This window comes from Vitis riparia, chromosome 18 (genome assembly GCF_004353265.1).
Source record: "Vitis riparia cultivar Riparia Gloire de Montpellier isolate 1030 chromosome 18, EGFV_Vit.rip_1.0, whole genome shotgun sequence".
Lineage (NCBI taxonomy): Eukaryota > Viridiplantae > Streptophyta > Magnoliopsida > Vitales > Vitaceae > Vitis > Vitis riparia.
This window is the reverse complement of record NC_048448.1, coordinates 39,595,455-39,667,543: the sequence shown is the minus strand read 5'-3', so window position 1 is coordinate 39,667,543 and position 72,089 is coordinate 39,595,455. Positions and strand designations below refer to the sequence as shown.

General features: G+C 37.4%; 1 long non-coding RNA gene and 1 pseudogene across 1 annotated transcript; both read left to right on the top strand.

The window, feature by feature from the left end:
* The first annotated feature begins 39,030 nt into the window (after positions 1-39,030).
* LOC117905871 lies at positions 39,031-64,445 on the top strand (annotated as a pseudogene).
* Positions 64,446-66,501: 2,056 nt separating this feature from the next.
* Positions 66,502-67,624, top strand: LOC117907867. The gene is made up of 3 exons (XR_004650073.1): positions 66,502-66,875; positions 67,164-67,260; positions 67,352-67,624. It is a non-coding gene; the product is annotated as an uncharacterized LOC117907867 (long non-coding RNA).
* The last annotated feature ends 4,465 nt before the right edge of the window (positions 67,625-72,089 follow it).

The following is a 72,089-nucleotide window of genomic DNA, read 5'->3' as shown; positions in this document are numbered from 1 at the left end:
GCACTATAATCAATTGACCACACCATCAGTTCTCCCATCATTGGTGACATAGAGAATAACCGGATTGGAATCCGAGTGGAGAATGCATCAGATTACAGTTTGGAGATATATAGAAGCTTGCAACCATCTTTAATCATCCTTGAAGTGGAGTTGCAGCAGCTCAGTGCATGAAGGAAAGTGGCAGCTGTGTTGAAATTCAAGCCGAAATTCAAGTGAAGTTTTGTGGGTATTTTCATGGCTGAATTGTGCTGAACTCAAGCGAAGAAACAAGCTGAAAGTGGTTGTATATATGGTGATTTATGGAGCATAATATAGAGCTGAATGTATGGTTAAAATTCAAAGGAAATGTGGCTGAACTCGGTGGCTTTAATGGAAGATGAGAGCTGAAATTTTAATGAAAATACCTTCTCAGCTCTGGAGGAAGGTTGAGGTAAGTTTGCTGAATTTTAATCTTGGTTTTGCTCCTTTTCTTTTATTAACTCTCTTTGGTTTTAATTATTCTAGATTAGGATTGTGTGTGGACAAAGCGGGCCACACATGAGTGTTGCTAGAATCCATTGTTTAGGTCAATGGATGAATGATCTTTGTTGTTTCATGGTTTAGAATTGAATTTAGATTTGATTTAACCTAAGTTTTTACCTAATAAAGCTGTTTGATAATCTTGTGATAATTGGCTTTGAAATCATCATTTTTATTTTGATTTATGAGGATTTGATTTGATGTATTTTTGTTTAGTTAATTCTTGGGAATCCACATGTCATTATTCACATACATGCATGCTACTTAAATAGGAAATTGTATGATTTAATTGGATACTCACTTAGGGCTCTTTAGGCATTTATTTTAGCGTTTAATTCAGGCACAATTAATCATCTATACAGTTGTAAATTTGTTCCATGTGTTAGTGTAGGCCTTCCATTTTGCCCTCTTAACACATGTCCTATTAGGTTTTTTGTTCAGTACTTTACAACAATTCCCTGATGGCCCATTACTACTCATATAGTCCACCTTTTCTGAGCCACCTTGGAGACTTTGATTGAGGAATTTACTTGACCCCTTATTGTGACATTGGCTACCTTCGAGTTTAGATTAGGCGTCTGCTATGTCCACTTTAGGTTAGAGTCTTTTAGGGCCACTTAGATTTATCTAGGCCCAGTTAGTTCGCCCGAGGTCACTTAGGCACTTGTTGACTCACTTTCTTGTATGGTTGCATGGCCTTCACAATTTGTATGGTTTGCGTGTGCTTGGTATTTATTTATTTATTCACACATTTCTTAAAAAAAAAACAAAACAAAACTGCATGGGATTGACCATTTTATTTTATTATTTTGTCTTATTTTATTTATATATGTTGTTTTACTTTATTCTTTTATACATTGCAAGATCACTTACTCTTTTACTTGGTTTTATTTTTATTTTTATTTTATTATTCTTTTTTATTTTTTATTTTTGTTTTTACTGTTTTACAAGAGAATTGGGGCTGCTCATCAACTCTCACTAAGGCACGTGCACTCACTTTCTAGGCCCACTTAGTTCGCCCTAGGTCACTTAGGCACTTGTTGACTCACTTTCTTATATGGTTGCATGGCCTTCATAGTTTGTATAGTTTGCGTGTGCTTGGTATTTATTTATTTATTCACACATTTACTTAAAAAAAAAATGGGATTGACCATTTTATTTTATTATTTTGTCTTATTTTATTTATATATGTTGTTTTACTTTATTCTTTTATACATTGCAAGATCACTTACTCTTTTACTTGGTTTTATTTATTTATTTATTTTATTATTCTTTTTTATCTTTTTATTTTCGTTTTTACTGTTTTACAAGAGAATTGGGGCTGCTCATCAACTCTCACTAAGGCATGTGCACTCACTTTCTAGGCCCACTTAGTTCGCCTTAGGTCACTTAAGCACTTGTTGACTCACTTTCTTATATGGTTGCATGGCCTTCACAGTTTGTATAGTTTGCGTGTGCTTGGTATTTATTTATTTATTCACACATTTACTTAAAAAAAAAGAAAAAAAAAAAACTGCATGGGATTGACCATTTTATTTTATTATTTGTCTTAGTTTATTTATATATGTTGTTTTACTTTATTCTTTTATACATTGCACGATCACTTACTCTTTTACTTGGTTTTATTTTTATTTATTTATTTTATTTTATTTATTCTTTTTTATTTTTTTATTTTTGTTTTTATTGTTTTACAAGAGAATTGGGGCTGCTCATCAATTCTCACTAAGGCACGTGCACTCAAAGAAGGCAAGCAAAATATTTTTGGAGGGAAAAAGGGATGAATGTGGCTGATACATATGGAAAAAAAAAAAGATTCAGCCCTGGTTTGGGGGAAAAAAAGGAAAGAAAGGGGAAGAAAGGATAGTGGATTTTCCTTCAATAGATCAGGCTTCTGGAGGCTGATATAGATACATAAAAAGAAGGATTCTGGCGCAGACGGTAGGCAGAGCAGGAGGATTCTGGGATTATCTTCATAGGGAAGAAGGAAAACTGGTGATTCACGGGTTTTTGAGGGATTTCGGAGAAGAACCATAGCTGGAAGCCAAGTAATCGGAGTGGAGATTGCCCAGGTACGTTTTCCAGCTATTTTCTATGCTTTCTCTTATGTTTGATTCCTCATGATTCTCTGGTTGTTCTGAGCATTTATTTTGCTGATTGGAGTGGACATCAAGGGCCACTTATTTGTTTTGTTGAATCGAAATTGCTCATAAACTTGCTCTGTTATGGTTGTGTTCTGGGTTTCTTTGATTCTTTCTATAAATAGCCGAAACAGAGATTTATTTTTGAGCTTGAATGTTCGTGGAATCTTGATATAGTTTTAACTAAATTCGTCTTGACATGTTCAATATTTCAAGCCTGTTGAAAATAATGAAATGTGGCTTGTCCACTTACCCATCCTTATCTCCCTTACTTTGTTTTTCTTGGATTATTTTTTTATTTTTGCTTTTGCATCTATGTTTCTTCCCTCTCCCCCTTTGGTGTTCTAGGCTACGGAGACCATGACGACATGAATATTCCAAGAAAGGTAGAAACTTTTTAAAGGCTGTGTATAATGGGGTTGCTTGGGGTTAGACAGGTGCAGAGGTTGCCACCGTTTTTTGGAGCTTTCAGTTTGTGACTTTTTGGAATGGCTGTTTGTAGTTTTAAACTATGAAGATGTCCCTCTGGTATTTATGTTGCCTGCATGATTGATGAAAGAATCTACAACTTTTGGGTTTCGTGTCATAAAAAAGAAAGAAAAAAAAAAGCATGAGGTCATCTCTGCACCGGGACTTTCTCACTGAGTGCCTGCAGCAAGAGATCAGTCCACGGTTCTTGCTCTTGGTGGGATCTGGGATGTTTTGAGTGATGAAATGGTTGAAACCAGGTTGAGATTAAATCTGGCAGCTTATGGTAAGTTGGTTGATGTGTTATGAAAGTTGGCCTTCCAAATATTTGGTGCTCCAAGCGGCCTGATAGTATCTAGGAGACTTGGTTTTTCTCCAGTTTCCACTTCAAATCTGTCTTTAACGAAGGATCAAAGCGTGATATCACCAAGAATGGTCCTGAAGCTATTAGGTAAGGGTCTATCACTGTTGATTCACCTGTACTGCATTGGAGACAAGGGCGTAATCTCTCTAAAAGGATAAACTTTCAGTGTTTTGTTACTACTAGAGATAGCTCACTTGTTTTTAGGTCACTGGACTGGAAGAAAGGGGCTTGGGTATCCATTCAGGGATGATTCTCCATTTGGTTTATCTACATCTCATACCATAACAGATCCATCTTTCAATTACAGTGGAATGAGAAAAATTAAAGTGAATAAGTGGGGCTCTGACAATGGTATACCTGAAGGGACATGGTGAAGAAAACCCAATCTGGTGTTTAGAATAAAGATTCTGAGATTCTTCATTTGCAACTAAATTTCAGTAGGAGTGGTTCCCACACTGCTCTTGTAAATTTGCTGCCGATGAAAACTGCTGCCACCATGGGAATATGAGACGGAGAGACAAGAGACATCAGTAATGATCTTCTGCACCTGGAGCATAATCCCCCTTCTTCTTCACCCCTGAAACCCACAATTTCTTGTCCGTAAGAAGGGGTCAAAGTCTAAGCGTATCCTCAACATCTAGCAGTCCTTAGGGCCAACTCGACAAAGAACAATGAAGATGATTTCGGACGTCCATTTAATGGGTGCAAGGCTACTTGATTTTGTAATTCTTGAACCATACTTGCAACATCCTACCATTAGTCATGACCCAAGTAGTGCCACTGCTGTCGTGCTCCAATCTTCAACATGTCTCTGCAACCCGGATTGGAGATAGGATACTTCTTTATAGCCAAGTATCGTGATGAAGTGCTTGTTAATGCCAAGAAACAGTTGGAAGAGCATGTAGAACCATGCCTAAAGATGATACCTCCAAAATCTGCCACTGTTTGAAAGCTTGAAGCAGAAGAATTCAAGGAACAGCCCATATGAGCTCCTTAAGAACCCTATCCGGATACTGGAAAAATGCGTACGGGCCATGGAATGTAGTTTATCATTTTTCTGAACATGCTCTCAAATACTTGCTTATTTAGTTGCTGTTACAAGTGCTCGTACGACCTGGGAAATACTCTGAAGTTGCCTCTAAACTTATTTTATGTTGAAAGAAAGCCTTCTAATTTTCTGATCTCCTTGAACCCTCTGGCGAAGATGAGTTAGATAGTGATGAAACACCTGGATTAATGGATGTCCTTGCAGATGCGTTATTCCCATTATTGCCATTGTAAAGGCAGCACAGTCAACATGCATACATTCTGTAATCGGGAGAAGACATGCATCAACTGGTGGGTGCATGCTCATTCCTAAATGATGAGAAAAGTGACCTTGAAAGCTGCACAAGGGGTACAATTTGAAGAAACTGAGAATTTTCTCTGTTGGAGACAGTGGACCAAGATTAAAGAATATTTAGTTAGTAAGGATATAATCCTCAAGAATAATGACATATGTTGCATTGGATAAATTTAACAAGATGGACAACAGAGATTAGGTGGTCACATCATTAAAATCACTGGAGGAAGCAAACTGATATCCCGTGCTCAAGTTAAATCCAATGGAAAGCAGTTTTCGAACCAGAAAGCTTAGAATCGGAAAACTTCGACAGCGAATTCACAAAGCTCCAAGGAACTATATGTGTTATTCGAAAAGAGATCCTCTGCAGTCAACGTTTTGGGGACTTCTTTATTCAGTCAAATTCTGGCAGTGGCATTTGTGCGAGCTTCCATGGCCTTTCTACATGTCAAGTCGCAGTCCCATGCGATCCGTGTTCAACCTTGGGTACATGCATGAGCCTAGCCTGAAGCAGGGTTTGATCTCGAATTTTTTGGAATAAGGTGGCAGCGAGAGACCTTATTTCCTGGCCCTTAGAAATAAGGAAGCAAGCCATCTGCTCGGATTTCTTCTTGTTCTCTGTGGATGAAAGTGCATCAGTAACCGAGTCTTGCAATGGAAGCTAGTGGAGATGCATTGACTATCATGTTTCTTGAAGGCCTGCACTATATTCAAATTGGGCTTGATTTAGAGATTGGAATACCCCATGATCAAGTTGTAGCTGCTGACATTCCTACTAATATTCCTTCTCTGAAAGAGTAAGTAAATGATGGCCCACATAGAGAATTACCTGAGTGGGTGGCATAGAGGATCCTGATCATGTGTCCCAAGTCTCCTCCTAGAAAGTTTGATGTATCTAAGACAATCAATATTCCAGATTCTGATTTTCATGATTTTGATATGGACGAAACTGAAAGTTCATTTGGGGATAACCAATTTTGGTTTGCATATGATAACGAATGATGAGAGAAGCCCGTTCTCAATCCTAGCAGCTTGAATACCAAGAAAAGCATGAGCACTTCGAAATTTTAAAGTGAGGATTTTCAAATAAGGTCTTTGCTAGAACTTGAAATGGTTGGACCCACGACATTGCTACTGTTATCGGCTTTGGGAGACTAAAGAGAAGATTTAAAATGCTGAGCATGTACAGAACAAGAACTGCAGCTGCTCCATTAGTTCAATCTCTCTAGTCAGCATCAGCAACAATATCCCACGCTCAGATATCCTGTACTCTGCCTTCGGCCCTCATTTTATCTCAACATCCGACTATGTCACCAACTAGTATAATGAGTACATGAGAAAATCTAGAAAGATGGTGACGATGAGTGAGAAACTAGAGATGAATTGACCACCTATACACTGGAAAACTGTACCAGGTTTTGTGCTTGCCAATGCAAACGGTTATAGGGCGAAAGCAATAGCTCCACAGTCGAGCAGCAGTTTGCAGAAGAAAGCCGAAAAATGATTTCGAAAGCACTAGCACACAAGTAGATTGCATGGTTTCAATTGGAATTGATACTGATTAAAGTACTGAAGATGATTCAGCAGCAACATCGCTCCTCTCCGGGTTCAGAAACATCAGGAAAGCTGGAATGACTGTCTTCTCAAGCGTTGCCGTGCTTCATGATCTGCTCTTGGGAGTGGAAGACGGAGTTCAAGGGATTACAGAAACTTGATATTGAAGGGGTGTAACCAAGTGTTGTGGTCGTCGGTGGGTTACACTCAAGCCAAGAAGCAGGATGTTGCTTTGAAACCGTCTGGAAAGCAACCCTATATTATTGAGGAAAGTTGGTGAGACAGTTCTATATGGACAGAAATGGAGCTGGAAGTGCTTTAGTAATAAAATTACTCTCTATTCAGAAAGTCCCATGCCTTATTTCCCCTCTGAGCACACTTCCAGATTTCTTCTGCAAAGCATGTTAAATGAGACTCAAAATCTCAGCATTGAGTCAAATTGGATTATCCATGGGTTGGGTTTGATGATGTTCGTCACCATGCTCAGGTGTCAATGAAGAATCCACAAAACAGTAAGGTGAGAACCACTTTCCAGGGAAGGACTTCGCAGATTTGATACTTGAAGACTATGAAGACCCCATCCAAAAGAAAGACTTGCCTACATGTCCCCACATCAGCGTGATGTCTAGTGATCAAATTATGTTTTCTGAGGCATCTTTACAAATGACCCCGAATCCACCTTTTACAGAAACAGATTCATCACAAAGATGGTGCCTGCAGTAGTGCCATCTGAATCACAGGAAAGAATTGGTTGCACTGTGATAGTTGCCAAAAGTGGCGGCTTCCACCTTCCTGTAAAAAGCTTGAGTGCCTCTCCGAGAAGTGGCAGTGTAGAATGCTAATATGGTTGCGCCTACATCCATTATCCTAATTTCGAGTTCCGTTGGGATGGCTTACCAGTAAGGGGAACAATGGTACAGAAACTTAAGACTGGAAGAAAAGCAATGCAGCCATAGCCAAACCCCCAAGCTCCACTCCGACATGGCCACTCTGATGCACACTACCCTCTTCCTTTTGCACCTCTCCTGTTTTCCTCATGATTTTACGTGTTTTGAATTGTGTTTTCAAAATCGTTTTCATCCAAATATCTCTGATTTTAGAGAATCATCTTCGGGCCTTTTTTTAGGCAATAAAATCCAGATTTTTAACAAACTTTTTGCTGCCATTTCCCTTCCAGCATGCATTTTCACTATTTTCAACTAATTTTCTCGGTTTTCTCGTGTTATTCTTTTAACAAGCATGAATAAATTTCATGGTTCCAAATAATGGGACTCGTTGAACCAATTCATGCAAAAGTAGCTTGAACCTTGGTGGGGGGGGGGTCCAACATTCTTGACATTGTCCTTAATATTGATTCAAGTGAGGTGCTTATGTAATATTTGATTGATATTGATCCTCTTCATGATACATGAAATCGTTTATACTTGTTATTGGGCTAACCTTGTTTCCCATTGAAACAGTCAACATGCTATCCAGGTACGCTCTCTATCACCTACTTTCCGAAAATCTATGAATATACATGTTGTTGTGAGCCACATCTATGTCTGATTCCATCATTGGGTGCTTAGATGTCTGTTTGATTTGCTCTGATTAAATACATCTTGTGTGCTATATTTCCGTACTAACTCTAATGTCTTATGATAGCACTTGAAAGGCAGTCCAGGTACACATCCTAACCTTCCTTTGCTATTATGATTTGATTTCTTTTTTGGCATGTTAGTTTTGAAATCACCTTAACTTATCTAGGTACCTTCAATCAATTGATTAATTGTCACTTTTCCCTCGACTTAGTCAATAGAGATCTCTTTAGGGCTTAGAGGGGTGCTACCTCTTAGAGGTACCTCTCCAATAGGTAACCTAATCCTCGGACTAAGACTCGGGTTTTTCAAGACTTGCTTTTCCAAAACTATGGAGTCACTTTTTTAGGATTTTTTTCTTGTTTTATTTTCCCTTTTAAAATAAAATAAAATAAGTGGCGACTCCAACTTTTCCAAAACTAATTTTTCACCAATAAAAATGAGTCTTGCCATTGAGTGGGGATGCACATGAAAAATGCGGGTCCACAGTTAGATTACAATTAGCTTATGTTTACAACACGTTTTCTCTATGATTTGATATACATATAACATTTAAATAGTTGATCTTATATCGGATTTATTTAAACCTTTATTTAGGAGTCTTTTGATATTTGGGATTTGAAATCAAAATAGGACACAATAAACTACTTAAATGAATGCAAGTTTAGTTTATACAATAAGTCATAATTCATACATTTGATTGCCTAATTCTAGCGCGCGCACACACACACACACTTGTCTTTAGGTGCTTTCTAGTGGTTCTCGATTCCCATGTGTTTTAATGATTTTAAAAAAAAAAATGTTTTCGATTGCTCCTAAAACAAAATGAATTGTCAAAGTTCTATATTTAAATTAATCTTAGATCAATTAGGTAATGAAAAGTTTACTTTCTAAAAGACAATGCTACCTATTTTATTCAATATGCAACTTTCAAAAGTTTTAAAAATGAATTTAAGTTTTAAAAATGAATTTTGGTTTTGAATACACACAAATTAATATCATAACTCCAATCAATGGAGTCTTTATGGATGAATTCATGGAAATTAAAATGGGATTTGATGGATCCCTACATACAAAGTTTTCCAAAATATGGTCTACTAACACTGTTGATAGTTCATTATACCCTTGAACTTGTAAATTAGAATTCGACCATTTAGAAGCTCTTCAAAATTTTTCTAATTATTCCATGATGCTGTAAACTTCTTGAATTTGATTTTAGTATTTTGTTTGAGGCAAAAATAATTCCCCAATTAGAAAATATAAATCAATCTTTCAAAAAGTATGGTTTTCACTCTGTTTTTGACACTTAGTTTTGTTTTGCAAAATTAAATTACTAAATGGTCCTCTTTAATTCCTTTAGGCATTTTTACCTTAATCTAGACTTCCCAAATTTAATTTTTGATACCTAAAATATTAAGAAATGATTTCTAAAATGAGAGATATAGTTTTTTTTCTTACACCCACTACACAAGTGCTCTTCTAGAGTTGAGAGATATTTACTTATTTTTAAATATGTTATAAATGTGATATTGCCTTGTGATTATTTTTCATTTTAAATAGACTTATCAAGCTAGTTTTATGAATTTTGTATGATTTTAGGATATCTCTAAATTAATTAAAAAAATCAATTGTTAAATACCTTAAAATGATGCCTTGTTCTAGACCTATTATCATCATTATGAGATCTAATACTGAGAGCTAGTGAATTAATTTGATCACTTGGATGATAAACTAGACATATAGGAGACATTCTCTAAAAATTTTCATGATAAAACTTGACTTCTAGATATTTTGTTTTAGATTTATTTTGTAAAGTCCTCTGTTTGGATCATTTTTTTATTTTTCTATGAAGCAACCCACTTGTGAATAAATTTGATATTAGTTGGAATATAATTAATTGATTTGGCATTTTGGACAGTGATCTGGATATGTTAAAGATGTTAACATATGACATTGTTGTCTGTGAACTAATCTTCTTGTTTTATGGAAGTGTTTAACAAACTATAAAGGAACGTTCTTCACTTTCTGTGATTATTCCTTATTGAGAGTGCATGTTTAACATATACTCGGATGATAAACTAGACATATAGGAGATGTTCTCTAAAAATTTTCATGTGTGGAGGTAATGACCTCCTTTCATGGAAGCACCTGGTCTCTTCGAAGGTGTGCAGAGGGTTGCGTACCGCTGGAGGGTACGATAGCTTCTGCTAGGGATTCCCTTAACGCATTCACTTATTTTTTAGAGCCCACCTTGTTCTTATAGGTTGTGCTTAGATCCTTTTATTAGGAATTTCCATCCTACACATGGGTGCATTTGAGGGCCTTCAGAGGTTACTATAATCACAGTTAGGATCCAATACTCCCTCAATTTGGTTTATTTCTAGAATTTTCAAAGTTTAATGGTTTTTTGAGTTTCAGTGGACCATTTTGTCGTGCTGTTTTTGTTTTTTGCCTATTGTTCAGATTAGAGTACTTTTTTCGTGCTTTCCTTGTGTCGTATCTTATTCAGTTCTCTTCTTCTTGAGTTAGCATTCTTTAGTTTGTTGTCAATCCGCTTTATACTTTAGGATATGCTTATCGATCATGATCACCTTTTTACATCCTACACCTATCATGGGCCTGATGCTTTATCCTTTGATTGATCCACTTAATTCTATTTTTAACCTGATGCTTATCATTTTCATTATAGAAAGGTAAAAGACTTGTTTTCACATTCATACCTTTTTTGAGGGTTTCACCTTGATCACCTTATCATTTTCTTTATGGAGCTTGGGTTGAAAGTGAGTCAGGTATGTCTTGTTATGGATAGAGTATTAGTCTCGTTATAGTGTTGTTCTTCACACCTCACTCATTTTTTGGATTATTGATAAAAATTCTTTAGTGACATTTGTAGCCATTCACAGTGGACACCCTTATGACTCTAAAGTCTCTATCATAATACATCCAGATTTGGATTATCATTAGAGGACCACACATCGTGTGTTGTGTTAGACTTTTAAACTTAAGCCATCTCTTCACTTGCATATTATGATTTTGAGGTCCAATCCATCATGGAGGACATTGAACTTTTTGACCTTGGACTAGGAGCCCAACCCAAAAAATTCAAGATTGTGACTCATCTTTCTTATGATCAGAGTAGTATCCTACCCGTTTCGACATCTTCTATTCTTGCGTGCCCACCTATTCAAAGCCTTATGTAGCATCACTCCTTACCCCATTATCAGTTGACCTTTCCATCCCTACATATCCTTGCATAACACCATTACCCATTCCTTTTATCTCTTTTTTTAGTCGACCAAGTAGAGTTTGAGGAGACTAGACTAGAGATGAGCTTTGCATGATGAGGGGATGATCAGTGGATTATGACGAGAGTACTTAGATCGCTTTATGAGATCACTTATTACTATTTGGGTGAGAGGATCATCTTTGAGATCATTGTGGAAGATCTAGATTAGACCCTTATGTATGATTTTAGGAGGTTGGCATGACTATAGAGGTTGATATTCCATGATGATAGTTGGATTGTGATGAGAGGTTGTGGTTGATGAGATCATTATTTATTCTTCCATTGAGAGGACCATCTTTAAGATCATTGCGAAGTATTCAGATAAAGCTTTTACACATGACTTCATAGGATTGGCATGGTTATAGGGGTCGACATTATGAGTGGATGATGAGTGACTCATGTTTACTGGATGACATTATTGACTATTCTAGTGTTCAGAGGGCTATTTTTTAGACTACTACGGTGCATTAAGAGAGAGATTTTTTTTTATATATGATTCAGAGGGTTGACACAATTGCATTGGATGGACATTGATCTTCAGTGTTGATCATGTGATAGTTTGAGAGCAAGATGTTTGGGATCGTGGTCGCAAAATGGGTGACCATCATTTCAGTTAGCTTATACCTTATCACCTTTATTGACATTTAGACCATTGCTAGCCTTTTGAGCCTTGCATGAGCATCTTGGCCTTTTTCTTTCTTATAGGCTTATTTACCTTTACACCGGGATAGGGGCCCTTTGATGTACATATGCTTTGTTCAGGAGTTTCAAGAGCCTTGGGCTTATTGACATACTTTCTTCACTATTTTGTTATCCTCATGATATCATGTTTCATTATTCCCATTGTTTGTATCCTTCGTTCCATCTTGTTGACTTCCTTATCAATTGATTTTCTTTGTTTCTTTTCATTCCTTGAGTACCGATCTTTCACATTTCATTGCATGGAGTGTAGTCATATCACCACTTACATCCCATCCTATGGACATTGGTCCAAAGATAGTTAAGAAGGTTATCTTGCCAGTGAGAGTTTACATCATTGTTTGAGAATTATCCTTATCATTATGTATTCTCGTTAGAGCCCATGCATTGATATTTAGATTATGCGCAAAAAAAAAAAAAAAAATGGTATGCATATCATTATGTATAATCCTTGGAGCCCATGTATTGATATTCAGATTATGTGCAAAAAAAAAAAAAAAAAGGTTATCCATGTCATTATGTATTCTCATTAAAGCCCATGTATTGATATTCAAATTATGCGCAAAAAAAAAAAAAAAAAATGGTGCAAATATAGATATGTATGTATTGTCTTACTCTATTGAGCATCTGGTAGTCATTAAGGATTATTTTATTGAGTTCATTTATTGATGAGAGTTCGTATGTGAGCTCCGTAATCCCTTTTCTCTTGGGGTTTGTCTTGCAAACTTTGTGCATGAGAGAGACAAATAACCTTTTCCTAGGGACTTTGGATTATTGTCTCTTTTATCATTTCATCCATTGGTGATTTGATCATTCTCCATGTCTTGATTTGAGTAGATTAGTGCTCGTTTGATTTCTTTCTGACCCATTATTCTTCATACTCTATTTCATTCACCTTGTCTTCATCATTTTTCATTCATATCCATCCACATCTTGTATTTGATATTTCTATTACATCATCGTTATTCCTTTGTAGCTTGATGTTGTTTTTTTCTTCTATTTCATCATTGATACATTCACATTAGATATCTTTATTCCTCACTGATACATCCATGTTGGACATCCTTAGGTTCATGGTTTATGAGATTTTCTGCACATATTGCATTTTGATACACGAGGGTATGGGTTTGATCATTTGGTATTTGAGCCTAGTTTCATTTCATTTCTTCACCTTATCACCCTAGCCTACGTTATGTCCAATGTCTTAAGTCCACCTTGAGGGTATGAGATCATACATTGTGTTTGATAGGTCACACATGAGCGATACTTGAGATTGATTAGAGATTGCTCGGATTATGATGGATCATGAGATATGGCATGACCTTACATTAGGGCATAGCCTCCTTAGAGAGTTTTGTTGGATATGCAGCCGCTTTGTCCGATGTATTATAATGGGGCATACCCTTTTCAACCACTAATGGATTTTTCAGATGATAGTTTACATCGAGATGTGCTCATTTTTAAGAGGAGATTAGACACCCCTTCATATTGGAGTATGAGATGGATGATTTCATTTGATATGATTATGTTGGGACATTCCACCTCATTGGTGTTGATTGATTCGATATGTTTACATAGGGGCATACCTCCTTAGGCGATGATGGATTTTTGAGGTGATAGTTTACATTGAGTCATAGCTATTCTTTGGAGGTAGTTGGACATTTCTTTCACATTTAAGTATGAGATATGGTTGGATGGTTTGATATGGTGAGCCTTATACAAGGGCGTATTTCTCTCAGTCGATGACAGATTACAAGTCATATACATTCTTTAGAGGTGATTAGACTTCCCATCATATTGGAGTATGAGACTTGGATAGGAGATTTCATTTGATGTGCTTACACCAGGGCATATTCGTCTCAGATGATGATGGATTTATGAGTGATAGCCATTCTTATAGGAGATTGAGCATTCTTTTCACATCGGAGTATGAGATGTGTTTGACATATTTCATCTTATGTACTCTACATAGAGACATACCCCTCTCAAATTGATGATGGATTTTTTAGGCATAGTCATTCTTTTGGAGATGATAAGATTTTCCTTTCACATTGGAGTACGAGATATGACAGGGTAATTTTCTTTGATGTGACTACACTGGAGTATAGACTTCTCATCAATATTGATTGATTGATTTTTGAGATGATTTGATGAAGGTGTACACTTGTGAGGGTTCATTTAAGAGATTGCCCTACATTGGGGCATAGCCCTCTCATCGGCGATTGACCTTGGAGTTACATTGAGACATTACCATGTCAGAGTTCGGAGGTATCAACTTATATTGTGGCATAGCTCATTCATTAGTGATGGATTTTGAGATGAAAGTTGTACCAGATGTACAATTTCAGAGGTTATCTTAAATGAGTTTGATCATTTTGCATCTTCGTCATGTGGGGTCATATTTCTCTCATCAGTGATTGATTTTGGAGGTGTTTTTTCTATTAGGTTCAGTATTTTTCATGATGGTAGGGCCTATTAGATTGATGATGTATTTTATCTTTCTTTGTTCGTTGGAATTTAATCAGGGTAGATGGACAAACCATGATTTATCTCAACAGGAGTATCTATAGGTTTGCAAGTGGAGTTACCGGGTTTCAGCCAAGAGATCTAATGTATACTTTCATTGTGAGAAAAAGAGTCCTTGTTTGGACTGAGACACTTAAATACCCAAGAAGTATTTTATAGCATCCAAGTCCTTAATTTCAAATTCCTTCGCCAAATAGCTTTGAAGCTTCTCTATTTTTGTAGAGTTACTACCTATAATAATCATGTCATCAACATAAACAATAAGCAAAGTAATATCATCACCATCTCTCTTATAAAACAAAGTGTGATCTGCCATCACTTGTTTGAAACCATACTCCTTCATCAAGTAGCTCAACCTGCCAAACCATACCCTTAGCTATTGCTTTAATCCATACAAAACATTTTTTAGTTTGCATACCTTGCCTCTTTTTGGTGTAAACCCTGGAAGGGGGGGTCTATGTACACTTCTTGTAACAAATTACCATGGAGAAATGCATTCTTTACATCAAACTATCGCAATGGCTATTCTAGATTGACTGCAAGAGAGAGTATGACTTTAACGGTGTTCATCTTGGCCATAGGGCAAAGGTCTCTTGGTAATCAATTCCGTAAGTTTGGGTCTATCCCTTGGCAACCAATCTATTTTTGTAGGGTCATTTGTCCCATTTGATTTGTACTTTAGTAAAAACACCCACTTGCATCCCAGTGTCTTCTTTCCCTAAGGGAACTCGACCATTTCCTAAGTAGAATTCTTCTGGAGAGCCTTCATTTTTCCTACCATAGTAGACTTTCACTTAGGATCTTCAAAGGCTTCTTGAAAACGATTAGGAATAGACACAGAAGACAATTGAAGAGCAAAAGCAAGGTGAGTCTTAGATAAACAATGATAAGAGACAAAATAAAAAATGAGAGAGACAACATTAGAAGATGATTTTGACATGGGTAGACATTCGATTGATGAGAAAGACAACAGTCATGACAACCTCAGCCTAGAAACGTTATGGAATATGCATAGTAAAGCATAAAGCCTGGGCTACCGCAAGAATGCGGCGGTTTTTACGTTCAGCTATGCAATTCTATTGTGACGTGTATTTACATGTTGTCTGGTGGAGGATTCCATTTTCTTTGAAAAAATCAACAAGAGATTGATTCACAAATTCACAACCATTGTCAGAGTGAAAGACCTTAACTTGAGCATTAAATTGAGTGGCAATCATTTTGGAAAATTGAGGAATGACATGTAGAACATCATTCTTAGACTTAAGCAGATATACCCAACTCACCCTAGTACAATCATCAATAAAAGACACAAAGTATTTATGACCCGAAGGAGTAGATAAAGGACTCCAAACATCTGTAAAAACATGGGTAAAAGGAATCGAACTTTTATTGAGACTTATTTTAAAGGACACACAATGATTCTTACTGTGAAAAGAGAGAAAAGGGAGAATCCCTAATTTTTGTTATTAAAAAACTGTTAATAATACACATTGGACTTGGGTATATATATACATGTTAGTGAGACCCACAATACAATAAGGAAAGAAAAGGAAAAGTAAAACTGTACACTATCTAACACTCCCCCTCAAGCTGGAGCATATATGTTATATGCTCCAAGTTTATTATAAATGTATTTAATTTTAGGACTTCTAAGAGATTTAGTAAAAATATCTGCTAGTTGATCATTTGAATTGACAAAACTAGTCGCCACACATCTTGATGCGATCTTCTCTCTAATGAAGTGACAGTCAACTTCAATGTGTTTGGTCCTTTCATGGAAGACTGGATTGGATGCAATATGTAAAGCGGCTTGGTTGTCACAGATAAGCTTCATCTGTTCATCATTTCCAAATTTCAACTCCCGAAAAAGATGTTTCAGCCATATGAGTAGCTCGATACTCGGCTTCAGCACTAGATCTGGCCACTACATCTTGTTTCTTACTCTTCCAGGATATTAGGTTACCTCCAATAAAAACACATTACCCGGAAGTGGAATGTCTATCTGTGGGTGAGCCAGCCTAATATGCATCTGTGTAACCAACAACCTGGGTATGACCTCTGTTCTCATACAACACACCTTGGCCTAGTGTGCTTTTGATATATCGAAGAATGCGAATTACAGCATCCCAATGGCTATCACATGGTGACTGTAGGAATTGGCTAACAACACTTACAGGAAAAGAAATGTCTGGACGAGTAATGGTGAGGTAGTTCAATTTACCTACAAGTTGTCGCAGAAAAATATTCCCTGGCATTGTCACTGTGTAACACACGAATAGAAATATTGAATTGGGTTTGGATTTCAACATAAAATTTCTGGAAAATAGAGAATAACTCAGCTTGATTTTTCATTAAAAATAACCAAGTACATTGAGAATAGTCATCAATGAAAGTGACAAAAATACTGAAATCCTAAAGTAGACGCGGTCCAACAAGGACCCCAAACATCAGTGTGGACAAGTTCAAAAGGAGACTTTGCCCGATTATTCAAACGCTTTGGGAACGAGACACGAGTATGTTTCTCAAGCTGACAGGACTCACACGCAAGCGACGACAAAGATGAAAAACGAGGGACCATTTTCTGGAACTTGGATAGACTAGGGTAGCCCAAGCGACTATGGATGAGGAGGGGAGCATCAGTGGAAATGCAAACTGCAGGAGTTGAAGGCGAGGTGAGGTGATAGAGGCCTTGAGACTCACGTCCTATGCCAATCGTTTTCCCCATACTCCGGTCCTGCAACGTCACAAATTTATCAGAAAAAGTAATAGAGCAGTTAAGAGTACGAGTGATTTTGCTGATGGAGATAAGATTAAAGGAACACTCAGGAGTATAAAGGACAGAAATGAGACGTAGAGAAGGGAAAGGATGTGCCAAACCAATGCCTTTAGCCACAGTTTGAGAACCATTAGCTAAGGTAACAGTAGGTAAGACAGAGGTAGTAGTAATAAAAGAGAAAAGATCTTTATTACCAAATATGTGATCAGAAGTGCCTGAATCTAGAATCCAAGGTCCAAGAGAGGCAATCTGGCCAATATAAGTAGATAAATCCATGTCTTGTTGTCTGACATTGACAATAGAAGAAGCCACCTTATAAAGACGTTGGATATCATTCGTGTAAAGCCTTTTCGCCTGATTCCAAAATTTAAAGCATGTTTTGTAGGCCCGAAGATGAAGCAGAATCTTAGGATCAACTGATTGCCATAACACACTACATAACTGTGCATTTATCTTTCTTCATTGTACTCTGTCAACCTCAGGAATATCTGCCTCCTGCGTAACAAGGTGATCCTCATAACCTTGACCCATAAACCAAAGCTCCATAGAGGCAGACCAGGACAAATAATTTTCACTGCCAACCAATTTTTCCGAAGAAATCATAGGAGATCCATATATAACAGAGGAAAAAATGGAACTTTTATTAGCCATATCTACTTATCTGGAGAACAAAATATGTTTCGATTGAAGAGAGCCCTAATACGGCTTCAGATCGCGACAGAAAAAAGAAAAATCGAGGATCTGTGGCTATGAGAGACCAAATAATAAAGAAAAACAAATGTGGCACTACTGGAAGGGTAGAAGAATACTTCCTAAGACACGTGTAGGGCTCGGGGTGGAGAGGAAGTCACCGGAGGTCGCCGGAAAGGCTATTTAGAGGGCCGGCGGAGACAAAAAACCCCAAAAAATGCACTTGCAGGGCTCGAATGGCACAAGCACAGATGGAGAGTGGCTAGACGGCGTCAGACATGGCTGGAGGTGGAAGCGCATGGCTGGAAAGTGCTCCACGCGCCCTCATGCGCCGGTGCGTGAGGTTCAAGCCGTCGGAGAAGAAACGCGCGTGGCTGGCGCGTGACTGAGAATCTCCCTTCGGTGCTTTGACAAAACTTGAAGATCTCCTCCTTGCGCATTTGATGGTATGGTCGGTGTTGGAAAAAGACTTCGCCGGAAAAGTCGCCGGCAGTGAGGGTTTTTTGACGGCGATACGGTTGATCGGAAAGCTTTAGGAGATGGGAAAAGTGACTGGAATGAAACATGGTCACTGAAAGGTTTCCCAGAATTGATTCACGGATAAACCGGAAATAATTAGGTTTTTTTTTTTTCTCCTTAGGCTCTGATACCATGTGAAAAGAGAGAAAAGGGAGAATCCCTATTTTTTGTTATTAAAAATTTGTTAATAATACACATTGGACTTGGGTATATATATACATGTTAGTGGGACCCACAATACAATAAGGAAAGAAAAAGAAAAGTAAAACTGTACACTATATAACACTTACCATAAATGAATTGTTCACACCTTAAACTAGAAACTAAAATATTTCAAAACTGAGGAAATAAATGTTCCAAATAAGCAAAAAATGGATGACTTAATCGACAATGCCATAAAAGAATCACGTTTAGATTCAGATTGTAATTGTCTTGCCCTCTTTAAGCAATAGAGACCTCCTCTCTCCTTACCAATGTTAATCATCATCTTCGTAAGATTGTCCTAAAACGCACAGTGAGTTGAATTGACGGTTACAGAATAATTAAGATGTTTGGTAATCTTGCTAATAGAACAAAGATTATTAGGAATATTAGGCGCAAGTAAGACAGAGGACATGGAAAGTATGGGGGAAAGTGAGACATTCTTGGCTCCTGAAATCAACATAGGAGTCCCATTAGCAACCTGAATGAACTTAATAGGTGAGGGCATTAGAGAGTCAAATAAGGAAGGATGACTAGTCATATGATTAGTGGCCCCTGAATCAATATCCCAAGTGTTAGAGGCAATAGAAATAAGCGCCAACCCAGAATTATCTTTTGGAGAAGATAATCGAGAAACCTGAGAAGCAGAAGCAGGAGGAGTTGCATCGGTAATAGCAACCGGAGCTGATTTCTTGTTCTTTCGTTCAACTTGCTTAAGCTTGTACCATTTTGGATAACTATGCTTTTTCCAAAAAACATCTACTGTATGTATGGTGCTATTGCAGTGAGTACAAAAGCGAGAAAAAGAGTTAGTAGATGGAGTAAAAGATGTTGTTTGTGTGCTATTCTTATGGATATCCATTGTGGAAGCCTCAGAGTGATCTTTTGTTTCCATGGTGACTTGCCTCTGTGTTTCACGACAGACTAATGAATAGGCTTCCTCTAGACTTGGTAAAAGAGAGGTGGCTAAAACACGACCACTAACTTAATCCAAACTATGATCAAGACTTGCAAGAAATATATAGACCCGATCCTCAACAGTACACTTCAATTGTTTCTTAATATCAGCTACACAAGTCATATAATTGGGCCTTTAATAACCAAGCTTCATGAATATTGAGTTTAACTCATTGTAGTATTCTGCAAAAGGATGACCACTTTGGCGTGATTGAAAGGATTTCTTCATCAATTCGTATACTTGAGAAGAGTCAGAGACATCAAGATAGCTTCTCTTGACTACATCTGAAACCTCTTTAGCTGTTCTACGTTGCACAATGTGTGACATTAGTCGGTCAGTCATGGAATTGATGAGCCAAGACTTGACTAAAGCATCTTAGGCCTCCCATTCATCATAGTTTGGATCATCCTCTGCGGGTGCAACTTTCCTTGTTGTGATATATCCCTTCTTCTTTCTACTAGCAATATGCATCACCAAAATTTGAAACCAAACATGGTAATTAGTACCATCTAACTTAATAGAAATTGTTGGAGAGACAGTCTCATGTCCTATAGATGAATTTTTGCTATCAGAAATACCCACTTCTATTTTTGTAGACATTATATGGTATCAAAGAATGTGAAAAGAAGGAAGAAGTGTCAACCAGACAGAAACAAAAATTCTCTACTTTTGCTCTATTACCAACTTGATAAGTTGTTGAGTTTTGCTAAATGAATACTCTCATATATCTCTAGGGTATTTATACAAGATATACAAGGCTATTTTAAGATAGCCAACTATACTAAATAATCAACAATTATACAAAATAAATCACAACTATTTGACAACTATACAAACGAATGTACACAACTGAAAGTAGTTGTATTGACAACTGACTAGTAATGAGAAAATTTGGATTCAGTACTTGGTTTGGATTCTTGAACATGCATAGGTTTTGAAATGGGTGTTCTTCTATAATAGACTTGTAATGGCTTTGTAGGATTTAGACTAAGTTGTTTTTTCAACTCTATTTCAGGTGCTAAATCGGGTTTGGTTTCTGGGCCTAATTGAGGCTCAATTTTTGTGCCATTGGAGTCTTTTTCTAGTTTTATTTTAGGTTTTGTTTGGTTAATATTTGGAGGAGTAGGTTTGCTTGAGGTAGATAGGAAATATTCAAACCTAGAAGAAATACTACAGTCACCAAAGTTGATAAAAAAATCCATATCTTCCTTAGATACTCTCGCCCCCTGAAAATAAGGACTTGAACTTTGAAAGAATCTCTTTTTTGACAAATGTAATTTTCATGGAGACGAAGGTTTTTCTTGTAGTTGGGCAATAGCACTTATAACTTTCTTTGGTTGTTGAATATCCTACAAAGACATATTTTAGAGCTCTTGGATCAAGTTTTGCCTTTTTATGAGCATGAATATGTACAAATGAGACACAACCAAACACTTCAAGTGGTAACTTAAAAGATCCATTGAAATCCAAATAAAACCTTGAAAGAACATTGATGGAACTTTGATTTCGTAACACTCATGATGGTACCCAGTTTATTAACTATGTTGTGATTAAAACACCCTCTCTCCAAAAGGTTTTTGGTACATTGTTTTGAAACAAGAATGCTTGTGTAAAATTGAGTGAATGCCCATTTTTTCGCTTGGCCTATGCATTTTGGTGATCCTATCTATACATGAAGACTCATGGATCACTCCTTTTTGAAAGAAAGATGTAAGAGTTTGATTTAAATAGTTTCGTGCATTATCTAATCTCACCCTTTTAATGGAAACCCCAAATTGTGTATTTATCATTTTGTAAAAAATGGAGAAAATATTGCTCACCTTTGATTTTCTTTCATGAGATACAATCAAGTTATTGTTGTGCAATCATCAATAAAAGACACAAACCATTTTTTTCTAGAAAAGTTAGGAATTCTAGACGAACTCTATATATCAGAATGAATTAAAGAAAAAGGTTTAGTAGACCTTGTATTGCTTAACAGAAAAGAAGTACAATGGTGTTTAGCAAGCTGACAACTATCACAATGAAAATCATTAACATTGACTTTCTAAAAAGAGATGGAAACATGTTTATGAGTACACTAAAAGATTGATGTCCAAGGTGGAAGTGGTGGAGCCAAATTTCAGCTTTATTAGAAGGAAAAATTTTGGATAAGTAGGAAAGGGATAATTGGTTGTCTGTAGATCCTCAATTTTGTCCCCTTAGCACATACCCAATTAAGTGCTCTTTCAGTACTCCACAGTAGTTCCTCGGTGGCCCATTGCTAATCACGTAGTCTACCTTCTCTAAGCCACTTTGGAGACTTTGGTTGAGGGATTTGTCTACCTCTCATTGTGACCTTGACCACCCTTTGAATTTAATTAGACTTTACTTAGGTGCACTTTAGGTTAGATTCCACTTAGCTTGGCCCACCTAGGTACATCTAGGCCCACTTTAGAGCACACTTAGGTCTCCTTTTAGGCATTCTTTGATTGTCTTGCTCTTTTTGCATGGTTGCATGGTTGCATGGTTGCATGGCTCACATTTTTGCATGACTTACATAGTTCACATGATCTGAGGTATAGCAGCAGGTTGATGAAGAAGATTGAGTTTCTTGAAATGCTTTTCTCATTGGATCAGTCATAGTTTTTTTGATAGAGGCACACATCTTCAGAAGAGGAGCGAGGCAATTTTGGGGAAATAGGGAAAAGGAGGTTTTCTGAGTAAGAGGCTTGAGTCGCAGGAAAAAGAGATCGGCAGTAGGGGGGAGAAATTCTTGGGGAGAAAGTTTACTACTTCGGGAAGTTGAGAGGAGAGAGGAGAAAAACAGAGTGGAGAAGCAAACTAGAGGAGATTCATTGGTGACTAACTTGAGAAAAGAAACAGAGCAGCTTGAAGTCCAGATATTCTTGCTTGAAGGGACCACTTCCAGTAGAAGTTTGTTGATATTTCATTTCAATATTTGCCTTGAACTTTCCCGCTGTACCACCGGTTTTTGAACCCATTGAATCTAGCATGAAATGGGTTTTCATTTAATGGTTCACTTATTTGTTTATCCTTTTTATTGTACTCTATTTTGGTGTGGTTGTTTTTTCTATAGTTGTGCGTGCTTCAAATTGCTCTGTTTTGCTTCCCGGGTGTGTTCTCCTATATTTATGAATATATAAGGTACAGAGCTGTGGGCTTATAAGCTGCAAAGGTAATTTCAACGGGAGTTGAGATTCTGGGCCCACAAGAAGATAGAATAGTAGAAGAGAAAAATCCATAGAGAGTTGGGCTTAGTAGGAGAAAGCTAGAATGATGAGAAAAACAAGAAAGATTGGTCGCCTTTGAACTTATGTGATTTCTGAATATTAAAGATTCTGGAGAATGGAGTATCCAAGTTGTTTCTGAAAGCAAAACGACTTTTGGCTTTGTTGAAGACACAATAGAATGAAGTCAACCTGTTGAAGAGAATTCGCTAATTTGGGAAAGCTTAACATTGGAGAGGCATTGGCATAAGGAGCTTTTGATAATTGTATAAAGGTACCTACATTGGTCTTTCCCCCAAGCTGCAGTTGGCAGCTCTCATCATAGAACTTGAATTTGGATGGGATTCCCATACTCGACTCTTCCTCTGTTTATGCCTTTTTAATTCGTTTGAGATGTCTTAAATGAAGTTTGTTGGATTCGGTTGTGTGGTTAAGTTTTATGGTAGAGTACCTACTGGTTCATTGTTCAGGTTTAAAATCTGGTTTTGATTTTAATTGCTTAAAGATATTTGACAATAACCACTGCAAACAACCTGCTGCTGTAAAGGTTGCGATACTTGAATGTCAGTGTGAAGATGTGATTGGGGTGAAAGTGCTGAAATCAGAGCTCAGAAGAAGGTCATCGACTGTTGAGTCTGATATGGAATACAATTGGAAGGCTGACATTGAGATCTGCTTGAGAAGGAAGAGGAGAAAAAGCTTGGTCTGCCTTTGGATGACTATGTCGAGCTCTTGCTTGATGTCTGTCCTGACTATTTTATTTCCCATGACAGGGAATTCTGTGTAGTTTCCCAACTAGGTGTTGATGACTTGGATGCAATGATAACTCGAGGTTCTCAAAAGGATACCAAGACTGACCAGGTTAGGAAAAAATGAGGCTGATGATGAATTTAATGACAAGCTGGCATCATTTGGTCACACTTACTGTTCTCTTCATGTGGACTATGAATCGGATAGTCGAAATATGAATGACTTTGAATGGTTGGGCAGAGAGCAGCTTTATAAGCCTGCTCGGTATACTGGTGTTCATGCAATAGCTGACCAGACTTTGAAGGAAATTGAGATCGCTGAATTCCATTGTGATGTTCTGCAGATTGAGGGGGGGGGGGGGGGGGGAGGTGGTGTGTTCATCTTGAACTAATTGAGAATAATGAAGGGATTTTGGAGGGTTATGTCAAGTAAAGGGTTACTGATGCTCTGGACGAAGCTGCAACTAGAAAATAATTAAGCCTTATGAGAGAAAGGCTTCCCATGATGAGCCTTACTCTCTGAACACTGTCATCGATAATTTTGGTGAGCAAACTACTCATGAAAAGGAAGGGTATTTGAGGATGTCTTCCAATCGAAAAAGGGAATGATCAACTTGTGGTAGAGTTTGAATTATCTGGTAATGGTTGGGTCTCAGAATTGAGAAGCTTTCCAGTTCTAATCAATTTCCCCTTGGTAGCCTTACTTGCTAGCATTTTTTTTCTTTTTTTTGATAGGAAACAACAAAAGAATATATTAATAGAAAAAAGAAGTACAAGAGAAGGATGAGGAATCCTCCCATCAAAGAAAACTAAACTACAAGAATACGAAAACAAGAAAATACAATGTAATAATGAACAAACACTTTAGACTAGACCAACCCAAAGGAATTACACGCCGCTAGCCAATCAAGTTGGAACACAATAAGGGGAGTCCCCTTAAAGACCTTGGAACAAAAAGCCCAAAGAGAAGCAAGGAAATGAATAGAATTCCAAAGATTCTCTGAATTCCTTGCTTTATCCTCAAAGATCCTCGCATTTCTTTCCCTCCACACAACCTAAATTATAGCTATGCACGCAGCTTGCCACAAAATTGTCACTCTTAGATAAACCAAAACCATATTAATTGATGGACAACATGTCGGAAATGCTTTTTGGGGGAACCCAATCCGTCTTGGCTAACTGAAATAATCTGTGCCGTAACCCCATCGTCAAAGAACAATGTAGGAAAAGATGATCTATTGATTCTCCATGCCTTATGCACAACTTACAAATATTAGGACTAAAAGCTTTGTAAGGTCTTCTTAATTGTAGCAAGTCATTAGTATTTACCTTCTTGTATGCCACCAACCAGACAAAGGACTTGACTTTGAAAGGGATTTGAGAATTCCAAACGAACTTAATAGGGAAAATTAGAGGAGAGCCAGAACATTGGGATAAGGCAAGAAAGAAAGATTTGACTGTAAAAAGCCCTAAAGAAGATAAAAACCAGGATCTCGCATTTGAAACCGAAGATGACAAATGCAAACAATCCAGTGACCACATGAGGCCTTCTAAATCTTCTATTTCAGAATCAGATAGTTTGCGGCGAAAATTAAAGTTCCAAGATAAGGGACGAGTAGATCCGAAAATAGAAGAAATAGGAATATTTTTATCTGTGACTACTCTAAATAGTCTTGGATATTGGGATCCCAAAGGTTGGTCCCCCTACCATAAATCTTCCCATAACCGAATTCTTTCCCCATCTCCTACCACAAACCAAGTAAACTTGGAAAACTCCTGAAAGACTTGTGCAATAGCCTTCCAAGGACAATGATATGACCATCTAACTATGGTGTTGGCATCCCAACCATTAGAGTGTGATCTGTAAATGTTTAAAATAACTTGATGCCATAGAGCTGAACCCTCTCTAGGGTGCCTCCACAACCATTTCCCTAAGAGAGCGACATTCCTTAGAACAATCTTTCCAAATCCCAAACCCCCTTTTGCCTTCGACTTACACACTACATCCCAACTAACAAGATGATCTCTTTTACCTTCCCCAATCCCTGACCATAAAAAATCCCTTTGCAATCTCTCAATTTTTGCAACCACTGAAGCGGGTATCTTAAACAAGGAAAGGAAGTAGCAAGGCATGTGGGTGAGGCAAGATTGGATAAGAGTTATCCTACCTCCAAAAGACAAATAAGCCTTTTGCCACCCATCTAATCTTCTCAAGATCCTCTCAATCACTGGATCCTAAAAGCCACAAGCCTTGAGATTCCTTTCCCAAGGAAGACCCAAGTAGGGTATAGGCCAACCAAAAGTCTTGCAATCTAGCAACTCGGCCAACCTAGAAAGATGATTCTGTTCAAGATTGATGCCATAAATATTACTTCTGTCAAGATTAACCTTAAGCCCCGAAATATGCCCAAGCACTAGCAATAAACTCTCGAGAGTCTGCAAATCTTCCTCACTAGTGTTAGAAAAGAAAATGATATCATCTGCAAATTGCAAATGGGACACCCTTGTACTGTTCCTACCCACCCTAAAACCCTCCAACGAATTTCTTTCCTCTGCTCTCAATAACATCATGCTCTGTACATCTGTGACTAAAGTAAACAAAAAGGGGAACAAAGGGTCACCTTGTCTTAATCTTCTATATGCCTTGACCCACCCTTTAGCGTTTCCATTCACTAAGACTGCAAAAGATACCGTGGATAAAAACCTCTAATCCATTTCCTCCACCTAGGATTAAACCCCTTCTTTTTCAACACATGATCCAAAAAATCCCAACTCACATGGTTGTAAGCCTTTTCAAAGTCGATTTTGAATACAACTCCTTCCTCCCCTGAATGTCTTTTCTCATCCACTATCTCATTAGCTATGAGAACTAAATCCAATATTTGTCTCCCTTGAACAAACACGCCTTGAGTAAAATGAATAGTTTCATGTAGTACCCCTTTTAGACGCCCTGATAACACTTTGGCTATTATCTTGTAAAGGCCAGTGATCAAGCTAATAGGTCTAAAGTCTGAGATTTTCTTTGTCATGCTTTTTTTGGGCAACAGAAGTATGAAGGAGGCATTAGTGCTTTGATTGATAATCCCGTTATTGTGAAACTCTGCAAATACTCTCACTAAATCCTCCTTGATCACATCCCAGCAATCTTGAAACATTGCAATGGTAAAGCCATCAGGACTTGGCGTCTTGTCCCTATCCAACTGAAAAATGGCTTTATAAATCTCTTCTTCAGTAAAAAGGGAGTCCAACCTAGACGCATTCTCTTCAGATATAGGGGACCAATCTAAACCTTCAACTCTCCAAGACTCTCCAGTAGGACCCGAGTAGAGCTTTTCAAAGTAAAGTAAAATATCCTCTATGATGCTCTCTGAATTATTCAACGCTATTCCTCTTTCATTTTCCAACACCTTGATAAATTTCCTATTTCGCCTGCCATCAGCCACTTTATGAAAAAACTTTGAGTTACAATCCCCTTCCTTAACCCATTTCACCCTAACTTTTTGTCTCCAATGAATTTTTTCCCTCAAAATTAAGTCCTCTAGCTCTCATTTTCTTAAAGCTCTTTGAACTAAAAGTTCAGAAGTGAGACCCCCTCCTTGCTCAATGGCATCAAAGTTAGCTATTTCATTCAGGATGCTTTTTTTCCTTTCGTTTAGCACTCCAAAAGAAACCTTGTTCCACTCTTTCAAATTGGCCTTAACATATTGTAATTTGCTTATGAATTTGTGACCTTCTCACCCAGTTCCTTGAAAACCTTTCCACCAACTTTTAAAGCACTCCTTGAAACTAGGATGTTGCAGCCACATATTCTCAAACCTAAAAGGAGTTGGGCCCCACTTGAATGGGTTGGTTTTTAAAACTATCGGCCAATGATCCGATGTCCTTCTAGGAAGAACATCTTGAAGGCTTTGAGGAAAGTGATGCTCCCACTCATTTGAGTAAAGAAATTGGTCCAATCTTTTACACACAGGAGACTCTTGCATGTTTGACCAAGTGAATGGTGCGTTCCGTAAAGGTGGATCAAGCAATTCACATTCTCTTATAAAACCATCAAAGTCCTTCATGCTTGAAGTTAGACTAGATCCTCCCAATTTTTCTGAGCTTCTCCTTATGACATTAAAATCACCTCCCACACACCATAATGGAAAAGATAGACCAAAAATGTCTAACAACTCCACCCAAAAATCCTTCTTAAGTAAGGGACTGTTAGGGCCATAAACTGCGGACAACCAAAGAGGTCTACAACCATCCAAAGCAAACTTGACTGAGACCGAAAAGGATCCTATTACCACCTCCTCTGCGCAATTTATTAGAGTCCCAAATAATCAAAATCCTACTTGAAGCCCCGCACGCCGGGAGAGCAGCCCATTCCTTATTTCTGACTGACCAGATACTACCCATAAACCTTCTGTCACACTCCACCTTTTTTGTTTCCTAGATCTTACTACATTCGAATTCTCTAACCTTAGAAGATCTTTAACCACCCTTCGTTTTTTCCTTAATCTCAAACCTCTGGTATTCCAACTAATTATTTTCATGGAAAAACAACACAGACCCTAAACCCCCAACCAGTTCCAATAGGTCTCACAAACCTATAGAGCGTCTGCTCTTCCTTATGGAATAAACCTTAATATCTAGAGAGCTTAAAATCTCACGCACTTTAGCCATTTTCCTGGGAGATAAGCCTTAAATTTGGAAATCGCCCGATGGGGAGACCATAGCATCACCTTGGCTAACTGTAACCAGGTTGGACACCTCACTGGGCAAATTGGGTTTAGTCTTAATGGGGTTGAAACTCTCGGGCAACTGGTTTGAATAAGTAGACTGGGACCCCACCACAACATGGTTAGGATTGCTAACACAGTTTTGACATAAAGAACCCACATTGTCTTTTTTGGAAAAAACTTCAGAAAATACTCGATTTTCCATAGGAAATTGAGACTTAATGATTGGACCAGGGAGATCGAGAGCAGAAGGGCTCAAAAATGGAAGTGCCAACCCAGAAGAAGTGGGAAAAGAAGACAAGGGTGACTGAGAAAGAGAGGACGAGTTTACCTCCAAGTTTTCCGCTACTGACATTCCACAATTCCCTAAAAAGTTGAGCCCTTTACCTCTGATTTCTGGATTAGAAGGCAAGAACGTGACTGAAGAACCACGAAGATCGGACCCCACTCGGCCCAAGAATCCTTCTCTGTCTTCTTCAAAAAAAGGTTTGCACACCTGCAGATCACGCACAACCTTTTCGTCTCTAGATGACGAAGCCCCTTCTCTCGAACATCGAATCCTTGGCGATCAGCAAAAGAAGATAGGACTCGCACTGAATCCTCGTTCCCACTGAGCTCCCTCCTCGAAAGCTTCCTCATTTGGAAGATCTTCGCTATCTGACGAAGGCTTCCCGAGCAAAAGAGGCTCGCTGCGACTTCAAGAACCTTGTCGGCGATCGAAACTTGGAGAAAATAGGGTAGTCCATAGCTTCTTTGAACCAAACCTCACTTCCTTCTTCGCGGATCCTCTCATCTGAACATCATGATCCTCTAAAACTCCTTTCCTCTTTCCTCCTACAGCGGCTTCTTCTCTTTGTGACGAAACTTGTTTCTCAGAGGGCTTCTTTTCTCTTTCTCCTTGGCCCAGCCTCAACGGGCCTTTTAAGTTACAACCCATTTTTGCAACATTTAGTGGGTTGAAATTGGGGAGAGATTAGGCCTCTCTCTTAAAGGCCTGACCATTCTCGTCTGAGAAGGCCTCGTCCCCGCCGGCCGTAGCTACGCTCGCCATCTTTGTCCCAACAGGCCCAAAGTTCAATTTTTTTGAATTCAAACTGAACCAATTGTTTCCCATAGCCTGACCACTCTTGGCACGTGTCCCCACTGGAAGAACATCAGCCGACCTCCTTTCTTCTCCCTTCTTCTTTCTGCCAATTTCCTCAACACAAAAACTACCTCCAGTCGTTGATTTAACTATCTCCTCCCGCCTTCCACCACCTGTCCCGAGTGAGATTCAAAAACCAGCTAAGTTGACTCACCCATTGCTCTGCCTTTCCTGACCTCTTCATCTCTGACCATTGCAACAGAAATAGTGAACACCCAATCCCCGTCTATCACCTCAATCAAAGCTAGGAGAATTGACCGATCCTTCATTGCAATTCTTGTCCTCGCCTTGCTAAGATCAAACAATTTCAACGTTCGCCAATCAATTTCAGTCACCGTCCCTTACTGCTCCACTATTTTCTTCAGATGTAACTCAGACCAGAGATGAAATGTCAAACCCCGTAGCTCAATCCAACCTCCTCTGAACTTCTCCTCAACTTCCGAATTTTCCTTTGGCAACCACCTTCTCAACTGAACTAAATTCTCTCCCTCAATCTTAATAAACCTTAAGTCTTGGAGAAAGAGAGCTTCCTCTATTGTTTCTACAAAAAAAAAACTCCTTTTCCGCCTGAGAAGGGCACAATCGTAGCCACTCATTTCTTCCTTAAGCTTCTCGCCACAGCTCGGCCAACCTCAACCCATTTAACGTTATCTGCACTGCATTCACACACCATGGCACGTGCCCATCTCCCAACAGGAACAAGTCTACCTCTCCTTAGTCCTTCATCTCTGACTATGTTCGCAAAAGACCGGTACAGAGGACCCACGTGATTGTGGCTAACCCTTTCCACTTTGTATTGTCTTCTTTTCTCATATGCATTCGATGGGGGGGACCACCGACATTGAAGACAACGCGTTTTTTAGATTCTCCCATCCTCTGCCCTTCTCGTCCTCAGGAATAACCAGAAAATTTGGTTTTCTGTTGTTAGCAAATTCCGAAATCCTTATGAACCTTCCGTGGTTGTTGAAGCATACTTCCAACAAATGGACACAGAATTTTCCCCTGAACTTTCTGTTGAACCCCAAGTTACTCTTCATTTCTATGGCTTTCGTCAAATGTTCGATCAACCACCCGACTTCTTCCTTTTCAAATCTTAAGACATAAACAGAGCCTCTGATGTGCTCTGTGATCGAACACCAATTTCCTTCGTGCTCACCTTCCAACCTAACCAAGAAGGTCTTCCTCTCCACAGAGACCTTCAACGTCCTTACCATATTGTCTAATCTTTGAAGCTCTTGCAGATGTGTGAGATTTTCATCATCTCATGTTCTCACAAGAGTAGAGTTGGACTCGGTTCTTCCGTTTCTAACGCATTCACCTTACCAAGGCACTTTCTAGAGCCAACTTTGAAGACTTAGTAAATCTAGTGCAGCATTAAGAGAACATGTCTGATCATAAAGAAGAGCAAGGGCAATATGATTTTTACCAAGGTCCTAAATTTGTAGAAGAGGATGGAGAGCAGGCTAATTGTGTGCTACAACAGGTGTTACACTCAACTAAGCAAGAAGACTCCTCTCAGCACAACATCTTCTGGTTGCAGTATACAGTTGAGAAGAAGGCGTGTAACCTGAGTAGAAGTTGTGAGAACAATGAAACGATACTTATCACCAAGAAACAATTGCTTAGCCATGTCCTTTTCATTTTGTCAAGAACGCCTTCTCTCTACCTGCTAGCATTTTGAGGCATAGAGTTTCATAGCTGAAAAGGAATAGAAAGTTCAAGTCTCACAAGTTTCTAAAATCAAGTCTGAAAAGGTGCATGAAGTTGAGAAACTTCAGGGTGACTTTCCATGCTGAAAAAGAGTCTAGCGGAGCAGTTTTTGCACCTGAAAGCTCAGAATCAGAAGTTTCAACAGCAAGTTCACAATGCTTCAAGGAATTATATCTATCACTCAAAGAAGAACTTTCTACTATTAATGTTTTGGGGAATTCTTTGCTCATTCTAATTGTAACGGCAGCTCCAACTTTCATATTTATAAAGCAACAAAAATCTCCCACCCCAAGACTCCCATGATAATCCATTACTTGTCAACCTTGGAGGATACCTTTTCTGCCATAACTGTCATGATTGAAATTATCGATAAAGGCCCTACTCGTCTTGTTGCTTTACATGAACTAGGTCACCTTGATGCTTTTTATCTTCAGTAGTGGCTGGAATACTTCCTTCTTCAAAGGCCCTCACATATGTTCTTAATGTGGTGCCATTTGTCTCAAAGGCTTAAAGGAAGTGGAAGAAGCTTTAGCATTGGGATCCCTTGTGGACAACGAATGAGATTTTTGCTCCCTTTTGCGGTATTTTCATTAAGGACTACTGGTGTCGACATAACTATTGAAATTGTTGATAGAACTGCTTCAACAGGGGATGATAACGTGGGGGTCATCAGGAAGATTTAATGAGACTGTTGCAATGAAAATGGCTTCTGAAGACAAAGTAATGATGGCCATCAATAAATTCAGTTGCCGTAGATATCACTGATAAATGATTCGTCCAATTTTGCATCTTTCATGTGTCAGTTCTGATTCACAGAATATTGAAAATTCCTTAAGTTGCTGATTATTTATGGAGGAGTCAGGAACTGAAGCACTACTGAAGCTTCTGTCTTGGCCTAATTTTGCCCATTTTTCTGAAATAATAATGTCTATTGCTCTACACGATATCCTGGTTTACAAAAGGCTTTACTCAGCATCACCTAGCCCCACTGGCCATTAGTACTTTGTCGAATCGGATAGACTCCACTTACAACCAATTTGTGGCTGAAGCAGAGTAAGGGGAAGGGATATATTGGCTTGTTTCCAGAACTGAAGAATTTCTGAATTCCTTTTATTAATTTATTCGGTACACACCATACACATATATATACACAAATGATTGAATAAGAAAATATCTATCTAGCTTGATTCTCTCCTAAAAAATAGGAAACTGAATCCTAAGGAAATATCCTAAATGATCTCTCCTTTTTTATTCCTAAAATACTTTCCTAAATTAAAACCCTAACTTTGAATGCCGAATTTCAACACTCCCCCTCAAGCTGGAGAATATATATCATATAATCCCAGCTTGCAAGTTAAGTCTTCGAAGTTAGGCCTAGGTAAAGCTTTGGTGAGGATGTCTGCGGTTTGGTGCTTGGTAGGAACGTAGTTCAATTTAACCGTCTCACTAGTCACCTTCTCTGTGATGAAGTGTCTGTCAATCTCAACGTGCTTGGTCCTGTCATGATGCACGGGATTCTTTGCTATGCTTATAGCTGCCTGATTATCACACATCATCAAAATCGGAGATGAACTCGTTTGTCCCAGTTCACTAAGAACCCTTTTTATCCAAATCCCTTCATAGATTCCCTGTGCTAGAGCTCTGTACTCAGCTTCTGCACTACTTCTGGTTACAACCGATTGCTTCTTACTCCTCCAGGTAACAAGATTTCCCCAGACAAAAGAACAGTATCCAGAAGTGGACCGCCTGTCAATGATGTTTCCTGCCCAATCCGCATCTGAGTATACTTCAGTGTCACGATTCTCTGTCTTTCCAAAGAATAGACCTTTCCCTGGTGTCATTTTTAAATATCTAAGAATCCTATAGACTGCTTCCATGTGTTCCTCAGTGGGGCTGTGCATGAATTGACTTACAGCACTCACTGCAAAGCCAATATCTGGCCGAGTGTGTGAGAGATAAATCAAGCGCCCGACGAGTTGCTGATATCTCCTCCTGTCTACCGGTGTACTCTCTTTCTCGATACCAAGTTTCTTTTGACTATCCATAGGAGTATCAATTGGTTTGCATCCAAGCATACTGGTCTCCTTAAGAAGGTCGAGTATGTATTTTCTTTGAGAGACTACAGTTCCCTTCCTTGATCTAGCCACTTCCATACCAAGGAAATATTTCAAATTTCCAAGGTCTTTAACTTCAAACTTTTCTGACAAATACTTCTTCAAATTCTGTAATTCCTCCATATCATTCCCAGATAGAATAATATCATCGACATAGACTATCAATATGGCCATTTTCCCAGCATGAGACTTCTTGACAAATAGAGTATGATCAGCCTGACCTTGTTTGTAGCCCAGCTTCAAGACTGCCTTTGTGAATCTATCAAACCAGGCTCGAGGAGATTGTTTAAGGCCGTACAAGGATTTTTGGAGTTTGCAAACCTGATTCTTTGCCATACTTCCTTCGAAACCAAGTGGTATTTCCATGTAAACTTCCTCTTCTAGGTCACCATTTAGAAACGCATTTTTTATGTCCAGTTGTTGCAAACACCAATCTTGATTGACAGCCAATGAGAGAAGAATCCTGATAGTGTTCAGTTTTGCAACAGGAGCAAAAGTCTCCTGATAGTCTATCCCATAGGATTGTGTAAACCCTCTAGCTACCAAACGAGCCTTGAATCTCTCGACTGATCCATCTGCTTTGTATTTTATGGTGAAAATCCACTTGCACCCCACGGGCCTCTTCCCAACCGGCAAATCTGTGATAGTTCATGTCCCATTCTTCTCAAGTGCATCAATCTCATCTTGTACTGCCTTTTTCCATTCTGAAATTTTGAGTGCCTCTTGTATTGTGTTGGGAACCTGAGTATCATCAAGAGAAGTAACAAATGCTCTGTAAGATGGTGATAGCCCTTCATACATAACATAATTCCCAATTGGATGATCTGTACATCTCCTAACACCCTTCCTCAATGCAATCGGCAGAGTAGAATCATCAATGCTGAGAATTGACACCTTTCCAGCCCTATCCTCACCTATGTCTCTTCAAGTAGACTTGAAATGGAGTCAATATATTGGCCACATGTTGGCTGTGATCCGTGCTCTAATTCCTGTCTTTTCCTCCTCCTGATGTATACTTGTAAGTTCTCATTAGCAAGTTGTGGGGCTATAGGTTGAATAGGCGTGGGAGACTGGATGGTCACGGGAGAAGGAACATTTGTGGGTTGGGCTGGCTGGACTGATGACGGCATGGGTGTGGACAACTCAGTGGGCGCGGATTAAGAAGGATTTGGTGACTCTGAGTGAGAAAAAGGTACAGCCTCAAGAAGAGACTCCCAAATTTGATGTCCATTCATGCTTCCCCCCAGAAATAGTTTGGAACATTAGAGGAAAACATAAGGCACCAGACAACCTCTAAGAGATGTCTATTCTTGCATTCAGCCACCCCATTTTGTTGTGGGGTGTCAACGCAAGAACTTATGTGGATAATGCCGTGATTTTGAAGATAGGTACTGAGACTACTAGTAAAGTATTCCTTTGCATTATCTGACTTGAGAACCTGAATTTTGGAATTGAATTGTTTTTTAACCATAAGATTGAAGGTTTGAAAAATGTGTCCGACCTCTGACTTTTCTTTCATAAGGAAAACCCATGTTACCCGTGTATGATCATCAACGAATGTCACAAACCATCGAGTGCCAGAAATATTTTTTATCCGTGAGGGACCCCACACATCACTATGTACTAAAGAGAAAACAGTCGAAGGTTTGTATGGGATTTGAGGATATACTGTTCGAGTATGCTTTGTAAACTGACAAATTTCACAGTGATAAGATGTTGGATTTTTATTGATAAATAATTTGGGAAACAATTTTGCAAGGTAAACAAAGCTAGGATGACCAAGGCGATAGTGTAACATTATAATCTCACTATCTTTATTGACCTTAGAATTTGACACAGAATTGAAAGACTCTAACAGACTCTGAGACTGTACGCAACTTGCTTCAGAGACTTGGTTTGAGAATCGGCCACATGGGAGGAGGTAGAGCCCGGAACACAGTTCAGCACTGCCAATCATCTTCCCCGATTTCAAGTCCTGAAAAACACACGAGTTTGGATAAAATTTAGTAACACATTGGAGATCACGGGCCAATTTGCTAATGGACAAAAGATTACCATCCAAGTTTGGAACATTGAGGACAAAGTCAAGATACAATTCTTTAGTAAGTTTTATGGAACCTGTCCCGACAATTTTTGACTTTGAACCATCAGTAATATGGACGGATGAATGACCATTACTTGGCTTGTAATTTTGAAGAATGGCAGCTTCTTTTGTCATGTGATCAGAAGCACCTGTGTCCACTATCCACGGCTTCATTCCTCCTCGATTAGCAGTGAAGGCTGTCCCGGTAGTACTGCCACTGCCAACTTGGCTTAATAGTTTCTGTAGCATCTCCATCTGTTCTTTGTTGAATGGACTCGGCTCGGGAACAGATGTGCTCTCAGAGTTGGCAGCCACGTGTGCTCTGCCATCTCTGTCAAACCGTGGCTTTGGTTTCCAATCAGCCAGTTTGCCATGAAGCTTCCAGCAAGCCTCCTTATAATGGCCTAGTTTCTTACAATAATCACACCAAGGCCTATCCCGTTTCTGACAATCTCCACCACTACTATTAAATGGCCAAGCAGCAAAGGCAGAGGCATCCAATGTTGGGGCAGGTTGCTCTTTGGATCCCATCATCACTTTCTTTCTACTTTCTTCACGCCTAACCTCTGAAAAAGCCTCCTTGAGACTTGGCAGGGGTTTAATACCCATGATTTGGTCTCTAACATCATCCAATTCCCTGTTTAGTCCTAGGAAAAACTTGAACAGTCTCTTTTGTTCCACAATCTGCCTATATGTTGATGCATCATCCGAACATTTCCATGAGTGAGTCTCGAATAAGTCAAGTTGCTGCCAATACCTTGTGAGTGTGTTGTAATACTGAGTAACTGACTGCTCTCCTTGGCGGAAGTCATGTAGGGCTGATTCAACCTGAAAAAGTTCTGAAGTATTTTCAAAACTTGAGTAAGTTTCTTTGGCTACATCCCATATGTCCTTTGTAGTCCCAAACAGCAAGAAATTTTCACCTATGTCATTGTTCATGGAATTGATAAGCCATGACATGATCATGCTGTTTTCAATCTTCCATTTCCTGAAACCCGATTCTGTAGTTTCTGGCATGGCTGCTTCTCCAGTGAGGTACTCATCCTTTCCTTTATCGCAAATGAACAGCAACACAGATTGTGACCACTGTAAATAGTTATGGCCATTTAATTTATGTCCTGTGATGAGAATAGGAGAGGAATCACTGCCACCAAGGTTTGGAATTTCAGAACTGCCCCCTGATTCTGGTGCCATGACGCTGGATACTTGTGATGATGTCATTACGTATTTTGTAATGGAGATGAGGAAGACGCCGAATATGGTTGCTGGAAATAGGGAAGAGGAGAAAACCAGAGATACCTGCCTGAGAACAGGGACTGATGGCCGGAATGAGAGATGGCCAGAGAGAGAGATGGCCAGAGAGACTTGGCCGGAATAAGTGATGGCCAGAGAGGTTTGGCTGGAATGAATGATGGCCTGAATAAGAGGCGGCCCAGAAGGGATTAGGGTTTCAGAAAGCTGGCTTTGGTACCATGAAGAATTTCTGAATTTCTTTTATTAATTTATTCGGTACACACCATACACATATATATACACAAATGATTGAATAAGAAAATATCTATCTAGCTTGATTCTCTCCTAAAAAATAGGAAACTGAATCCTAAGGAAATATCCTAAATGATCTCTCCTTTTTTATTCCTAAAATACTTTCCTAAATTAAAACCCTAACTTTGAATGCCGAATTTCAACAAGAACTGTTAGCTTGACATACGTTGGTAAATTTCAAAATTCTTGAGCGGCTCAAACCATTTTAGAATTTGTACGAATAAAGGAAGCAAGCCATATTGCAAGCTGAAACTTCAGGACCGCACAATTAGCTTCTGGAGACATTCGAAAGGCAATAAAATTTCGCTTCAGCAAAAGAAAATCAAGAGCTGGGAAATCAAATTACGGCCAAATCAAATATTGTAGAATGTATTAGTTTCATTGGTCTTGGAATAATTAGGTTCAGGATGGCAAAGAAGATTTCATATCTGCAGAGGTTGAAATTTATTGTCCTTCGTCACCAAAGAAATCATCAGCTTGTTCTTGATAAACAAAAAGAATCACATGCAGATTCTGTTCCTTTCTTCAGTTGGGAATTAAATGCATCTCACCATCGTACAGTTGAAATCTTCAAGGTGGATCAGAGAAGAGGAATGCTGGAAAAATGGATTGCAGCTTCATTTTTTTTAAATTTTATTTTTATTTTTTTATTTTATGAGCTCCAATTCCAGAAACCTGGTTGTGGATGTCAATCTGATTCCGTTCATGGTGTTCGTCCTGAAAGCAGTTTGGGGTATTTATTCATGGCATCAGGAATGGTATATGTACACATCAGCGTGAAGGCTCTGAAGCTACTGGCAGTTCAGACTTCAGAGGGGATTCCTTCTCAAACAGAATATTTGGCAGAATACGACCCTGCCACTGGAGTCATTAGTAAAAACGGAAGACGAAAAATAGAGATCCTAGTATTCTCCTTGCCCCAATATGATCGGATTCCCATAATTTCGTTTTGGTGAATTGGTCGTGTGGGCATGAATGTGTCCACTCAGTTTTGACTACGTTCGCAGCTGCCGGTAAACTGTTTTTGCAGCTACCAGTAAACTGCTTTTACAGTTAGCAGGGCTCGTGCTTCACTTGTGGATCCTGTGAATGCCATAGAAAATGGACCAATTGACAGACACGGTTTTCCAAAGCATGCTTCACGCTTCAAAATGGCACCATGTGCCATAGCCTAGTAATGAACAGTCTGTCGCATCATCAGTAATGTTTGAAAAGCCTGCATCAGAGTCAAGACATCCACCGTACAGATTACTGGATGACATGTACAGATTGAGAAGCTAAATGCAAATAGAAACAACCCATCTTGAAGAGATGGCCTCCTGGGATGGAGAGTCTTCTGCATATGCGCTCCAGTTCCCCAGCTGCTTCAAATTACTTCCAGATTTGACTTCAAAATCTTCGAAATTTCAATTCTGCTGATGGTCGCATCAAGTTCATAAAAATGACAGTACACACCAAGTGAAATTAGCACCAGACTTGCCTCCAAATGGTTTCCCATCATCCTTGAAGAGGCTCTTATGTTTCACCTAACTGAAGAGGAGTTCACTTACAACTACATTGACATTGTGACTAGGCCAAAGATATAGTCTGGAAATGCAGTCTTTAGACACTGAAAATGTTGACCCTGCTGTGAAGTTTCTGTAAAAAGACGTTTGACTTACTGGGCAGACCGTATTTCTGGTGGAACACTACAGGTGGTTAATTTATTTGAAACTGTGAAGGTTTTGAGAAGATCTGAGGTGGTGATCAGAAAATTATCATCAATAGAGCGGTTTTAGGAGCATATTACAAAGAACCATAATAGGGATATCATGGAGGGCGCATGGGTTGTACTTCTTGATGCGAGTTTTAAATAACCAGAGAAGTGGGAATGCGCGCATTTTCGCATTATGATGGACTTAATGGCAGACCAGTTGCTGAGTATGACCAAAAACACCGTGATTATGTCTAATATAGGTGCTTCCCTCCAAAACGTCTCATTTTCAAACCAGGCTTTAACGAATAGCATTGCTTGTCCAGAATCTCAGTACAAAAGCACGTCCTTAAGTGAAAGACTCCTGCTGGAAATTCAGAACACTAGAATCTCTCCAGAATTGGTGCTTAACGAAGCATAGATGGAGGACGAAGAAATCGGTGAAGACATTATGGGATTGAAAGAAACAGATGGGCAGAATACTGAAGATATTGTGCAGAAATTTAAGGTCATTCAGGTTTGATGGTGAAATAGAGCTGGACAGAACCACAAAGTTTATGCTAATTAGTTACTCCTACTTCCAAGAACTTCCTAGCTAATACTGCAAAATTCATCCAGTTGTGCTTCAACTGATCAAATGAACTTTGCCTACACCTCAAGATAAAACGAGTAGTTTCTTTTCTGCACAGTTAGTCAAACTGGACTAGCAGTGAAACATAAACCATTCATTGCAGGTTCAGTCCCATTATAGATCAAAAGTAGAAAATGTGAAATCTGCTTGGTTCATGGCAACAGCAAGGGTATGTATTCTAGCAGAGCTGCTGAATCAAGTCTCGATGGTGAGAAAATAACACAGAATGCAGGAAATAGAACAATGCAGAAAAGTAGGAGTTTTGGGCCTTATGTTCAGTGTTTGACCAATGTTGGGGAGAATCCATTTGAGCTTACGAGTCAAGTTACCTTATAAATGGAAATGCTTCTGACCGCTGAATACTTCGGCAACGAATTGGGTCCTTCTATCCAGAATTCCCAGGCTCCACTCCATCATGGCCACCTTGCTGCACTCCTCCTCCTCTGTTTGTTTTTTTTTATTGGGAATTTACTGTTTTAAATTGAATTTTCGAATACTTTTTCAACTAAACATTTCCAGCTTTAAAAAATCCATCTTTAGATCCCTTCTAGACACTAAAATCTAGATTTTAATAAATTTGTTGTCATTTTCCTTTTGGCATGCATTTTCACAATTTTCTTTAATTTTCAACTATTTTCTTGATTTTCTCGATTTTCAAAATGCATGAATAAATTTCGTGGTTCCAAATAATGGAACTCGTAGAATCAACTCATGCAAAATTAATTCGGCCTTGGTGGGAGTCCGACATCCATGAAATATTCTTTGATATGGATTCAAATGAGGAGATTGTTCCATATTTGATTGATTTTGATTCCTCCCTGTGATATATATGAGATTGTTTATACTTATTGTTGAGCTAACCTTGTTTCCCATTAAAGTGCTTAGCTGGCTATCTAGGTACGCCCTCTATCACCCATTTTCTAAATTTTGTGAATATGCCTGCCATTGTGAACTATGCCTATGTTTGATAGTACTTAGGTGTCTTGATATTTGTTTGATTGTTCGATTATTTATGATAAAACGCAATGATATACTATTCGAACTAACTTTGTTATCTTGTGATAACGCTTAAGATGCCACTCAAGTATACACCCTAACTCTCATTTATGATTGTGATTTGATTTCTTATTTGACATGCTAGTTTCAAAATCACCTTAGCCTATTTAGGTATCCATAATCAAATGATAAATTGTCACATTTCCCTCAACCTAGCCAGTAGAGACCTTTTTAGGGCTTAGAGGGGTGCTACCTCTTTGAAGTACCTTGTCAATAGGTAACCTGATTCCCGGACCAAGACTCAAGTTTTTCAAGACATGCTTTTCCAAAACTATGGAGTCACTTTTTTGGGGTTTTCTTTCTTATTTTGTTTCCCATTTTTTAATAAAATAAAATAAGTGGCAACTTTGACTTTTTCAAAACTAATTTTTCACCAAACAAAAGCAAGTATCGCCGACTAGTGGAGATGCACGTGAAAAATGCAGGTCCACATTGTCATTTTCCTTTTTTTCATTCAAATCTTCAAGGTAGTAGAGCCCATGTCTTTCCTTAGCAAATTCACTTGTCCTCCCTGTATCCTAATCCCAAAGAATACAGTGTGTGGAAAAGAAAGTTACTTTGCAATTTCAATCTTTGGTGATTTGATGGATGGACAGGAGGTTAGTAGGTAATTTTGGGACATGTAACACATTCTTTAAAGGAAGAGAAGGTATTAAATGTATTGTGCCTTATCCAACAACAGTCACAGGTGAATCATTTGCAATAGTTATTTTACTGTTTCTAGGACATGGGATAAAACGCTGAATTTTATTGTTGTATGTGTTATATGATTCGTAGCTCTAGAGTCTATGACCCAAGGACTAGAAGAATGACAACTTGTGGCACTAAAAGAATAAGAGACCATGTACCTACCTGATTGAGCTAATGAGCATGTACTTAAAGTTTTTCCCGAGGGAATTGAGGAGATTTTCGAGTTTGTTAATTTCTTCTTTATTGAGCTCTCCAATTTTATCACTACTAGACTCCCCAAAAATCTAGAAGATCAAGGAACACTAGATGGTGCAAGTATGAAATTCTAGACAAATAGGATGCTGATATTAGATTCCATGCTGATGATATTAGCAGCAGCCTACTGTTTGTCTGAATTTGATTCTTGAAATTCAATTTCTCGAGTTGTTCACTCTTTGATACCAAAGTTTGATAGAAAGAAAAGAATAAAAAGAGAAGGGGAAAATGAAGAGAGGAAAAAAGGTGGTTGCCTTGTAAGTCTGTTCACACCCTAAAGCCTATGTATATTAACTGCTGCAAATTTGCTTCATTCCAAACATATATAACACATTTGGTAGACTACTTTTTCTACTACTATTACTAAAATAACTAAATAATAAGTATGGCTTCATTCTGGAACCAAGTACCCTTTTTCCTAGCTTCAGAATTAAGGCATCTTCTAGGAACAGGATATCTATTTTCTAGGAACAAGAACACTGTCTGGCAAATGTCTTTGATGCCAAATGTCTTCTAGGAACAGGCTCTCGACATAGCAACCGCACACCAACATTGCCCTGCAAGGCTGCAATGCTGGTTTCTTTCATGTCCAACACACGTTTTTTTGCATTTGGCATAACACAAAAGTGCTAAATAGTCTATGTTCATATGAGATAATAGCAACGTCCTGTTGTGGGTTGGTTGTGGTTATCAGTGATTAGTGATCAGTGACCAGTGAATTGGTAGTGATCACTGGAATCATAGGTGCCAGCAACCTCATAAATTCCATTATATCTTTGTGTATTGAAGCATGTCATAGATCTCAATTTTCTCATTATATTTCTTGCATATTTCACATTTGCGAGATTGTTGTTCTTAGGCTTCAATTGTTCACTACTGTCATGATTGATGCCTGATATAGTGCTCAATATTTACTTTGACAAAGATCAACTCAGTCAGAATTGTTGGAGTTGCAAAGAGAGAAATGAAGAGCCATGCATGTCAGAGAAACAGTAGCAAGGATAGATGATTCTTTATAGCTAGTTAGAAAGTCTATTTCCATGGTTGCAGCCAAGCTCGCTATTCAATCACTGGAGGTTCAATAAGGTATGAACTTTTCACTTGTAGCTTCTCATGTTCCAATGATAAAATTGTCGAATTTTCTTTTAATTTCATAATATCCATTGAAGCATGGTTGAAGAAATGTGCAGATTTGGCTACCTGTATATTAGTAGTATATATATGTTAAAACTGTATACTGTCGAAATTTTCATCTTGGGAGATAATGCTTGATATAACTTTCTTCTAAGGAAACTGTTATTGATAGTTCATTTAAGTGGACAGCATGTTCCATGAAAAAATAAAGGGTCTGGCTACAGTATTGAAGAGGGTATTTATCTATTTATCAAAAAGTGCAACTAATCAAGTCATGTCAATGTAAGTGTGCATTTAGGTCCAATTGTTTTATTCTTATTGCTTTGTACATTGATGTCATTCATTTATACTCAAATCTCATCCATCGTAACCAATATCATTACCTTAATCCCCTTGTTCATACCTTCATCCAACAACCTAAATTTTTTCCTACACTTCTAACAATGAAGGACGGGAGTTCCATAATTACCTTTTAGGTACCTTATGGCTTGTTTGAGAATTATTTTTGAGAATAGTTTTCTATTCTCATAACAAAAAACAAAGAAAACATGTTTGATAACCAAGAACTGTTTTCTGTTCTTAAGAACAGAAAATATGATATTTTTATATAACATCTTTTAATTGTTTTTATTTGTTTTCTGATGGTTGTTTTAAGAAATAATTATACACATAGAATGATTAAAAATAAAATAGTACAAAAATTATTTTAAAAATATTAAAAATAAGTTAAAAACATTTTAAGTTTTCAAACAGACTTTTGTTTTACAAAAATCAGAAAACAGTTTTCAAAAAAAACTATTTTTTAGAATTTTTTTTCAAAAACAGTTACAAACAGACCCTAAAATAGTTCCCAAATATGCCCTTAGTTTTTTTTTTTTATATATAAAAACTAGAAGTATCGGGAGAAGGAAAAAAAATAGTAAGTGTTCTCAAATTCTTTTATTTGGTTTATAATAAAAAAATTTAAGTAAGATATAATGAAAATCATTTATAAATTCATTGATGTCATTGAATAAGATACTTTCTCAAAAAGAAAGTGATGATGTAAGAATCGGAGATGTCATTGACATATATGCTCAACTCACAAGTTTTAAGAAAAATAAGTTGGACATGATAAAAGCTACTAATCTGTATAACTTAAGAAATCTTTTCTCTAAAGCAAAGATTTTTAGACACTACAGTAAAAGGCTCGTCTCCTGCACCAAGGAAGATGGGACTATTAGATTAAATCTTGAGAAAGTATCTTATTCAAAAGGCTATTTCTTTCCATTGTAGAAACTGCTATGGAAAGATCCATCTAATAATATTATCCTTTTTCCTTCTTCAGAGGAATTAAGTGAATATTTCTAGTTGAGTTATTAATATTCAAACTGTTGAGTTTGGATATAATATCATCAATTTTTGTATTAGGACTTGAAATTATAGACTTATTTTCAAGCTACCTTAATCGAGTAGAAATATTCTGTATTTCTTTGGCTAAGCTACGAATTTCGTCCGCTAACTAGAGCAACAAAATTATTTCAAAATTATGTTGTTTCACAGTTACCTTGTCAAATTGTCCTTGAGGACCTGCTTTACTTAGTCCTATTGGATCATTATGGATCTTTCTTGCTTCATCTAAAGCTTTCTTATATGATGGATCATTTTCCATAAGAGGAGCATTTGACTAGACACCATTGACCAGTTTTTCAAGTCCTCTAGTTGTTATTGCAGAATCTTTTGAAATTTTCCAAGTGTATGTATGTTTCTCTGAACTTTTTCTAAAGTTCCTTTAATTTCAAGTTCTACAGCTTTTGGTAGAAGAACATTGATTTGTTTGATCAGAGTTTGAATTTCCTATTTTGAAGGAAATTTTTCTAGACTAGCATTTTGGATTTTTTTTATTCCAAATTCTATCTAATTCAGCTGATTTTTGATATAATCAAAGTTCAGGTTTGATAAAAATCTATCAAGCTTTTTGTGGTAACTAAGAAACTCTTCTAAGACCTTGTATGTGTTAATAGGATGTGTGGCAACCTATTAGTTAGGTTTGCCGCAGCTTGAGCCCAAGCCCGTTGAGGCTTGCGGCAAGTCTTTAATTGTTGTAGCTTGAGCCCAAGCCCATTGAGGTTTACGGTAGGTCTTTAAGCCTTATTTTTATCTATATGCGACAGGTCTTTATTATCTTTATTTTGTATAATTGGGTTTTCCATATAGGAGTAGCATGTACAGTTAGGGGATTGAGAGAAAATCTTTATTATCTTTATTTTGTACAGTTGGATTTTCCATATAGGAGTAGCTTGTATAGCTAGGGATTGGGAAAAAATCTCTATTATAATTAGCGGAAACGCTATGAAATCCTTTTGTATAGTTCCTATATATATGAAAGGTCTAAAAATGTGAAGGTCATTCAGACAAATTGACAGTATGACCTATCTTGACTAGCTTTGTTGTTTTCACTCAAGTTGATGAACAGGTCAACTAAAGTATTGAATTGCCTATTTTTGTTATGCAAAGTGTGGCAATATCTTAACAAGACAATCCTAATAATAGCCTACCAGTACTGATAGCGTCAACTAACCTTCTATAGGTAATTTGTCGTTTAAAGCTCCCAAACAGAGTTATTCAAGTGCTTAAGGCAATGATTGATACAGGAAGTTCAAAGTCTCATCTAGATATTTCCTTAGTCCCTCTAGAGTGTCGATATAAGCTTACCACCCTCAGTCAACCTCCACAATGACTAATGAGAAAATGGTCTTCACAGAATGTCTTAGAGATTCTCAAATCTCTTTCTTTACTCGTAATGATCATATTGAATGGTACCCGCTACCTCAAACTTGGATTTCACTTGTTAAACATAGTTTTAAATTCTTATTAGGGCTCAACTTTATTCGGCCTCATAAAGGCGGACCTTTATTAACAGAAGATTTTCTCTCATTTTTCAAAAGAGTTTCTTTCACACCCACTCACTTTCTACTAAGTCAACAACTTTCATCAGAGTTGACAGGTAAGCGTGGTGGCACCCTACCACAACAACCACACTGTACATTGCACATTGATACCACTAATTTACCTCTCACTAGCCTCCAGCCTAACTTTTCTGAATTCAATCCAACTTATTTAACCCTAACACAAGAAGATGAATCAGATATCGAAAGTGATCCACATATTGATATTAATGACTATGATTTAGAAGAAAATTCTTTTAATATACCGGTTTTAAGAAAAAATCTTTAAACCAATAATTAATCTACTCAACCTTCTTGCCTATCTTTGCTTTTCAAAAAAAGCCAAATTTCTAAGAACTCATTAGAATAGCAGAACAAACCCAGATTCTAGGAGAAGATCCCCAATAATTTTGGGAAAAAAATAATTATCTAGCAAAACTAGAAATTATAAATCCAGAAATTCAGATCAAAACTGCAAAAGGAGATTATACCCCATAGGATAAAGACGAGTTTCAAACTCAAGTCAAAGAACTCCTAGATCTTATAGTAATAAGTCCTAGCAACTCTAGGCATAAAAGTACAACCTTCACGGTCAGAAACCATAGTGAAATCAAAAGAGGTAAGGCTAGAATGGTCATCAATTATAAAATGTTAAATGATAACACTTATGATGATCAGTACAAAAAACTTGATAAAGATATGCTAATCAATTGCATACAAGGATGTCATATCTTTAGCAAGTTTGATTGTAAATCAGGATTTTGGCAAATCAAAATGGAACAAAAAGTATAGAATGGAAAATTGTCTCTTGTCTCGAAAGACATATTTAATGGTTGGTAATGCCATTTAGGTTGAAAATTGCACAACCTACAATTTTTCAAAGAAAAATGGATTTGATATTAAAAAAATATCAAAAGTTTGTCGTAGTTTATATTGATGACATATTGGTCTTCAGTCAAACTCATGAAGATCATTATGATCACTTGTCTATTGTGTTCAACGAATTCTTAAAAAATGGGATTATTATCTCTAAAAAGAAAATGGAACTCTCTAAAGAGTACATTGATTTTTTAGGGATGAAAATTGTTAACGACAAAATTAAGCTTTAGGAACATATTGTCAAGAAAATCATAGATTTCCCTGATAAGCTTGAAGATAAAAAGACTCTTCAATCCTTTTTAGGTTTTTTGAATTATGCTCGAATGTATATCAAAAACTTAGGAAAGCTTACAGAGCCATTATACAATAAATTGAAGCCCACTGGGCAAAGGTTTTTAAACAGTGCAAATATAGAGCTGATTTGAAAAATTAAATCTATATGCAATAATCTTCCAACCTTAACTTTGTCACTTGAAACAAACTACAAAATAGTCGAAACAGACTCTTCAGAAGAAGGACGGGGCATTGTCTTGTACTACAAACCTTCACAATACTTAGAAAAGAGTACTGAAAGGATTTATAGATACTCCTCAAGTAAGTATAAAGAGAAAAGGCAACAACTCTCTTATTTTGACTTTGAAATTCTAGGTGTTATAAATGCTATAAATAGTTTTAGGTTATTTCTAAATAAATCCTTCACCCTAAGAACAGATTGTGAAACTATTGTAAAATTCTATGGCAAAATGAACGAGGAAAAACATAGCACAAAAAGATGGATAAATTTTGTAGATACTATAGAAGATGTTAGATAGTGTACAGTTATTTCAGTTATTTACTTTTTTTTTTTTTTTCCTTATTGTATTGTGGGTCCCACTAGCATTATTATATATACCCAAGTCCAACGTGTATTATTAATAGTTTTTAGTAACAAAAATTAGGGATTCTCCATTTTCTCTCTTTTCACATGGTATCAGAGCCTAGGGAGAAAAAAAAAAACCTAATTATTTTCGGTTTATCCGTGAATCAATTTTGGGAAACCTTTCAATGACTGTGTTTCATTCCGGTCACCTTCCCCATCTCTTAAAGCTTTCCGGTCAACTGTATCGCCGTCAGAAAACCCTCATCGCCGGCAACTTTTCCGGCGAATTTTTCAGGCGAAGTCCTTTTCCGACACCGATCATACCATCAGGTGTGCAAGGAGGAGATTTTCAAGTTTTGTCAAAGCACCGGAGGGAGAATCTCAGTCACGCGCCGGCCACACGCGTTTCTTCTCCAGCAGCCTGAACCTCACGCGTCAGCGCGTGGAGCACTTTCCAGCAACGTGCTTCCACCTCCAGCCTTGCCTGACGCCGTCTAGCCACTCTCCATTTGTGCTTGTGCCATTTGAGCCCTGCAAGTGCATTTTTTTAGGTTTCTGTCTCCGCTGGCCCGCTAAACAGCATTTCCGGCGACCTCCAGTGACTTCCTCTCCACCCCGAGCCTTGCACGTGTCTTAAGAAGTGTTCTTCTACCCTTCCAGTAGTGCCACATTTGTTTTTCTTTACTATTTGGTTTCTCACAGCCACGAATCCTCTGTTTTTCTTCTTTCAACCACGATCTGAAGCCGTATTAGGGCTCTCTTTGATCCAAACATATTTCGTTCTCCAGATAAGTAGATATGGCTACTAAAAGTTTCATTTTTTCCTCTGTTATATCTGGATCTCCTATTATTACTTCGGAGAAATCAGTTGGCAATGAAAATTATTTGTCCTGGTCTACCTCTGTGGAGCTTTGGTTTATGGGTCAAGGTTATGAGGATTACCTTGTTACGTAGGAGACGGATATCCCTGAGGTTGACAGAGTACAATGGAGGAAGATAAATGCACAGTTTTGTAATGTGTTATGGCAATTAGTTGATCCTAAGATTCTGCTTCATTTTCGGGCCTACAAAACATGCTTTAGATTTTGGAATTAGGCGAAAGGGCTATACACGAATGATATCCAACGTCTTTATAAGGTGGCTTCTTCTATTGTCAATGTCAGACAACAAGACATGGATTTATCTACTTATATTGGCCAGATTGCCTCTCTTAAGGAGGAATTCTTGACCGTGATGCCTCTTACTACTGATGTTGGGGATCAACGAACACAGATTGACAAGTTCTTCATGGTTCTTACGCTTATTGGCCTCCCGTCCAGATCTTGAGACCGTCCGCGATCAAATTCTTGGCAGTTTCTCCGTTCCATCCTTGGATGATGTGTTTGCTCACCTCCTCCATATCTCCTCCACTCAGACTTTGCCATCTGATAACACTTCAGATTTTTCTGTGTTAGTTTCTCAAACTAACTCTCAAGGAGGACGCAGTGGTAACCGATGTAGAGGCCAACGTCCTCATTGCACATATTGCAATAAGTTTTGCCACACTCGTGATTGGTGTTATCAGTTACATGGGCGGCCTCCCTGCACTGCCCACGTGGCCGAGTCATCTGATCCTCAGCCGCCTCAGCCTCTGAGCTCCTCCACATCTCAGGGTATTTCCCTTACTGACAGTGAGTATGATGACTATCTCCGCTATCAGGCCACCAAGTCAGCTTCTGTTATTTTTGTTGCCTAGACTGGTAATGCTTCTACTTGTCTTACCCACACATCTTCTCTTGGACCTTGGATTCCAGATTCTAGCGCTTCTAATCACATATTTGGTAATAAGGATCTTTTCACTTCTATTACTACTGCCTCTGCCTGACTTACTGTTACCTTAGCTAATGGTTCTCAAACTGTGGCTAAAGGCATTGGTTTGACACATCCTCTCCCTTCTCTACCTCTCACTTCTGTCCTTTATACTCCTGAGTGTTTCTTTAATCTTATCTCCATCATCAAAATCACTCGTACTCTTAACTGCTCTATTACTTTTTCTGATAAATTTGTGACCTTGCAGGACCGGAGTACAGGGAAGACGATTGGCATAGGACGTGAGTCTCAAGGCCTGTATCACCTCACCTCGCCTTCAACTCCTGCAGTTTGCATTTCCACTGATGCTCTCCTCCTCATCCACAGTTGCTTGAGCCACCCTAGTCTATCCAAGTTCCATAAAATGGTCCCTCGTTTTTCATTTTTGTCGTCGCTTGCATGTGAGTCCTGTCATCTTGGGAGACATACTTGTGTCTCGTTCCCAAAGTATTTGAATAATCGGGCAAAGTCTCCTTTTGAACTTGTCCACACTGATGTTTGGGGTCCTTGTTGGACTGCGTCTACTTTAGGATTTCAGTATTTTGTCACTTTCATTGATGACTATTCTCGATGTACTTGGTTATTTTAATGAAAAATCAAGCTGAGTTATTCTCTATTTTCCAAAAATTTTATGCTGAAATCCAAACCCAATTCAATATTTCTATTCGTGTGTTACGCAGTGACAATGCCAAGGAATAATTTTTTGCACCATTTACTTCATTTATGTCCCAACATGGGATCCTTCATCAGTCTTCTTGTGCTCATACTCCTCAACGAAATGGGGTAGCTGAACTTAAGAATCGACATCTTGTTGAGACAGCTCATACTCTCCTTCTCCATAGTAATATTCATTTTCATTTTTAGGGGGACGCTATTCTTACAGCATGTTATTTGATTAATCGTATGCCCTCATTTGTATTACACGATCAGATTCCTCATTCCCTTATTTTCCCTGACCAACCACTTTATTTCCTTCCTCTTCGTGTTTTTGGTTGTACTTGCTTTGTTCATATTCTCACTCTTGGACAGGACAAACTTTCTGCCAAAGCCACAAAATGCATCTTCTTGGGATACTCTAGACTTCAAAAGGGTTATCGTTGTTATTCCTCTGAGACTCATCACTACTTTCTCTCTTCTGATGTCACCTTCTTTGAGGACTCACCATTCTTCTCCACCTCTGAGTCTCTTCCTGTTTCTGAAGTCTTACCCCTTCCCATTATCTCCCCACCTGATGCAGTGCCTTCTCGCCCACTTTAGGTTTATCATCGCCGTCATCGTGTCCTTATTCCTCCTTCTTTGGCCGAGGTACCTGCTGACTCACTTCCTATCCCTTCGGCTTCTCCTGCCTCGGCTCTGCCTTCTTCTGCTGACTTACTCATTGCTCTTCGGAAAGGTAATCGATCTACTAGTAATCTTCATCCCATTTACAATTTTTTGAGTTACCATCGATTATCTTCACCCTATTTTGCATTTGTTTCTGCTATATCTTCTGTTTCTCTTCCCAAGAGCACCCCTGAGGCTCTTTCCTATCCAGGTTGGCGACAGGTAATGGTAGATGAAATGACTGCTTTACACTCGAATGGCACTTGGGATCTTGTTGTTTTACCCTCTGGTAAATCTACAGTTGGTTGTCGTTGGGTCTACACAGTTAAGGTTGGCCCTGATGGTCAGGTTGATCGCCTTAAGGCCCACTTAGTTGCTAAAGGCTATACTCAGGTTTATAGTTCTGATTATGGTGATACTTTCTCTCCTGTTGCCAAGATAACTTTTGTTCGTCTATTGCTCTCCATGGCTGCTACGCGTTCTTGGCCTCTTTATCAGTTAAATATTAAAAATGCTTTCCTTCATGGGGATCTTGCTGAGGAAGTTTATATGGAGCAACCACCTAGTTTTGTTGCTCAGGGGGAGTCTGGTTTAGTGTGCAGGTTACGCCGTTCTCTATATGGCTTGAAACAATCTTCTCAAGTATGGTTTAGCTGTTTTAGTTTTGTTGTTCAGGAGTTTGACATGTTTCGCAATACAATAGACCATTCCGTTTTCTATCATCATAACTCTTCGGGGCAGTGTATTTATGTAGTAGTTTATGTGGACGACATCGTCACTACAGGCAGTGATTAGAATGGTATTCAGAAACTAAAGCAGCACATTTTCACCCACTTTTAGACTAAAGACTTGGGAAAACTCAAGTATTTCTTAAGGATTGAGATAGATCAATCCAGTTCCGGTGTAGTTCTTTCCCAAAGGAAGTATACTTTAGACATCTTGGAAGAAACCGGTATGTTAGACTGTAAACTGGTAGACACTCCTATGGATCCAAATGTCAAACTTATAACAGGATAAGGGGAGCCTTTAGGAGATCCTGGGAGATATCGACGACTTGTAGGTAAACTAAACTACCTCACCATTACTCGTCCAGACATTTCTTTTCCAGTAAGTGTTGTTAGTCAATTCCTACAGTCACCATGCGATAGCCATTGGGATGTTGTAATCCGCATTCTTTGATATATCAAAAGCACACCAGGCCAAGGTGTGTTGTACGAGAACAGAGGTCATACCCAGGTTGTTGGTTACATAGATGCAGATTGGGCTGGCTCACCCACAGATAGACGTTCCACTTCTGGGTATTGTGTTTTTATTGGAGGTAACCTAATATCCTAGAAGAGTAAGAAACAAGATGTAATGGCCAGATCTAGTGTTGAAGCCGAGTATCGAGCTATGACTCTGGCAACATGTGAACTCATATGGCTGAAACATCTTCTTCGGGAGTTGAGATTTGGAAATGATGAACAGATAAAGCTCATCTGTGACAACCAAGCCGCTTTGCATATTGCATTCAATCCAGTCTTCCATGAAAGGACCAAACACATTGAAGTTGACTGTCACTTCATTAGAGAGAAGATCGCATCAGGATGTGTGGCGACTAGTTTTGTCAATTCAAATGATCAACTAGTAGATATTTTTACTAAATCTCTCAGAGGTCCTAGAATTAAATACATTTGTAACAAGCTTGGTGCATATAACATATATGCTCCAACTTGAAGGGGAGTGTTAGATAGTGTACAGTTATTTCAGTTATTTACTTTTCATTTTTTTTTTCCTTATTGTATTGTGGTTCCCACTAGCATGTATATATATACCCAAGTCCAATGTGTATTATTAATAGTTTTTAATAACAAAAATTAGGGATTCTCCATTTTCTCTCTTTTCACAGAAAGAAATGGTTATAAAATAAATTTGAGCATATTAAAGGAGATGATAATAAGCTAGCTGATTTTTTATCTAGTGAAGTGTATTCTGCAGAATGGATCAACAACACGGGAAAATGAGGTTTGATAGCTACTACTCCCCTTATATCCCAAAGGAGATAGGAGGTTCAGAAAGCTAGCTGGATACGTTATCAATGACAGCCAATAATGTCTTGTTGACAACCCTTTTTGTTTTCTCCATGGCAAACTCTTTAATCACTTCCTTAAATGCTCTTAGCGTTTATTTTTCAAAAATCAAAGAAAAACCTCTTTAAAAAAATTATCTTTTATGTAGTTTTTAAAGGTGCCAAACCAGGTATTTTATCTTAAGTGGCCATAAGTCCATGATTAGATTCGAGGTTTTTAAAAATCTGGTTTTTAGAGGCTACTATAGCCTTGAAGCAGCTTTAGGGGATTCAAAATATTCCCTAAAAACAGAAAAATTGTTTATCTCTCTTCTTATCTTCGCAAAATGAGAATATTGTGAGATTATAAACCAATTTGATACAAAAGACAATCTGTTTTCTTCCTCAGTCCTCAAAAAGGACAAAAAAGAAAAAGATATTATCTTCTCGTCAGAATTGGAATTTTCTTCACTTAGATCCAAAAGATCTTTTAGTGAAATCTCTACAGAAACTTCTGATCTTGATGATGCTGAAATTTGATCACACTTCGAAACCCAACTTCAAGAAAAAAAAATTCAAAAATTATCTTGCATTGCTTGTGAAGGGATCAAAATTCCTGGATTAAGCATCATCTGAGAATGCAATTACTGCTTTTATCTACCATGCAGAAAAAAGTTTTCAAACTGTGATCTCATCCCTCTGGAAAGAAATGAATGCCAATGTCAGTTGCAATATTCAATACCAAGAGCTACTATCATATTAAGCGAATATAAAAATCATCCTTCAGTTATCCATGATGATACGGTAGTATCACTGACTGCATTAGTATTGATGGACTATGGTCATCTCTGCCAAGTTATATTCTCCTCTCCAGAACAGACGGATGAATTTGACTACCCACTTTCATGGTGTGTTCTGTCTGCTTGGGATATCATGCCAGCAAAATCTTTCATTGAAGTTCTTATCAAAAGCAAGGCAGTGGAATTCATAACTGACAAAGGCTATGAAAGATATATGTCCTCTACTCAACATCGAATCCTTATCAATAACCATGCTACAAACCTTGGTACAGTCTCCTGTGAAACTACGTGGCCATGTTCTAATTCTGCTCAAAAGCAAATTAAGCATTGGGGAAGCTTTGAGATTGCTTCCAATCTAGAGTTTTCTTCCATTATGGGAGAACATACTATTTATTCTGACAAGGAGTTAAAAATACACTCTAAGATTCCCATCGTTAAGGTCCCCTACTACCAAGGAACTTATTTTAAAAAGCTAGTGCAGTACTACAAAGATGTCATTGCCAGCTGTAGCCTACCTTGCAGCGTATCACCTTAGGAATCGAATGCCAGCTGTAGTGACGTTGCTGACACCCTCAGCAACTTGAGTCTTCGTCTTTAAGGACTGTGGTCCAGGATCACCCAAAGCCTGCCGAACATGTGTAGGAGTCATGTCTTGCATTCCTTTATCAAAGTTAAAGGAATATATTCTTTAACAAAAATGGACTGATCGACTGCAACCCTCCAGCACACGTCTCCATGATGTGTCAGAGCTATCTTTTGTTTAGATCTAGGTCACACACTTGTATGGTGAGGATGGGATCTATCCATTCCCCCATTAATATAAATAAGGTCCTTTCTGTATGTTAGAGGCATGAGCAATTCCTACCAGAGAATGCGTGTGTGCTCAAAAAGAAGGAACTTTGCCTCTTTAGGTATGGCTTTTTAAGTTCATCTCTGTATATCTGAAAGCATTTTAAATGAACTCTTGTTTATAATATATGAAGTTTCTGGTGTGATCATTTTACTCTTCAATATTTCAAGATCTTTTTAAGGTTTCTTGAGAAAATCTTTTAAACTACAACTGCTAGAGTTAAAGAAATTTGTGAAAACTTTTGAAATGCTTTGAAGAATGATGCTAAAAGTACCTGTGTTACCCGCTTTTGACTAGGTGTTGTTTAGGGTGTTTTAAGGGAAGATTAGCTAGACGTTTGCAACATTCTCCTTTATTTTTCAAAAATCTTTTCTTTAATGAAATTAATAGTGATTTAATGATTTTCAACACAGGTTTCTTAGAAGAAGATGAAAGAGAAGGTGAAATGATCAATAATTGAAAACTTCGTCTATTATTAACAATAAGTTTAATGTTTGCATGTGAGTAAGATATACTTCTTTAAGCATTGATATCTTTACATTGTTTTCTGTGCATCTGAAGCTAGAGCTAGATTATATAATTCTATGATCTTAACTCCTAAGCAAATATATCATATAAATAATTGTAATTTAGAATCTTTTCAAAAATATGTGGATCAATATGACTCTGTTGCTTGTATTGCTAGTATAAAAGTTTGTTTAATCGTAAATGAAGAAAATTTCCAAAAAATAGCTCTCTGTAATAAAATTATAAAAAAAGAGTATAATCTGCTATAGTATTTTGTGCAATTCTAAAAATTGTTCAAAATCAGGTGGCTGAGGAGTTTCTTCTAGGTCTTGCACGGTTTCAGAAGATTCTGCTTCCATAAACACAGATGTCTAGGTTTTCAGGACGTCAGATGGTGGCTTGACTCATTTCATAATATCATCAAGATAGTCTAGGCTATACATATCACGATAAATGTTCATTACCATCTTATGATCTCGATTATGTATTATCATAAGTTGTTTGAACTCATGATCTAGTAGTTATTTCATCTCATCAATATTGTCTGGAGAATTATCAACTAGTGTCATCAAGATGTTTTCTTCAAATTCTTCATCTAGTAAATTCGGGTCACTAGATGATGCTCCTTGCTTTATATAATTAGTGAATCTGACACTAATATTGTCCTGAGTATCTTTATACATCATGATTTTTGTGGAACCAAAATCTAATTTCCTAGGAGAGATTGAGTGTCTAATTTCCAATCTAATCCTACATTTAGTTTTGATGAAAATTGTTTTGCAGGTATTGCCTTAATACCTTTTGAGGTAAGTGTTGTGATAAGGTCTTTTTCACACATTCTAAAATTAGTTGTGTTGTTATTACTCAATCTTCCAATAAAGCCAACATGAATAAGCAAATTTTCCATTCCTTTCTTCATTTCATATCCTCTTGTCTTTATTGCTAGTTTGATTTCTATAAGATAATCAGGGACAAAATATACCAATTGCTTGTTGCGATTCATGTCTACGTCCATGCATCCCAAGATTGCTTTCTCTAGGTTGGTGAACCTAGAGTCATAAAGGGAAACGAAGGTTTTTGCACCTAGTCCTTCTCCATACATTCCTTTAATTCCTAACACAATTAGCCTCATGTGCATTTGTTTTAATCCCAGATTTTTCACGTCATTATAGCTATGGTTGATGATTAAGTCTTGCCTAATGGTTTCGTTCTCTTGAGTGCAAGAGACGAGTCTTTCACTATAATGTCTAAAAATCTTTGCTTTTGAGAAAAGATTCCCATAATTATAGAGATTAGTGACTTTAACCATGTCTAACTTGTTTTTCTTAAAACTTATTAGTTGAGCATTGATGTCTATGACATCTTCAATTTTTATTTCTTCACTTTTTTATTGAGAAAGTATTTTATTTAGAAGACTATTCTTTTCCATCCAATATACTATTGTAGAAAGTGTCATTTTAGTAGTACTTCACATTTTCTCTTTTTGGAAGAGTTGAGGGATTCTTGGTCGAACTATTAAGACTCAAACTGGTTAGTTTGATAATATCATCAACTTTTTTTCCATTACTGTCTGATATTGTATTCTTTCTTTCTAATTGCCTTATTTGTGCAGAAATATTTTGTATTTCTCTTTTCGAATTTCTTACAAAATCATTTCAAAATTTTGTTGTCTCACGGTTATCTTATCAAATTTTCCTTGAGGATCTAGCTTACTTAACCCTATTGGATCAGTATGAATCTTCTTTGTTCCATGTGTTAGATTACAATTAGCTTATGTTTAGAACACTTTTTATCTATGATTTGATATACATATAACATTTAAATAGTTGATCTTAGATTGGATTTATTAAAACCTTTATTTAGGAGTCTTTCGATATTGGGATTTGAAATCAAAATAGGACACAATAAACCACTTAAATGGTTGCAAGTTCAGTTCATACAATAAGTCGTAATTCATACATTGGATCACCTAGTTCTAGTGTGCACACACACACACACACACACATTTGTCTTTAAGTGCTTTCTAGTGGTTCTCGATTCCCATATGTTTTAATGATTTAAAAAAAATGTTTTCGATTGCTCCTAAAAAAAATGAGTTCTCAAAGTTCTATATTTAAATTAATCTTAGATCAATTAGGTAATGAAAAGTTTACTTTCTAAAAGACAATGCTACCTATTTTATTCGGTATGTAACTTTCAAAAATTTTAAAAATGAAAAATGAATTTTGGTTTTGAATACACACGAATTAAAATTCATAACTCCAATCAATGGAGTCTCTATGGATGAATTCATGGAAATTAAAATCGAATTTGATGGATCCCTACATACAAAGTTTTCCAAAATATGGTTTTCTACTAACACTATTGATAGTCCATTATACCCTTGAACTTGCAAATTAGAATTTGACAATTTAGAAACTCTTTAAAAATTTTCTAATTATTCCATGGTGTTGTAAACTTCTTGAATTTGATTTTAGGATTTTGTTTGAGGCAAAAATAATTCCCCAATTAGAAGATATAAATCAATCTTTTAGAAGGTATGGTTTTCACTATGTTTTTGACACTGTTTTTGTTTTGCAAAATTAAATTACTAAATGGTCCTCTTTAATTCCTTTAGGCATTTTTACCTTAATCTAGACTTTCCAATTTTAATTTTTGATATCTAAAATATTAAGAAATGATTTCTAAAATGAGAGATATAATTTTTTTTCTTGCACCCACTACACAAGTACTCTTCTGGAGTTTAGAGATGTTTACTTACTTTTTATGAGATAACACTTCTTGATATTTATTTGGAGTTTATTTTATAAATCAATATTCTACCCTGTTAATGATAATTCCTTTGTTTTTGATAATTTGGTCACTTTTGAACATGCTTGTGTGAACCTTCTTTGATTTGAGACATGCTGAGTATATAAATATAGGTTTAGTTTTTTATTCCTCTTTAAACTCATTATTATTATTTGTGAATTAACCTTATTTTTATGAAAGCGCTTTTAAATGCTAAAACGCTTTTAAATGCTATCAAGGTACGCTTCCTTTCTTTACCTCTTTGTGTGCATTAGCATCTATGCTTATTTTCTATAATTGGTTGGCTTCGCTCTGTTTGACCTTTGTGTTGATGACCTTGCTTAATGATCTTGAGTAGACTACATATTGTATATGTTATGACATTGTTGCCTATGAACTAATCTTTTTTTTTTTTTTTTTTATGGAAGCACTTAACAAACTATAAAGGTACGTTCTTCACTTTCTATGATTATTGCTTATTGAGAGTGCATGTTTTAACATATACTTTGATCCATGGTATCCATTGATTTACCCATTAATTGTCATAATTGCTTCAACTTACTCAGTAGACCTAGCTTTTAGGGTTTAGAGGGGTGCTACGATTTTTCGACGTATCTTCCCAATAAGTAACCTGACTTTCGGACCCAACTTGGTTTTCACAGACTTGTCTTTTCTTTCAGGAGTCACATTTAAGGTTTTTATTTCTTATTTTGTTTGCCCTTTAAAAACTAAAACAAAAATAAATGACGACTTTATTATGTAAAAAATTAGTTTTTCACAAACAAAAAGCAAGTCTCTCCATCGAGTTGGAACGCATGTGGAAATGCGGGATCACAAAGTGGTGACTCCGCTGGGGATCATAGAGGGTCAAACTTGAACTTAGGTTGAGGTAAATCTGGGGTTTGATTGGTTGATTAGTGGATACTTTTTTGTGCCTTTGTATGATTAAGTGATTAATGGCACATTGAAGATTTTTTGATACTATAAGTATCTATGATGCAAATTAGATTATGATGTTTACTAATGATTGCTTCTTTTGTCAATTGTGTTTGTCTTGACATGATTTGGTTATGCTCTTATCGCATGATTATTATACCATAGCATGATGACTGATCTAGCTATATGTTTTATTAGATTATCATATCTTTGCTTAATTCAAATATATAGATGGATGATTTATACCTGTATTGCATGATTGATTGTTGCATAACTATCTTTCTTATTTTAGATGAGAGGTTTTTCGAATACACCCAGACCTTTCACTGTGCACATTAGATAGTCTTTTGAGTGATTGAGAGTTGTGAGATGCGCTAATCAGTAGGAGAGCCTTCACCACAGGAAACCCCTTGGGATGTGAGGAAGTGCATGTGTGGAGGTAATGACCATCTTGCATGGAAACACCCTGTAGACTGTCCATTTTGTCCCTTTAGCACATGCACTATTAGGTGTTGTTCCAGTACTCTACAACAGCTCTCTAGTGGCCCATTGCTACTCATACTGCCTATCTTCTTCAAGCCATCTTGGAGACTTTGGTTGAAGAATTTATCTAGCCCTCCCATTATGACCCTTGGTAGCCTCAAATTTGCCTTAGGATTTTCCTTCATTTTTTAGGATAGCTCATTTAGATACACTTTTAGGATAACATACTTAGGCATGTTTAAATATACTCTTTAGGCATATTTAGACATTTCTTAGGTTTACCTTGGTCCACTTAGATTCTTCTAGGCCCACTTTAAGCACACTTAGGTGACCTTTCAAGCATTTTTTGCGTGACTTGTATGGTTTGCCTAGTTGCATAACTTGCATGGTTTGTATGACTTGTTTGTGCTTGATTTTATTTATTTATTTATTATTTGCTAGTTTTGTTCACTTTAGAAAATTACATGAGTTAAATAATTATCTTCATCTCATTTTCACATATCTATTTATTAATTTATTTTGATAAAGAGTTACTTGAGTCGATAATTCATTCTAGATATGCATGTGATCTATATTTTTAATTTCTTTTAAAATTACATATTTTGGATTTTTACTTTTTCATTACGTTTTTTTTTTTTGCATGGATTTCTATGTACTCAAAAGAATAAATCCAGGCTAATATTGGAAAGACAGAGATGCATAGATTGAGATTGACTTTGAAGGGGGAATTTTAGCAATATACGAAAACTCACGTGGCTGCAATTTGGGAAGAGATTCTTATAGCACATGTAAGGAAAGTCTCCACCATGCGTCCATAAGGAAGGAGGCCACCACGGATCATGGAGCAAAAAAGGAGGAAAAGGATTTCTTTGAGAAGGATCATGCATATGATTGATTCAACACAACTGTTGCCCATAAAAAAGGATATGGAAGTTTCCATGTAGAGGGGGGCGGGGGTGCGGAGAGAATAGACACACGGAAAGCAATCGGGAGGCCACATGGCGCAGGGAGGGAGAGAGAAGAAAAGCTTGAGACGAAAAACAGAGAAGAGGGGGAGAGGAAAAAGCATCCACAAGGTTGGAGAGACAACCAAAGAAAACCAGGAGAGGAAGAGTATTCGGGATTTTTGAGGGAGTAAGCTGAACTGTGAAGGAGCAGAGAAGAGGTGAGGCTGTGCTGGCTTGTGGAGTTTTTGGAGAAGATGGATCCCACTTGAAGCCAAGCGTGAGCATGGTTTGAGTAGAGTTCTCCCAGGTATGGTTCTTGTCATTTACTATTCTCTCATTCACATTCTGTTCTTCTTTATTCTCTTTCTAATTCCTAGACATCGTTTGTATTGGTATGGACATCACGATCACTTGTTTGTTTGTTGAATCTGATTGCTTGTAACCTTTCTCTGTTTTAGTTGTATTCTTGGATTCTTTGTTTTTCCCTCTGTAAGCAGCCGGATTAATTCTTGAGTCTGGTGCTTGGTGATCATATATCTGCTTCCATGCCTGTCTCACCTGTTCATAGCCCATTGATTCGAAACATGAAACTCGGCTTTTCTTGGTTCATTCTGTTTCTATTTTTTGTGCTCTGTTTTTGGATACCTTTCCCTGTTTCCGATACTCATCTATGAGGATTCTTCCCAATACTGTTGGAGCATGGAATTCAAATTTGGAAGAACGAGATGGAAAGAAAATGCAGGGAATACAGTGATTTCATATCTAGTAAGAGCAGGGATGGTTCAAGTTTTGCTGGAAGTTATTCATCCTTTATATCACAGCAACTATCAGCATATTCAGGAATGAGGAGGTTTTGGCTCTCCATCTTCATCTTTGGAAAACAGTCCATCAGAAAGTGAATAGTTGTCTCATGAACTACAAAATGGCTCAGATAAACCTCCCATTAGCATTCTTCAGATCATAACAAACATCATCTCCATTGGCATGGGGATCTCTGCTGGATGTGTCTTCAGTTCACCTAATCCTGCAAACAAGCTGTGGTGGTTTCTCAGTTCAGGCTAAAGGCTTTATTGTGGAGTCCCCATACGGGAATAAGGCCCCTAATTGAAATGGATATGTTTTCCAATAGACTGCAATGCTTCCCACTCAACAAAAGCAATTTGTTCTTTAGAAAATTTACATGGTTCTGAAGAGCATACTATTCTAAGTGTTGAGGATGGGTTGGAAGTGACTGGTGGTCAGGTTGGCATGCCACTGATGGCAATGAAGCCCCATAGAAACTGGGAGATCAGTCTTCACAGCATTGACACCATTATAGAGATGGACTTCTCATATGGTTTTAGAGGGGAAATATTTGGTGCTTTTTTTTGTATGCAGTTGCTAAGGTCTTCACAGGATAAAGCTGACATACTTATGTTTCCCTTGAAAGCTGATCTGGATAGGAAAATTACATATGATGATGATAGAAGGCCTATTTCAGTGTCTCTTGAATCTTTTGGACCATGGGCACCCTCGCTCAACCAGCAATGACAGTACCTCCCACTCAGCAGATGCCACATGTAGAACAACCAATTCCTCCACAAGTTAGCCATCCTTCTGAACCTTCACGTGGACAACCCTATGGCTATCCCTCTTCTGGTCAAGTTCAAGATTACCTTGCTGTTTGTTCTCTTCTTCACATGTATGACCACCTTGGTGCTTCTCCATTACTTTATTGAACAAAGTAGACAGATGGGATGAGGTTATGAAGATTGTTCAGCGTGTCTAGAAACTCATGAGAAATAAGTGTGGATTCAGAATTCAAGTTCAGAAGCAGCAGATGATAATGCCAAGAGAATAGACCTAGCCAAGAGCCACCTACCAGGCCAAGATGGAATTTGTCCTTCAACCTGATTCTGTTCAACACTGAAAGAGATGATTGATTATGATAAACCACTGAATTTACCTGGCAAAAACCCCGTGCAAATGATTGTGCAAATCATTGAAACTCAAAGAGGCTATTTCTAATGGCAGGATTGCACTAGAAACTCCATCTCAAGACCCTAGACCCTTCAAACAACCACTTCAGAAAGGGCAGTAAAGCAGACTGAAATCCATAAAGGCTTTGATGAAGCCGCACTTTCTATTGATGATTTGGTAGATCGGATTGCTGAGGTCCTCGACTCTTTTAGGACTCGGTGCAGTGATGTACATGGGAGTTTTGACTGAGCAGCTTGCATTCCATACAGATGCTACAGTTGGGGCTTTTCTTAACTCTACTTTCGGCAATGCAACTTGAAAAAACCTGGATAAGACTAACAACCTTGTACCTAAAAAAGAGATCATCTCAAAAACCATGGATGGGCCTATGGATTAATGACAGCTGTGATATCAATTCTGGAGGTCCTGTTACAACATCTTTACAAAATTCTTCATTTGGTAAGATGAATTCAGAAGTGTTCTAAGAGGAATCAGTCAGAATCCAGATGCAAAAAAAGAAGAATGAGTTATTTGGCTTTTTCTTTAGAGTGAATCAAATACTGGGTCGGAGCTTAAGGTGAAACTGCAGAAAGAGTGTCTCAAGCAGGAGGTTATCATGAACTTGGATGGCTATCCTAAAGGAAGAACTAAGACCGATCTCGCTGAAGCTAGTGGTAGTTCCCCAGATCATGCAGGTGATGATAATCTTAATGGGCAGCAAGCTTTGGAACATGGGGAAATAGAAGGACTCGAATCAACTCAAAGCAGAGCTTGTTTCTCTGAAATTCGACAATGGCTGGTTCCAGTAATTCTGCACTAAAGCTGGGTCAAAGACTTGCATCCTGTGGTGAATCCGTTTCACTTGCTTCGTAAAGCAAAAACCAGAATTCGGAGATTGCAATCTGGTTAGAAAATTAGATCCCTTTAGAGCCAACTTGCCATCCAAATCTTAAAGGTTCAGAATTTCTAGTTATTTGAGGTGAAATTATGAATCAGTCTTGTTCATTCTCCAGCAAAGACATAGTTCAGAATAATCCAGGAGATGCTTCAATCCTAGATTTTGAGGGGGGAAATTGTGATAAAGATTGAGCAACACATCTAATGATGATTTTTTTTTTTTTTTTTTTTTGTGTAAACAGAATTTAGTGGCCTCTAAAATACCAGAAACCAGAGAAGAGTCTAAACCAACCGCTGGAATAGCACTTCCACGCATTTCAGTAAGGCCATTTGCCTGCTACTTCATTTCTGAAAACTGCTAGGTGTGGAATTAAAAATTCTGATCTTCCAGATTGAAAAAGCTAGAAGTATGGAAAAGACCCGGCTTTGCAAACTGTGCTGTGTTCCTCAACTCAAAAAAACACTAATCGAAACTTAAAATACAGGAGGAGATTGCAAAACCCCAATGTTTGTTCAGATCAGCCCAAGTGCTGCAGACTTAGGAGAGACCCTTTGCTCACTGAACTTTGCCAGCAGAGTCCGGGGAATTGAGAGTGGTCCTGTTCGTAAGCAAGCAGATCTCACCGAAATTTTCAAGTATAAGCAAATGGTATGTGAAAATAAGAATAAACTTTTCCAAAATAATTCTGTGCAGTTTCAAGCTGTCTGAACTTAGGTCTTATTTATGAACAGGCAGAAAACCTAAAGCATGATGAGAAGGAAACCAAAAAATTACAGGATAACTTGCAGTCACTGCAATTAAAACTTGCAGCCAGAGAACATATCTGCAGAAGTGTTCAAGAGAAGGTAACCACTCATTTTTCTCCTTCCAGAATGGCATCTGAAATACAACAAAAGAATTTACGATCTTAACAACAGATGCCTAAAGTTATGCTTTTCAAGTTTTATGCAAACACAAATTAGTAGCCAACTTTTGTCAGTTTTTTATTAGTTTTCATGCCATTGAGACAGATAGTTGATTGTAATTTTTTCAACAGGTCCGAGACCTTGAAAATCAATTAGCAGAGGAAAGGAAAACCATATTAAAACAGGAAACTAGGGCCATTGCTGCTGCTTGTCCAAAACCTCCTGCCTCATCCTCTTTAAAACAACCACTGAAGACCATAGCAGTGAAAAAGCCAGCTTTAGGTCCCTCAAAACCGAGGATGCCCTTGAGAAGAATCTCCAATTTCTTACTCCCACCATCTCCAATCCCACCCCACAAAACCATGAGTTCCTCTTCCATCCATCCAGCTTCAACAGATGACAAAGAAAACATGCTCAGACCAACAGCTGCAGCAACCAATACAAAATCCTTTTTGCAACCAAGATGGACCTCCATTGCTGTCAGACTTCCTCCAACATCAACAGCTCAGGTTCTTCAGCCCAAGAGACGAGTCTCCATTGCAGCATTCCGCCCTGAATCAAAGTCACGCATGACCACACCCTCAACACTCAATTAAAGAGTAGAGGTGCAGTCGGCAGGCAATCCTTTGTGAGGGACCTACATAGGATACGGCTTATATCAAGGATTTTCGCTCCATTGAGGAGGGCATCCGGTGCAACAGTGCAGGCAACACCAACTGCCATGAGAAGCAGTAGTAGATTCATGGGCTCATCGCTGCAGGCAACACCAACTTCCATGAGGAGCAGTAGTAAATTCATGGGTAGTCCTTCTATGGAAGCAGGTTCATTGAGGTCAAAGTACCCAGCAATAATTGCCTCTGCAAAGGAAACAGTTAGTGTGGAGCCCACTGAAGATGAGGGGCGGCATGAGAAATTACAGAAGGTCATTAGTACCTTCTTGATCACCCACTGGGGTATGAATAAAGTCTCAGCCTGTATCATCAATTACACTAAAATGACAAACTCTCTCTCCCTATCCATTTTTCAATTTTTTGTTCTTTTGGATTTTATTGCCATTGTATCCTCTTACTAAGATCAACAGTTCCTTGTTGAAATCTTGTCACGGTTTCTTAGTTTCCTATAGACAAGTGTTTCTAACGTTTGCTCTATCTTCATTCTATAATACATTGTTCCATTTATATTTTCATATAAGAAGATTGGAAATAGCAGTCCCCTTGTGTTGCTTTCTACAACAAAGTGCTTTGGAAAGTACTTTCAAAGGCACAAAGAAGTAGCAAAGTCTTCTACGCTGCTAAAAGAGTCTTGATGAAACTATCTTTGATCCTACCCCTATTAAAGAACTTAAAAACATCAATGTACATGCCACGGGTTACTGTGATTGCTTTGATTGTGGAATATATCAAATGTTGATGGGTTTTCTTTTTGGTTAACTTTGATGATAATTTTGGTCTCAGTTGTTTCATGAGATTGTGGAGGTTCTCTCTTGTGACAGTTTCTTACACTCTTGTTGGATCCCTTCAATTAGAATTGCTATCTGAACACCTCAATACACTGATAGATTACTGTGCTAGTCCCTATGAATGCAGAGTCCCAAACCATTTCTGGGGTTAAGTTGTCAAGCCTTCATCAGTCCCTGTAGAAAAGCTGTTGTGCTGGTAACATGTCCATTTGGTTTGTCAGCTGCAAGGAGCTCTCACCATATCATTGTCCAAAGGGAGATTTTGTGGTTTCAGGTCACAATGTACAACCTGAATAGGTCATGACAGCCCCCATGGAGATACATACTCCAAGCCATGAGCAATATCTACTGCTATTCCCATTCTTTCCCTCAATTTCAATTCACCAGCCCCTCCTCCTGGCCCCCACAGTATAATACTGATGCTGTTCCAAGTTCCCATTTCCCACAAACTCCAAAAATTTCTTCCCATATATAATTCAATTTCCCATTTTAAGAAGAAATTCTTGAATTAGGATATCACCTCATAATTCACAATTCATTTATTAATGTTAACAATAAGATTTGAGGTCTATTTTCAAATTACCTACATCTGGACCACACGATGCACACCACGTGTCCGATGCATATCCCTAGAGGATCATACGGCGGTGAATATATGGGCTCTCATCACTTGGGTCTCACTTCCCTTAGAAAAACTTTGAAAACTAACCGTTTGGATGAGGTGTATGGTGGGGTAGAATCTAATGTTTTGACTTTGACCTCCACTTTCGGTTTGGCTCTAGAGAAAGAGGATGAAACAGAAAATGCAAATAATTTAGAGAGAGAAAATGCGTATTTTAGGGAGACAAAGTGATGAATGTTGTGTTTAGAGTTTTAGAGAGAGAAAGAGAGAGAGGGGGAGGAGGAGGGACAGATAGAGATATATGAGACCCACCATTTGTGAATTGTTTTCTCTGGGGGAAAAAGAAATGGTTGCAAGAACCCCGCCGGGGAGAGTCTAAGCGCTCGGAGTACCAGAGGCTATCTCAGAACTAGTCTCAGATGCAAGCAAGAGTCTCTCAGGTATCTCTCACCACTTCTCTCAGATTCTTCCCTTTTCCCTCCACTGTTTGGTTCATGAGAAAATGAATCTTATAGTAAATTTATATCAGATCATTTACCTACATTTTTCCGGACATTAGGTGACGTGGTACCCCATCTAGCGACGTGACAACCAATGAGGTGACGTGGCATCCCCAATGAGGTGACGTGGCATCCCCGATTAAGTGAGGTGGCATACCCAATTTAGAAACAATTGGAAATTACCGTGTCCAATGAAAAAAGGCGCCATAGTTTATAGCCGTTGGCGCAATCTCTCCCGGTCCAACGGCCCACATTCATTAAATTCAAACTTATAAAAACCCTATGTGACCGTTGAGGAATCCACCGTCTTCTCTGCTTTTCCTTTTCATCAATTCCACCCTTTCTCTCTTCTTCCAACTTTTCGATCTGCGAAATGTCGTCGCTTTTCCGATCGTATTGCTCTCAGATCACAGGGCTTTGTTCAATTTCTGAATAAAGTTTCTTCTTTTATGTTTTTGTTTTTCTTTCTTTGATTTAAGAAGCATAAACCCTAGAAACGGTAATTGTTTTGGTCTTCTTGGATTTTTGAGTTCGAGAAGATGTTTGGGTGTCTGCAGTCTTGAATTCATGAGTAGTTCGTTCTTTCATTTGGTTGTTTTGAGCACTGTTTGGATGCTGAGAATGTGGAGGAGAAATCCGAGGAACTTATTTTGTTGGGTTCAAGAAATTGAGAAAATGTCAGTCAGGTGGTCGTGTTAGGTGCAGTTGAGTGGTGGTTTTTGTTTTCTTGGGTCTTAACTCTGAAGTGATGGGAATTTGAAATTCTAGTCTGTTGGTTTTGGGGTTCTGTGATGTGTGTGTTGATCAAGGGTTTTGGATGTTGCTCCAGGAAAAAGTTGAACTGAATTGGGACAAGATGGATGAGAATGATGTTTCCATGGAAATCCAAGAAATTTCTTTGGATCATAACCAGAGACTTCCGGTTTCTCAGAAAATTGATGAGTTGAGCACCGAGACTCAGGTACGGTTTTGGTAATTATAGCCTAACCATAATCTTTAGATGCTGAGAAAGCTCAGATTAGGGTCACCTAAGAGAAAATTTTGAATCTTATATTTTACATAATTTAGGTTTGTCAAAAAATATGAACAACACGTTTTAAGTAAGCAGAGTAATGCAAAATTGAAGATTCAGAATTTTACTTCTCTTTTCCTGCCTTTTCTTAGCAACCAATCAGAGCCTGGACGTTTTGTGTCATAAGAAAATTCATCTTCATTTATTTGTCACCGACTTTGAATCTTCATGTGACAGACTTTGAAGGGGCACACAATTTTATGTAATGAAGTGAAGAGCATTAATGCAGATTCCTCTCCTGGGCCTGAAGTTTACGATGCTCTTCTGTTTCTCGGTATGTCTTCTTCACTAACTACTACTGATATTCTATATCCTTCTTCTAGGGGGGTTTTGATTGGTTTGTGATTTGCTTTATTTGATTTTAGGTATTGAGTATGAAAATTTGAAGAAGAAACATTTGAAAGAGTGTGCTTCTGAAGAAGAAGTACCTTGAAGAGTGCTTGGAACGGAAGCGGCTGTACAATGTAGTTATTTAACTCAAAGGCAACATCAGGGTCTTCTGCAGATGTAGACCCTTAAATCAAGCTGAAATTGCTAATGGATCTACTTCTATAGTTGATTTTGACTCATCTCAAGAAAATGAGCTTCAAATCATTTGCTCTGATTCTTCAAAGAAGCAATTTAAGTTCGACCATGTGTTCAGGCCTGGGAGTGACCAAGGTAACCTGAACGTTACATACTTGATCTTGTTACTCTGGAGTAATTAGTTAATGGGTCTTGCACTGTTTACAAGTTTTTAATTCCAGGTTTGTTAAATATGCTAAGGTTGTTTTTGCACAAACTTCACCAATTGTGACTTCTATGCTGGATGGGTACAATGTCTGTATATTTGCCTATGGACAAACTGGAACTGGAAAGACCTTTACAATGGAAGGAACTCCAGAAAATAGGGGAGTCAACTACAGGACTTTGGAGGAGTTGTTCCGAATTTCAAGGGAGAGAAGCAACATAATAAATTATGAATTGTTTGTTAGCATGTTGGAGGTTTACAATGAGAAGATAAGGGACCTTTTGGTAGAAAAATCCAACCAGCCTCCTAAGAAGTAAGGTCCTCTGAACTGAATTCTTTACTATAGCTGTACCATTTCAAGTATGGTATTCTGTCAAACATGCAACTTATATATATATATATTCTGATTCTGATAACAGTGGAATAACGGAATGGTTTATTTTACCACTAGAAAAAATAAAAATAAAATAAAAAATGAGAGAGAACCATGATCATAAGCAAGATTAAGTAGTGTCATGCTTATGGCAAAATTTTTTTAACAGAATTTATTTTCTATTGAGAGCTTACATGTAAATTGGATGATATAATGCACTGTAGTTGTGTAGTTCTCACTTTGCCACTTGCACAAACATTACACTTTTTTCTGTGTAAAATGATGTTTGAATTTTGGCCCAAAAAGAGATACTGCAAACAAAGAGAAATACTTTATTTATTGGTGATTATATTTATTAATAAACACAACATAAGTAGCTCTGGATTAGTTGGTGTAGACTCTTCATTTTGTCCTCTTGGTACATGATGCCCAACTTTGCCCTCATTCTTCTTTTGTTACTTGTTTATGATCTTATGGTCATTTTCTGAGCTACGGTGGTCGACTCTTTCAGTCATTACCTTAGGATTTTTATTGGAGATGCCTTGGAGGACATTTAAGGGATCCCTAGCGTGCTTGCTCAGTGACACTTTTTTTTTTTTAGTTTAGGATTTTGTTAAATTTTATTTGATTTCATATGCATTTAGGTTTAGGTTTCTTTTTCTATTGCATGGTTGTAGGATTTGATCTTGATTTGCATGAAATTGACATTTTTTATGTTTGATTGCATGTACCTAATATTTTGATCTTAGTTTCATGAATTTGAACTTTAATTTTTGGTTGACATAAATTTATTTTATTTATTTGTTTATTTATTTATTTTTTTAAATAGTCTTTTTTAATTTTGTAATGTTGGTGCACTAACTTTAGTTTTGTCTTTTTTTCTTTCACATGGGATCACCTTTTTAATGGATGCAAGGATTCTTTATGAGGTCATGAGGAGATCACGTGGAAAGCATTGGAGGGAAGAAAAGGCTTCAGTTCTCAATCATGAAGACTTTTCAAGAAGTTTTCAGTTTTGATCTTTTCAAAAAGGTTGAGATAAGTTTGCTGAATTTTAATCTTGGTTTTGCTCCTTTTCTTTTATTAAATCTCTTTGGTTTTAATTATTCTAGATTAGGATTGGGTGTGGACAAACCGGGCCACACATGAGTGTTGCTAGAATCCATTGTTAAGGTCAATGTGTGAATGATCTTTGTTGTTTCATGGTTTAGAATGGAATTTTGATTTGATTTAACCTAAGTTTTTACCTAATAAAGCCGTTTGATAATCCAATGATAATTGGCTTTGAAATCATCATTTTTATTTTGATTTATGAGGATTTGATTTTATGTATTTTTGTTTAGTTGATTCTTGGGAATCCACATTTCATAATTCACATACATGCATGTTACTTAAATAGGAAATTGTATGATTTAATTGGATACTCACTTAGGGCCCTTTAGGCATTTATTTTGGCGTTTAATTTAGGCATAATTAATCATTTATACATCTGTAAATTTGTTCCATGTGTTAGATTACAATTAGCTTATGTTTACAACACTTTTTATCTATGATTTGATATACATATAACATTTAAATAGTTGATCTTATATTGGATTTATTTAAACCTTTATTTAAGAGTCTTTTGATTTTGGGATTTGAAATCAAAATAGGACACAATAAACCACTTAAATGGCTGCAAGCTTAGTTCATACAATAAGTCATAATTCATACATCGGATCGCCTAATTCTAGCGCGCACACACACACACACATACAAAGACACAGACACACACACACTTGTCTTTAAGCGCTTTCTAGTGGTTCTCGATTCCCATGTGTTTTAATGATTTTAAAAAAATGTTTTCGATTGCTCCTAAAGCAAACTGAGTTCTCAAAGTTCTATATTTAAATTAATCTTAGATCAATTAGGTAATGAAAAGTTTACTTTCTAAAAGACTATATTTAAATTAATCTTAGATCAATTAGGTAATGAAAAATTTACTTTCTAAAAGACAATGCTACCTATTTTATTTGGTATGCAATTTTCAAAAGTTTTAAAAATGAGTTTTGGTTTTGAATAAACACAAATTAAAATTCATAACTCCAATCAATGGAGTCTTTATGAATGAATTCGTGGAAATTAAAATGGGATTTGATGGATCCCTACATACAGAGTTTTCCAAAATATGGTTTTTTACTAACATTGTTGATAGTTCATTATACCCTTGAACTTGTAAATTTGAATTTGACCATTTAGAAACTCTTTAAAATTTTTCTAATTATTCCATGGTGTTGTAAACTTCTTGAATTTGATTTTAAGATTTTGTTTGAGGTAAAAATAATAACCCAATTAGAAGATATAAATGAATCTTTTAGTGATGAGGGTTTTAGTATATGTTATTAAATTGTTGCTTGTGAACTAATCTTCTTGTTTTATGGAAGCGCTTAACAAACTATAAAGGTACGTTCTTCACTTTCTGTGATTATTGCTTATTGAGAATGCATGTTTTAACATATACTTTGATCCATGGTATCCACTGATTTACCCATTAATTTCCATAATTACTTAAACTTACTTAGTAGAGACTTAGCTTTTAAGGCTTAGAGGGGTACTACAGTTGTTCGTCGTACTTTCCCAATAAGTAACCTGATCCCCGAGCCCAACTTGGTTTTTACCATGGATGAAAATTTTGGAAAAAATCGAGGAAATTTCATCGAAATTTCGTGTTTCGGCAAGAGGCGATACAAAAAATGCGAAGAAATTTTAGAAAAAATTGACGATTTTCGCAGAAAAATCGTTGAAATATCGGATTTTTACTGATTTATTGATGTTTTTGCCGATATTTCGATTCAGTCAACGCATAGTGGCCTGGTCAACATGCGGTCAAGTGGTCAAACCCTCCAAAATATCAATTTGCTGCGCAGGCATTGGGGCTAGAACTTGAGCCCAAACCAAAACCAAACAACCCTGGTCGACCACTAGTCTAACTTGCCATTTGTTAAAATATGAGCACCAAATAAATATATAGTATAACTATCATAAAACATAATATTAAAAGAATATTTTAATAAACAAATGAATTCTAATTATTTTATTTTAAATTTCATTTAATTAATTACTAAAAATATAAAAACTATCATTATATTTTTCTTAAAATTTTTTCTATTATATGTTAATTAAATATAAATATTAAAAATTTATACATATATCATCATTTATTTATATTATTTAATACAATTTAAATTAAATGGATTATAATTCTAAAATTAAATATATTATAATCACATATCACAATATTATTTTCAAACAATATTAATGTAATTCAATAATAAATATATATTTATAAAATTCATATTTTTTGTCGATGCATATGATATTATTATTAAATATGATTAATTATATCATATACATACATCATTTTTTTTTATAAAACAACTTTAAAGTGTTTATTGTTTATTATATCATTTTTAGAGTTTTTAATCAACTTTAGGTGTACCGAAATTTTTTTCCAAAATATCCGTCGAAACATTCGATATATTCGTAAAATCGAAATACCAATATTTTCATCATTGGTTTTCACAGACCTGCCTTTTCTTTTAGGAGTCACATTTGGGATTTTTCTTTCTTATTTTGTCTGCCCTTTAAAAACTAAAACAAAAATAAGTGACAACTTCATTATTTAAAAAATTAGTTTTTTCACAAACAAAAAGTGAGTCTCGCCATCGAGTGGGAACGCATGTGAAAATGCGGGATCACAAAGTGGCCACTCTGCTGGGGATCATAGAAGGTTAAGCTTGAACTTTGGTTGAGGTAAATGTGGGGTTTGATTGGTTGATTAGTGGATACCCCTTCTTTGTGCCTTTGTATGATTGAGTGTATAATGGCACATTGAAGATTTTTTTGATACTATAAAGTATCTATGATGCAAATTAGATTATGATGTTTACTTATGGTTGCTTCATTTGTCTATTGTGTTTGTCTTGACATGATTTGGTTATACTCTTACCGCATGATTATT